This window comes from Dendropsophus ebraccatus, chromosome 6 (assembly GCF_027789765.1).
Source record: "Dendropsophus ebraccatus isolate aDenEbr1 chromosome 6, aDenEbr1.pat, whole genome shotgun sequence".
NCBI classification, from domain to species: domain Eukaryota; kingdom Metazoa; phylum Chordata; class Amphibia; order Anura; family Hylidae; genus Dendropsophus; species Dendropsophus ebraccatus.
The window spans coordinates 88,517,986-88,569,437 of NC_091459.1; the positions used below are offsets into that span (position 1 = coordinate 88,517,986).

The following is a 51,452-nucleotide window of genomic DNA, read 5'->3' on the forward strand; positions in this document are numbered from 1 at the left end:
ATGACGGGAATTGTAGTTTTGCAACACCTGGAGGGACGGAGTTTGACACCCCTGATAAGTTATAAGACCTTATAAGTTATTATAGTGCAGTTACATTCAGTGACTCACAGTAGGCGTCTTCTCTGCATGAAGATACGTCCACTTTTCTTTTTCTTCTCCTGCATCTCTTTGCATCCCCCCTTATAGAATAGCCCCCCTGTGCATCCCCCCTTATAGAATAGCCCCCTGTGTATTGTCCCTTATAGAATAGCCCCCTGTGCATCCCCCCTTATAGAATAGCCCCCCTGTGCATTCTCCCTTATAGAATAGCCCCCCTGTGCATCCCCCCTTATAGAATAGCCCCCCTGTGCATCCCCCCTTATAGAATAGCCCCTTGTGTATTCTCCCTTATAGAATAGCCCCCCTGTGCATCCCTCCCTAATAGAATAGCCCCCCTGTGCATCCCCCCTCATAGAATAGCCCCCCCGTGCATCCCCCCCAATAGAATAGCCCCCCTGTGCATCCCCCACATAGAACAGCCCCCCTAAGCATCCCCCCTCATAGACTAGCCCCCTGTGCATTCTCCTTTATAGAGTAGCCCCCCCCCCCCCCCCCCCCCGTGTGGCCACATGTGAAGGGGTTTAAAAAAAGAAAGAAAAACAACTCACCTCTCCTCAGGCCGGATCTTCAGTCTGTAGCAGCTTCTCCTTGCTGCTGCAGCGCGGTGGCTCATCTCACTTTCCTCTCAGGTCCTCAGTGGTGCGTCAGGGAAGTGACGTCACCGCTGAGGATCTGGTTTAGGTTCCTGCAGACGTGCCTGTGCGCAGCACGTCTGTGGCTCCTAGAGGGATCAGGCGGCCCGGAAGAGACTGAGGGAGCAGCGCGGCGGCCGGCTGCGCTATTCTTTCAGTCTCAATTATAGCAGAGGGTCTGCCACGGCCCACTCATTGGTGGGGAAGACCGGCCCCTTGCCCCCCGGCCCAGCCCGCCCCTGCCTAAGTTTTACATCCCCTAAGGGTATGTGCACACTAAGGAAAAGGTGAGGAATTGAAGAGGAATCTTTTCTTATTTCAGCTTGAAATTCCTCCCGTAAAATATGAACTGAGCTATGTCCCATTGTGTTCAATGGGATTTCCACTCTGTTGTTCACACTGCAGAATTTCAGAGCAGAATTTTCTGACGCAGATCTGCTTTCCGCCCTATGGCACACTGAGCAAGAATGCAGAATCCCGCCGTGCTCAGTGTCCTGCTTTGAGGGACTGCTGTGTCCACTTCCTCCCCTCTCCACTCAAAGAAATGACATGTCACTTCTTTGATCAGAGAGCGGCGGGAGGAGCGCACGCCCACTCATTCACTCACAGCAGGACACTGAGCACGGTGGGATTCCACCACATTTGCTCAGTGTGAACGGGGCCTAAGAATTGAGCGGATTCTGGTGGATGAATCCTATAGAAGTCAATGGCGGCTTAAATTCTGCTTGCATTCTGCTTGAATTCTACTTAAATTCTGCTCAAAGACTGCTCAATTTCTGCCAGCGCTGAATAGATGAGGAATTTCAAGCAGAAAACTTTCCTCTACAATTCCTCAATCTGCACATACCCTAAGGCCCCGTTCACACTGAGAAAAAACGGTGGAATTTTGCCGTGCTCAGTGTCCTGCTTGTCTGCTCCCGCCGCTCTTTGCTCAAAGGAGTGACATGTTCACTTCTTTGAGCAGAGAGGGGAAGAAGCGCACATGCACACACCCTCTCATTTACTTAAAGCAGGACACTGAGCTCCGCCGGAGGAGCTCAGTGTGATACAGGGCCATTTTTGGTGTGTGAAAGGGGCCTAACAGAGCACAGTCTGGCCCACAGGGAGTCAATTTAACACCCTGGGGACCAGACTGTCACCCCTTGTTCCCCCTTTACGGCGCACAGTCTGGCCCACAGGGGATTAACTTAACCCCCTGGGGACCAGACTGCGACTTTTTCTAGCCAAAAAAAAAGCCACTAAGAACGCCATACACATGAGCTGTGAGGTTTTTTTAGTGGAGCAGAAGACTTCCATTGAAGTCTATGGGAGAAAAACTCCAGTTTGCCCAAAAAACACCACACCCTCAGCATGCTGTGTTTTGGCAAAACTGCCACAAATCCTCAAAAACGCTAGAGAGAAGAAAAAAACGCCACACCAAAAAAAAAACAGTGTTTTTTCCATAATTTTAAGGCTGGCACATTGAGCTTTTCTTGCAGGTGATCTTCACCTTCTAATATAGTATGTCCTGGAAAGCATGTATATATTTTAAATTAAATGCGTGTCATTTTAGTAGTGTGATCGATCTCCAAATCAGTCTGCATAAATCAGGTCAAAGGTAAGTGTTACCACCAGTCATTGGATTTGCCCATTTCTTCTTTTCCATAGTGGTAAGTGCTTTCATAGTACCTTCCCTAATAAATTGGCCGAACATCTGTCTCTTTGTCCCTGCTGGGATCCTTGTTATTCCTATCAACATGAGACGTTTATATACTAACATTCCTTGTACAGAGAGTATGAATGCAGTCTACAAATGTTGGAGAAGCTGGGCTACTAAATCTGTCAAGGGAATTCAATCCATTGATGTAAACCAAACTGTTCCCATTCACTGACAGCAAATAGTGTTTGGAAGTAGTGGGTGATTGGATCACGGAGAATATTAGACATTTTTTAGGGAACGCAGAGAATATTAGACATGTTTTCAGTATTCAGTAATTAAAAGGATTCAATAAGCCCTAATAGGACATATGAACATCACAGGTTTCATCCATGCATCATATGGACAGCTCATTGATTGCAATGGCTTGTCCTTAGCTAAAGGGGCTGCTCTAGTATATTTTCCTGCTTTGTTTTAGCAGATTATGGAAATAGGCCAATAGATCACTTTTATAAAATAAACTGGACGGCAACATTAAACAATGGAATTCTTCAGGGGTGCGCACTTTTTGGATCTATGAAAGCTATGATTGAAAATACAGACCTTTTACAGACCAATGTGATGGGTCTTTTTTTTTTATCTCAAAAAGCACAAAGCACTAGATGTAGGAAGGAAACTTGTTGTCTATATGTCATATATCAGTCTATGAGATCACATCTACATCTATTACATCTACAACTGACTGCAAGGCTGAGTCAGTTATTAATCATTGATCAGTAGTAAGTAGTAGTAGTAAATATTGTATTGTATCCAATTATTTCCGCATTGTATCAATTCTTAATGCATAGCCCTGAGCAAAATGAGCAACAACGCAGTCATACTATGGCTGGGTTCACACTATGTATATTTCAGTCAGTATTGTGGTCCTCATATTGCAACCAAAACCAGGAGTGGATTAAAAACACAGAAAGGCTCTGTTCACACAATGGTGAAATTGAGTGGATGGCCGCCATATAACAGTAAATAACTGCCATTATTTCAATACAACAGCCATTGTTCTAAAATAACAGCAAATATTTGCCATTAAATGGCGGCCATCCACTCAATTTCAACATTGTAAGAACAGATCCTTTCTGTGTTTTCAATCCACTCCTGGTTTTGGTTGCAATATGAGGACCACAATACTGACTGAAATATACGTAGTGTGAACCCAGCAGTCAGTTCAGAGGGTGGTCTACGTACAGCTGCAGTGCTGTTTTCCAATACTTCCTGTGGTGTTGCTGGGGTCATTAAAATACCCTTTGCAGCGTATTTGTGTCCCCTACATGTTCAAATGCACCATTCATGCCCCTCTGAAGTGGACATTTTATTGTAGGAAGCAGAAAGGGGGTTATTACTGTTTTGGGACAAGAGTAATAGCAAAACCCTTTGTGCCTCCACACAATAAAAACCCACCTTTGTGCAACTTAATAGGTAATAGTGCTCCTTTTTCCCCCCTATAAATAGAATTAGTACTCAACTTAACTGTTCCTACAATGAGCGAAGCGGATGAGGCCTTCTTTGGCAGGTGACGTGAGCAAACCAATTTGGAAGGAATTTTTGAAATGTTATGTCACTCCTTCACATATCTTGTCACTTTGCTTATATTCAAAGATGCAAATTCTCAGCACCATAAATATATGTACACAATCTGACATGACTGTAGGGAGACTAGAGCCAGGGAAGGGGTGGTAAGAGGTAAGAGATGGTTGCCTCAACAGTCCTAGGCAACTGTCGTCAACCATGTAGACGTCTCTACTTGTAATAAGGTGGTAACACAGATCAGGGACAAGACAAACTTACATACAAGGGGTAGTCAACAGGCCGAGGTCAAACCAAATGGGCAGCAAACTACAAAAAGAGGATCCAAGAGAATAGTCAGCTAACAGTACAGGAAATAGATTTGGAGATGCATAGCATGCTTGAAAACAAGTCTAATAGCCAGCACAGAGTACAGACCTGTGAGACACTTTATAAGAGGTCATGGACCACTCAAACACACAGAAACAGATAAAGCACAGGGTGACTGGAAAGACCAGATGTTAAAAACCTAAGCAAAAGAGAGGTGAACTGTTAAGTGGACAGAGGGAACTAACAGGGAAGAGATGGGTGTGGTAAGAATTCAATCAGCAGACCAAAAGGAGTATAGCTGTGTTCAGGTAGTGTTCAGAGAAGTGCAAATAAAACATAGAATAAAAACAAAAAACCATGACTAAGAGCGCAAACTCGACTAAAAGAGTCATGCTGAGCCTAAAGACAAGAGTGATACACATTAGGGGCACATACAGACACTCCAGTCACATGCAGATTAAAACATTGTCCATACAAGAGATAATAATACAGCTGTTCTTAGTTGTGTTCTGGAGTGCTCTTTTAACCAGTAACTACCTGCAGATTAAAGCGCTAAGCTGTTACCAACTTTGCTACTTGATTAGTTTTCATTCAATCAGGAATATACTCAGACGTTCATTCAACACCTTCAATATCAATCTGACAACATGACATGTTCATCACATGGCATCAGAAGCGGTTCACCTCAGGAGTTGTTTGGATTACTACGGGATATGTGTTCACAGCTATTATTATTCATTATCATTATTAAGATATGATTAGAAGTTGATTGTTATTGTGAGTTTGGTAGCATTTGGATAGAGAGGAAGGGGTAGCATTTGGATAGAGAGGAAGGGGCAGCATTTGGATAGAGAGGAAGGGGCAGCATTTGGATAGAGAGGAAGGAGCAGCATTTGGATAGAGAGGAAGGAGCAGCATTTGGATAGAGAGGAAGGAGCAGCATTTGGATGCTATTTGCTATTACCAGCTAGAAATGATAAGAAAAGTGAGATTCCTGATTCCTATAGACCAGGGATGATGTCTCTCCTACTTGACAAAGGGGCAATTTATGCCTCGAAACGCGTTGTTTATGAGACCATTAAAATTCATCGTTTTACTTAATTAAACCTGAAGCCGTGAAGCGCCGTCATTCTGGCTCCTGTGGTCCCCGCCTACCCCGAGGATCCGACACTTCATCTACCATTCTCCATTCCCTGATCTCCTGGCTTGGGATCTCGGCATCTACCCTTGGAGCCTGGCTGCTACGGCTACTACCTCTCTCTTCACTGATAGTGCATACAGGTGTTGTGTTCTTAGCACAACACCATCAGGTGAGCAGTTTTATTATCAGCTTGTTCGACCTACAATCTGTTGTTTACGTTATCACCCTATGGTGCCCTTTCCACTTTTTTAGCCCTACTCATAGACCAGGGATGGGGAACTTTCAGGCCCTCCAGCTGTTGCAAAACTACAATTCCCAACATGCCTGGACAGCCAAAGCGAAGCTTTGGGAATGTAGTTTAAGAATTGTAGTTTTTCAAGAGCTGGAGGGCCGAAGGTTCCCCATCTCTGCTATAGACTCTAACATAGTGATTCACTGATCATATCTCTTCGCTAATGGCCTCGGCTTCCTTGTTTTTAGCCATGGGGAAATCCGAACACCTTGTAATACTGTTTTTGGCTCCATCCTATACTTGGTGAATGTTAATTCATTTTTTATGGTTATGCATTAATGCAGAATAAGCTATGTGAATGCGTATTCATTCTTTTAAGGTAGAAGTATTTACCTGCATGAGGAAGAAAGATGATAAGACAGGTAGACAATGCATTAAAACAGGGTACATTCATTCTTTATGTCAAAGTTGACTATACAGAACATTTTTTACAGACATATTACATTCTTCCTGTTACACACTGTATGTCCTCCCAACCCACGTCATTGTCCACCGATAACAGAGTTACAACACCGGTGACACCTGTTCCTGGAAGACTTGCCATGAGTCACCTAGGCAGACAATGCTTCACACTGGACATGAGAGAAGTGCAGTACGGTTCCCTAGGTGTCACCTAGCAGGTGTACAGTAGAGACCCCTAACATATTCTGATGCTGCTGGCAGTCAAATCCATAATCACTGCATTGTTGGCCTTTGGTTCAGCTATTCTTTTATATCCTCTTCTTATACCAGCACTAGAGAGTCACTTTGTTGCAGACCAAACCGTTCCTTGTGCGCGTTAAAAAGGTCCCGTAGACTTTTAATGTAGAGTGAATGATACGTGTCCACCTCCTGCTCAGAAGGGTTCTCCATTTTAGGCACAGGGATAGGTTTACCCACTAAAAGAAAAAACTGAAATTAGGTCAGGATAATCACTACAATAGTCTTTGGGGTCACCTAATAACAAGGCTTAATCCCCTGAAGAGAAGACACACCTTATAGTTCACGTATGCTGTGTTAATGATTTCCTATCCAAGCACTAGAAACTAAAGGCTGTGCACATGTGCAACTATATATATATATTTTTTTTGGTCAGACTAATCTAAAATAAGAATGAAGGTCCCTCTGTATGGCCTTGTGTGCGAGAAGAAGGAGAGGAAATGGAGAGGTAATGTTTCTGCTTGAGGAGAATGCTAAAAGGCATGGGGAGTCATAGGTTAATTATATTTACTGGGAATTTTTGGAATACGCATATGCAAACAAAAAGAAGAGAGTTTGCCCTTTTGTGTCGCTTTTTGGAGGCAGCATTACTGCAGGTCATTGCCTGACACCTTTAAAGGGGTACTCCAGCATGAGAAAATTGTATTGTTATTAAACTATCATCCCAAGATATATAATATAATGTCATTACTAATAGTCCCCACAATAAACTGCAATGTGTGAACACAGCCTAGATGCTCTGCAACAGCTTTGGGCGGGGAATGTGCAGGGTGGAGGACTGTAATGAACAGCTGAGGGAAAGCAATGCATTCTGGAACTTGTAGTACTGAGCAACTGCTCAACCAGGAAGAACAACCACAAAATACAGAACAAAGACCCCCAAACAAATGGATTTTTGGTAGTTTCAGAACTAGGTCTGACAGGTAAGCAATGCCATATGCTTCTGCAGCAGATTTATTTTTTTAACCCCTTTAAATGCTAAGCCAGAATCACCCTTAAATGGGAATGTTACACATCTGTAGACAGCTGTTTCAAGGTGATTGCCCCTTGTCAGTACAGAGCAGGGTACTGGCTAAAGAAGCAGAATACAGAAACCATCTGACTACACAGGGTGACTTCACCCTCCCTTCTTGGTTATACATACACCTATGCACCAAATTTATCAAACGTAGTGAGAACAAAGAAAGTGCATCTAAATCTGTAAAACCAATGCACTTCACAAAGCTCAGTGAGAATATGAAATACTTTAGAGGAAACTATTAGTCTTTGATCTTAACTTTGGCAATCCCACTCTTCAATTCAGACCTGGTACTTTATTAGAAGGCAGGGTGGAGAGACTTCACGGGTGTTGAAAGTCCATTAAATCCATTTACAAAACTAAAATTTGCATATCCTGCAATTTAGAGAGTCATAATAAGCAGGAAAGCACATGTCAAGGTTGTATCCACACCTTAAAAACTGTGTCATTATGATAGCGTATATTAAACAAGAACTAAATTAGAAAGTGGAGATTTGGGAATTATGGTTCTAGCTGAACATAATCGTTTATATGAAACACATTGCCATGTTAACTGGTTTAATGATATTTCTGTACATCCAGACTATCACTATGAAAAAATATCTGGTGCGGAGGTGGCCCACCTAACTAGTATCAAAATGAGAGTCCCCTGTCCTTGTGTGAGTTCACTCCACAACACCCCTCAGTTTCTTGTAAGAGATGAGTGACCCTCAGGATGGCTTCTCTGGAGGCAAATAAAAGGCTGCACAATGACTCAGTTAGAGTTACTGCCCTTCTGTGCTGGGGTCCCGGGTTCAAACACCAAAGACAGTGTTCTGTGGGGGTTTGTTCTGGGTCCTCTGCTTCCTTCTACACTCTAAAATCATACTGATAAGTTTATTTAGCATTAAAGAGGTTATCCAGTGCTATAAAAACATGGCCACGTTTGCACCACTCTTGTCCCCAGATTGGGTGGCGTTTGATACTCAGTTCCATTGAAGTAAATGGAGCTTAATTGCAAACCACACCTGAACTGGAGACAAAAGTGGGAGAAAAGTGGCCATGTTTTTGTAGCCCTGGATAACCCCTTTAAGATTGTAATCCCCAATGGGGACAGGAACCAATGTGAGAGGTGACAGTCTCTATACAGAGCTGTGTAATATGTTGGTGCTATATAATTAAAGGAATTGTTCTTATTCACTGTGAAATGGAATAGGACCAAAGCAACACGTGGCTGTTTTCTAGAAGCCCCATAACAGCTGTAGCATATGTATTGTGAGTTTTACTATGTGACACTCATGAGACTTAGTCGTGCTTTTATGTGAATTTAACACACCCTACTATAATTTTTCCTCTGAAGTCAAATTAATAAATCACAAGCAGCTATTTTTCATGGAAACAAGCATAGACACACGAGGACAACTTTCTGTAATGGAGCGGAAACAAACTGTAACTCCCAACTCCCATTGGTCTTTATTAAAGGGTTATTCCCATCTCAAGTAATGTAGGGCTTATCAATAGAGATGAGCGAACCGGGTTCGGGTTCGAGTCAATCCGAACCCAAACGTTCGGTATTTGATTAGCGGGGGCTGCTGAACTTGGATAAAGCTCTAAGGTTGTCTGGAAAACATGGATACAGCCAATGACTATATCCATGTTTTCCACATAGCCTTAGGGCTTTATCCAAGTTCAGCAGCCACCACTAATCAAATGCCGAAAGTTCGGGTTCGGATCGACTCGAGCATGCTCAAGGTTCGCTCATCTCTACTTATCAAGTAAAAGACTTTTGCAAATACATTCATTTAGAAAACTTGCCTCCTTGTCCTCATATGCTGATCTTTCACTCCCATTGTTTACAGCTTGTTGTCTAGGTTACCAACCACCTCTCTGCTCTAAATCCAGTGGTCTGTCTGGTGTGTACATAAATATGTATATATATTTTTATATTATTCAGTATACATATACATATATATAGCAGCAAATGAGGACGAGGAGGCAAGTTTGCTAAATAAATGTATTTGCAAAAGTACTTTACTTGACAAGCCCTACAAATATAACTATGTTAGTTAAGAAGGGACTATCCCTTTAAAGATGTTTTTCACTTTTTTCTGCAGCCTCCATGTATTTAGATTAGGTACAGGCTGCTTTGTCTCCTTCAGTGAATGTCAGACTATCTGCCTGCTCATTCTGTCACTCTTTCTGAGCTGGATTTCACTCTGAATGGTACAGAGCAGCCTGCACTGTAGCTGAAAATATGCAGAGTGCAGAAGAAGTTTTTAATAAAGACCTATGGCAAATGTTCTGTAAAAAGTACAATGCATCAATAAAAAAAATGCATTCAGTGTCCATAGCCTTTTAGTTCTATTCTTATTTACAGGAAATAACAATATGGTGACTTGGGAAGGAATGATGGATAAAGAAGTGCTTATCTGGTTTGGATTGTTAGTGGCATAAAAATTATTACAATGGCACATGCTAAGAGCAATATAGTGGGCACTCTGACATAAATTGGATACGGCTGAAGACGCCCCACACCAGGTCCGGGATACCGTCACTGTATCGGTGGTGCTCTACTTAGGTAGTGAAGTAAATCAGCAACAGTAGAAAGCATATAGTGCCACTCACCGAGTCCTTTAAAATGATGCTTTATTTCAGGGCAGATACAGAGCAACAAACAAGTGCATACCACAGAGGAGGAGCGACGATCGTTTCGCGCTACTGCGCTTCGACTGGCTCACAGTGATTGCGTCATCAGGCTCACTACAAGCTATGCGTCTGAGACGTCAATATTGCAATACAAGTAGTGTATACCAAAAGTGAAAAAATACACAAAATACATTAACAAAACAGTTAAAATAATATCATAGGATTCTACTACAAGAATGAGCTCATTTCCATTCTGTCATTTAGACCTGCAGGTCCCATGGCTCCCGTCCGTATAATCCAGGAGGTCTCGGTCCTGAGCAATGCTTTATGCCGATCACCTCCATTCTTATTTGGCGGTACCATTTCGAGACCTATGAATTTAAGACAAGAGATGTCACCACCATGTATCTCTCTTACGTGCGAAATAACTCTAGGGGAACTGGATCCTGATCGTATTGACTGTAAATGTTCCCTAAAACGTATGTGCACATTACGAATAGTTTTACCTATATAAAAGGTACAGCATGTACATAGTATGGCATAAACCACATATTTCGATTTACATGTCAGGAATTGTCTAATTTCCCATTCTATCCCACCAAGCCGCACAAATTTCAAACCAGCATTAAAAGAACAGTGTGAACAGTGGCCACATTTAAAATTACCACGCAGGGGATTTCTATGGAGCCAGATAGTTTCTTTTAGTTGTTGTCCACTATGTCGAAGCCTGTCACCTATCGTGTGAGTTCGTCTGTAGGAGAATAAAGGTTGTCGCTTAGCTGTCTGTCAGGTCGTGATCGTTTTCAATCAGATGCCAATGGCGTCTGATTGCTTCTTGTATGGTTTTGTCCATGGGGGTGTGTGTAAAAGTAAATACAAAACGACTGGCATCTTCTGCAATCCCCCTATCTCTAGTCTCTAAAAGATGGTGTTGTGTCTTTTCTTTTGCTCTTTCCCAACCATCCTTAACTATTGCTGGGGGGTATTTCCTGGCTAGGAAACGATTCGAAAGCTCCGCTGCTTGCTTATTAAAGCCCTCCTCATTACTGTTCAAGCGTCTCAGTCTTAGGAATTGGCTATATGGTATGGATCTCTTGATGTGAGGGGGATGGTAGCTATCAAAATGGAGGAGGGAATTGGTAGCTGTAGCCTTCATATATGTCTTGCAATATGAAGGACGAACTACAATTATTGAGCACTAAGGCATTGGAATTACGAGTTAATTCATTAGCGGATAAAGAGGTCCGCCTGTTCTGGACTATAAACTCGCTACACTCATATAATGAATGCCAAAGAGTCCCGAGGGGCCTACGTCAATTTAAAGAACCTGCTCAATATGGTGATGACACAGATTTTTTGAGATTGTGGAAAACAGCCCACATGGAACACTCTCTCAATTTAATCCGAATTGTGCTCCAACGAAGCCAAATGGACTATGAGAATACTACGGTGGAACTTTGTAGAGCCAAGAAAGAGCTTAAAAGTAGATTCTCAGACGAACAAAATAAAAACTTTTGGTCCAAACTGGACAAGAAACTCATTATCACTCAAGCGGAAATTAAAGAGAAAAAACCAGATAAATTCTTGAGAGATAAGACGGACTATGAGAATGACAAAGTGTTCAACTGGGGAAATAAATCTAACAAGAACAAGAAGCAACAATGGAATCGTAGGAAACAGAAAAAGAGGAGTCAAGATTTCTGGACAACAGATTCCGATTCGAGCCTGTCTGATGAAACTTCAAGAGGTCCACCAGGAGGTAGAACAGCTGTAACCCCAAGGTCGGATACTGCCCCTTTAGGGGGAGCACACGAAGGGGGAGAAGGAAGAAAACCCCAAAGATGGAATCAGGGCCAGAAAAGAAAACAAGTATTCTGGCACTAGAGGACGATACTGATAATTCAGGTACATCTTCTGTTATCAATTTGACTGATATGTGCCATTAACAAATGACTGTGTATCCCTACTCTCTAAAGGGCTAAATTTTTGTCTGGTTGAAAAATTTGACGTAGTTAAATTTGAAGTAGATCTATTTAAAGCTGTGCGTAAAATGAGCTTGAAAAAATTCTTTGCTAAGAAACCCCTTAATACTGTATCTAAACTACCTGGGGAGATACCAGCCCAAGTGGGACCACTGGGATTCAGTTCCCTAATGGATGTCCCTACAGACATCATAGAGGGTACACTGTTACTGTCAAGCCTAACGGAGAGTGATGTTCCAGAGCCTCCTACGGAACTTGACAGCAATTTCATAGGTGGTCGGAAATCAAACTTCTGCCCCCCGATTCAACCAGGGGGAGCACTAGATCTTTTCTCCACCATGGTGTCTAGAGATCTTTAATTTATCCCACTGATAATCCCAACCTGACAATAGGGGAATCTAAAGCGTTGTCCTGGCTACGTAGTCGCACCGATTTAATCTGCAAGAGGGCAGACAAAGGAGGTAATGTTGTTGTGATGCACATGGACTACTATCTCCATGAAGCTGACAGATTATTAAATGACTCCTCTGTCTACTTGCAGCTTAAAGAAGCCCCTACTGCTAAATTTTCGAGCCAACTTCAAACATTGTTACATACTCAAGTGGAGAAAGGAGCTATTTCAAAGCGTACTGCTGAAAAATTGCTACCTGAATTCCCCAAAGAGCCTTCCTGGTACTTCCTCCCAAAAATCCATAAATCGCTCATCCATCCCCCTGGTCGCCCTATTGTGGCGGGGATAGGATCAGTAACGGAGAGTTTGTCGAAGTACCTGGATTGGCTCTTGCGCCCTACCTTACAGAGTATTCCTACATACTTAAAAGATTCAGGTGATTTTTTGAAGGCTTTGGGTAATGTTACATGGCAAGATGGATTTGCCATGGCCTCCATTGATGTGGAGAGCCTATACACCCGCATCCCGCAGGATGCGGGTGTACAGGCGATCCAGGAGGTCCTAGCGGGATTAGGGAAACCGGAGTCCTGTATTAGCTTCATTTGTGAATCACTAGAATTTGTATTAAGTCATAATGCCTTTAAATTTAATAACAGATGGTATAAACAGATATCCGAAGTGGCAATGGGGACACCAGTGGCTTGTGCAGTAGCCAATCTATTTTTAGCAATTTTCGAAAAACGCTTCATATTTTCCATGAATAATCCTTTCATTCAATATATTGTGACATTCCTCAGGTTCATGGATGATGTCTTTATTATCTGGTTCGGTACTGAAGATCAGTTCTCCTCATTTGTTGAGTATTTGAACACAGATAATAAAATGAGCATGGCTTTCACTTCAGTATATGGAGGAAATAATTTGGATTTTCTTGATGTGAGAGTGGAGATTGTTGATGGTGCTATCACTTCATCAGGTTTTCGTAAAGCTACAGCTACCAATTCCCTCCTCCATTTTGATAGCTACCATCCCCCTCACATCAAGAGATCCATCCCATATAGCCAATTCCTAAGACTGAGACGCTTGAACAGTAATGAGGAGGGCTTTAATAAGCAAGCAGCGGAGCTTTCGAATCGTTTCCCAGCCAGGAAATACCCCCCAGCAATAGTTAAGGATGGTTGGGAAAGAGCAAAAGAAAAGACACAACACCATCTTTTAGAGACTAAAGGGGGATTGCAGAAGATGCCAGCCGTTTTGTATTTACTTTTACACACACACCCATGGACAAAACCATACAAGAAGCAATCAGACGCCATTGGCATCTGATTGAAAACGATCACGACCTGACAGAGACAGCTAAGCGACAACCTTTATTCTCCTACAGACGAACTCACACGATAGGTGACAGGCTTCGACATAGTGGACAACAACTAAAAGAAACTATCTGGCTCCATAGAAATCCCCTGCGTGGTAATTTTAAATGTGGCCACTGTTCACATTGTTCTTTTAATGCTGGTTTGAAATTTGTGCGGCTTGGTGGGATAGAATGGGAAATTAGACAATTCCTGACATGTAAATCGAAATATGTGGTTTATGCCATACTATGTACATGCGGTACCTTTTATATAGGTAAAACTATTCGTAATCTGCACATACGTTTTAGGGAACATTTACAGTCAATACGATCAGGATCCGGTTCCCCTAGAGTTATTTCGCACGTAAGAGAGATACATGGTGGTGACATCTCTTGTCTTAAATTCATAGGTCTCGAAATGGTACCGCCCAATAAGAATGGAGGTGATTGGCATAAAGCATTGCTCAGGACCGAGACCTCCTGGATTATACGGACGGGAGCCATGGGACCTGCAGGTCTAAATGACAGAATGGAAATGAGCTCATTCTTGTAGTAGAATCCTATGATATTATTTTAACTGTTTTGTTAATGTATTTTGTGTATTTTTTCACTTTTGGTATACACTACTTGTATTGCAATATTGACGTCTCAGATGCATAGCTTGTAGTGAGCTACTTAAGCTGCGCCTGATGACGCAATCACTGTGAGCCAGTCGAAGCGCAGTAGCGCGAAACGATCGTCGCTCCTCCTCTGTGTGCACTTGTTTGTTGCTCTGTATCTGCCCTGAAATAAAGCATCATTTTAAAGGACTCGGTGAGTGCCACTATATGCTTTTTACTGTTGCTGATAAAAATTATTACGATTTTGGAGAATTACAACTTGATAAACTAACACATGTAGAATGTTTGTATAGTTCATATTACTTTTGTTCTAATTTAGTTCCATGTTGTTAATAATGTTCATTCTGATATGTATGTCTCCATTTTGGAAGTAGTCATTTAGTGATTTTTTTTTACTATATCCACAGGAAATAAGTGAAAAGTATAAGTGAATTATTACATGGCTAAACGACTAGGTTCACATTATGTTTTCCTGTGTTTCACTATTTCTGTTTCAGTAGGTTTAATGCCAACGTACAGGGAAATGTGGTCAATTATATTTTTTGTATATTTAAAAAAATGGATAGGTTTTAATTAGGGATGGTCCGAACCGAGTTCGGTTCGGGTTCATACAAACCCGAACTCTCGGCAATGATTCCCGCTGTCTGCCCTCTCCGTGGAGAGGGTGGATACAGCGGGAGGACCGCCTGGAAAACTGGGATACAGTCATAGCCATAGGCTGTATCCCAGTTTTCTAGGCGGTATCCACCCACTGCATGGAGCGGGCAGACAGCGGGAATCTGATGCCGAGCGTTCGGGTTCATACGAACCCGAACCTCAGCAGTTTCGGACCATCCCTAGTTTTAATCTATTTTTTTAATCATTCTGCAGTATGGCATCTGTTTCTATTTTCTTACTTTTTTAAAGGAGAAGACCGGCGAAAATTTTTATCAAAGTATTGTATTGCCCCCCAAAATTTAAACAAATCACCAATATACACTTATTAAATGCACATAAGGTCCTTTTTCCCTGCACTTACTACTGCATTAAAGGGATTATCCAGAGCTACAATAACATGGCCACTTTCTTCCAGAGACCCACTCTTGTCTCCAGTTTGGGCGGGTTTTTGCTGCTCAGTTCCATTGAAGTGAATGGAGCTTAATTGCAAACTGCACCTGAACTGGAGACAAGAGTCGTGTTGTCTCTGAAAGAAAGTGGCCATCCTATTGTAGCACTGGATAACCCCTTTAAGGCTTCACTCCCTGGATAAATAGCTGATGTCACGACCAGACTCCCAGAACTGTGCGGGCTGTGGCTGCTGGAGAGGATGATGGCAGGGGGACACTGAGGGACACAGGGCACTGGAGGGACACTGAGCAACCCTCTGCCATCATACTCTTCAGCAGCCACAGCCGCACAGCTCTGGGAGTCAGGTCGTGACATCACCATGTTATCTCGGAAGTGAAGCCTTGATGCAGTAGTAAGTGCAGGGAAAAAACACTTTATGTGCATTTCCCTTAATAAGTGTATATTTGTATACATTTTGGGGGGCAATACAATATTTTAATAAAACATTTTGCCAGACTTTCTCCTTTAACTTACACATTAAACAAAGATAATGCAGTGTGAACCTATCCTAAGCTAAACAAAATACGAAGATAGCACTAACCCACGGTGTTGATGGCTTTACGAAGGGGCATTATTCCTTTGGAAGAGCTGGAAAGGATCCCTTGTCCAAAGAAGATACAGGGTGCAAAACCAATCCATTGCTGGAATGCTTCTTGCAGGGTCCTTTTCCAAGTGCCGGGCTCAAAATGATATTGCTCAAGTACTTCATTCTCCCCGAATGAATAGATAGGAACCAAGGATGCTCTAGAAGAAGTACATATATCACAGAATGAAGTATGCAATTCATGACAATACTAGATGTCAATTGTAGTAGTCACTACTACTGGAAAGGATTTTTAGGATTCAAGAGAAAATTTATGAATAAAAAACATCTGGAAGAATTTAACCCAATAATGGCACCAAAGCCACTTTGCACACTGCTGTCATCACTGCTATAACACCATAATACCTATATGGCTATTAAAATCCTTCTCCCTTACCCTACTTTTTTAAAGAACATTTCCATCTGAGTTAAAACAATTATCTAGAGATATACGCCCCTGATGTCTTCTTCTGAAGTCTCATATTTTTTGGTGTTTTGCCCAGTTTAACAGCTGCTGGATGACTAACAATAATGGCCACCATGGTAAGATCAAGGTTGCCAAAGGCTGCTTCCCAGAAGTAGTACCATACAACACATAGTTAACAACACTAGAGCTGTTCCTATATAATTTTAGGAGTATAGTCTCAAGTTTACATGAATAAAATGCCAGTTATACCAAATAGTCAAGTGGGTAGTCCTACTCCCTATGTGACAGCACTGCCTATACACATTAATACAGTACATAGCAAATTGTCAGTCACTGAGTAGGACTGCCCACTTGACTACTAGAATGACCAGATATTTACATCTCCCTCATGGCCCTGGGGGTGGGGGCATAGTTCTGGAATTTTAACCAGAAAACCTAGGAAACATTGCTATAGATCTTCCTTAAGGTTCTTAAAGTATAGGCATAAACCCTAGGCTTTGGACTACAGCCCGTCTCTCCTGTAACCCTCTAAGTATATAACTTTATTACTCGGTTTAGATGTATGACTTTGTAATTTATCACACTGATTTATTGCTATAATTTAAATTGCTTTTCTGGATAATATATTTATGATAATTGGCACTGTATTTGTAAAGAGGATATAAAAACCTGCTGAAACTGGTCAACTGGTATTTTCACACAAAGGAAGTGCCAATGCTTTTATGCTGTTATACTTGGGCATTATATCATGTCTGCCTCAACAATTTTAGAAAGATGAGTGTGGTCAGACACTCAGACTCTCTTTCTTGTGGTAGCTGCAGTTATAATCATGTGGTACAGACACAATTCAGCAAACCTTAAGACCTAAAACAACCATTTAAAAAAAAAGACAAATGGGCTTGACTCTTGTTCATATGCCCCTACTACCCTCTATGAGCCAGATTAGTGCATTATCTGATCCAACATGTTTTAAAGGGGTACTCTAGAGGAATACATAGTCTGTATATATGGGGCCTATTCCACGGAGCGATAATCGGCAGAATCGGCCCGATTCGTCCGATTATCACTTGGTGGAACAGAGATAACGATCAGCCGATGATCGTGTCATCGGCTGATTGTTTATTTAGGCCCAAACCTAAAATCACCCGTCACCCCCCGCACATCGCTTCATGGAACAGCGGTGCGCGGCAGGCGACCGACGATTTGAGAAGCAGCATACATCTTCTCCTCTGCTCCGTCTTCCTTCCTCCCCGGGTCCCGCGGCGCAGCATCAGCTTCGGTGCGGCCTGACTAAGCTGTCAGACCGCTCAGCCAATCACTGGCCAGAGTTGATGCTGCGCCACGGGACCCGGGGAGAAAGGAAGACGGAGCAGAGGGAAAGCCCTGCTAGGTAATGTATGATGCTGCAAGGGCTGCAAGGACAACGGTAACCATGTCCCTACAGCCCTCGCTAACGATTGTCAGGCCGTGGAATAGGCCCAGTAAACGAGCGCCGATCTAGCAGATCGGCGCTCGTTTACAGCGTTGATCGGGCCCTGCTCTGCCCGTGGAATAGGACTCTATGTTTCCCAGACTCTCTAGGGCTGCATCCAACTTCTTCAGCCACTGGTAATCAAATGCTGAATGGCAATATTTGAGCATGTTCGAGTTGCTCTCATCTCTCTATATAAAAACAAGCCTTTTGTGACTTCTGTGTGGCTCTTTCCAATCCAACACAGTGCTCCCTGCTGCCACCTTTGTCTGTGTCGGGAACTGTCCGGAGAAGAAGAAAACCTCCACCTTATTCTGCTCTGGAGAGTTCCTGGCATGGACAGAGGTAAAAGCAGGGAGCACCATGTCAGATTAGAAAGAACCACATGACTTCCGAAAGGGTACACAGCAGCTGATAAGTACTGGAAGGTTTTAATTTGATTTATTATACAAATATGTAAAACTTTTTGTACTAGTTGCTTTGAGATTTTATTTTTGTTCTCCAGAATATCCCTTTAACAGTATGACCATTCATCTGCATGTAAACTATATAGCTGTTAACTGTTATGAGGCTGTTACAGGAGCAGTTCCAATCTGAACGTCCAGTTTCTCTGCAAATTACTCTTAATCACTGATAGCTCCAGTAGGGAAAATTATTAAATGTGATAAACTTTTCTTTCTTTTTTTTTCTTTTTTTTTTTTTTGGGGGGGGGGGGGGGCTACTAAATGAAATTTTCCAAAGTGGACAACCAACGTAAAGTGTGCATATCATTTTAACGACCTTCTGACATGCCCATATGCAAAGACCTTCACTAAGACCAACGGGCAGAGGTAATCAAGCTTTTTCAGTCTTTTTTTTTACTGATGTAATTTAACTGACCTTAATATGATACAGCTGTAAGTTTATGTAGATAAAAAAGAGCTTGTGTTCACACTTAATGTTTCTTTTTCAAGGACAAGGACCTATTTCATGGCAGTGGGAGTAGCTGATGCAGCTCTGAACATTGGGTTCTTCCAACAGTCATGTTTACAATGAAATGGAAATATTACTAGATGGCATGAACAAGTAGTTGAGCTGTAGCCACTTACCCATTAGCCAGGGCCTTCCTGATAAACCCCTTTCTCTTCTTCAATGTCAGTATATGTTTATACCGGATACAGTTTAATGCCTCTGCTGCTCCGCCTATGACAATTACCACTGCATTCCCAGAAGACTGGCTGGAGAGTAGGTAGTCTATAGAGGAGTGGGCCACTGAGCACATCCCTGTCACCAAAATCAACATATCAGAAACCCAATGTTTGTTTACCATAACAATACATGACAGTGGCATTTGTTCTAACACATAATGTGAACACAAGCTCTAAATAAATATCCAAAATAAGATGGGGCGTAGCTAGGACTCATGGGGCCCCATCGCAAACGTGTATATCGGCCCCCCCTCCTACGCACAACACAAAGCACTGTATATATATATATATATATATATATATATATATATATATATTCGTGATGCCAAAAATAAAATCTCTTGGCCAGAGGCAGAATCCTGAGTACAGCTATAAAACGACTGGCAGAGCAGAGAGCCAATGGCTGCTTGCTCTGTCAGTCCACTGTATTTAACTATAAGGGTCCATTAGGAGCCCTTACGGTCAAATACATAGGTGCAGGAGCAGACTACCTTATACTTAACCCCTTATGTACTGTTGTGTGTAAGTGACCTAATGTTCTCTTATATGCTGCAACACAAAAAAAAAGAGTTAAAAAGGAAGACAAGGAGATCTCTGCTTCACTGCTCATGCACTGATAACCCCTGACCTCTGCATGGAGCTTGCACATTTTCCTACTGCTTGTGGCAGCCAGAACAGAGGTCAGGGGTTATCAGAGGAGTAAAGCAAAGATCTCCTTGTCCTCTGCTTATTAACCCTTTTTATGCTGCAGCATGTAAGTAAACAATGGGTCACTTATACACTGCAGTACATGAGGGGTTAAGCAGAAGGACACAGGAGGGCTCTTATCTTCCCTGTGCATCCACGGGCCCCCCTCAAACACGGGCCCCATAGCAGCTGCCTGCCCTGCTTGTAAAGTAGCTACTCCACTTAAAATAAGCTATGTGAAGTTGTGTGTCTAATAATATAACCTCCACCGTTAGTAGACATGCCATATCTCTGTTCCTATGAGCTTTTTTTGCACAGTAACATTCTCATTGCCTCTCTGGGAGACAATAGTGCAGTCCTGTAATTTAGTGCACATCAAGATTTTGGTGTCACTACCTGAGGAGAAAGGGGGGCTCTGCTCATTTCCCTGTAAATCACAGGTGTCAAACCTGCAGCCCTCTTGCTGATACAAGACTACTATTCTCATCAGGTCTGGACAGTCAAAGCTTTTAATGGAATTAGGTTCTAGATTGTCTGTTTTTAGCACAGCAGTAAGTCATTGTAGAAGCGCATTTACCTGCAGCCAGTAGGTAATCTCGGTATAAAGGCACCTTAAAATTTCCTGCTAATGTGGTCAGGTGTGGCTTCAAGTTGGGGAAGATGTGGGAAAATCCGGTACTATTTGTGCCAAAGTTACAGAATGCTCCAAAGCTCATGATGCCGTGAGGGTGGTAGGCAAAAATATAGTTGTGTTTTGGGTCTAGTTCTGCCGTTTTATGGAGCTGAAAGTGAAAACAGAACTTAGTTATTATATATTTCATTTGGGCTATTACCTAGAAACAACAAGAATCTATCAGCTCTAGATCATGATCAAAGGTCTGGTGTCAAAAACGGCAGTGCTGAGCTGCAACATGCATGCCTCCTTCTTCCTCACCTTGATTGATTTACTGAGCTCAGCTTCCAGCATTAAAACATATATATCACTCAAGGCCAGGAGAGGTGAGGGAGGGAGGAGGCATGCATACTGTGGCTCAGTACAGCCTCTTTGGCACCTGAACTCTGAGCATGATGTAGAACTGACAGATTCCATTTAAAGAATAAGATAAAATTAGATTACAGGGTTTGTCTAGAACTGAAAAAAAAACATACAGACTGGAATAAGGATTAAAAAAATAAATAGAACATGTGGGCCTCAGTACAAGGGTGTCGTATTTTTCATCTGGTAATCCATTATGTGCATTTATTGGGCAACTGAGGGAGAATATGACAGGGTGATTGTTTGCTCAGGCAGTAAAGATTTTGTAATGTACCTCTGTGGAGTGAAAGAAAACAGGAATATAATCTTCAAAGGGGTTGGCAGCTAAAGTGTAAAATTGTTCAGTGTACAGTATGTACTCATTGACCTTACTGACAGCAGCTCCCTGTGTACTTCATAGAGCTAATATCAGACTCCCCTCCTCCAGGCTGGGCTGTCCTGCTCTGTGGTGATTCTGTCCAAAAGATGGTTGAGCATGGAGAAACATGTGATCATACCCCTAGCTCTGTATCCTCCACTAGCCTGTATATGCCTATGAAGGATACAGAAGGAGAGGCATTGTCACATGTTCCTCCAGGTTTGGGATCTTATGGACAGAATCACCATTCAGCACATAGAGCAGGAGGACACACTGTGGAAGAGGGGTGTCTGATATTAGCTCTATGAGGTACACAGGAAGCTGCTGTCAGTGTTTACAGTGAGTACACTTGTGTATACTGTAGAATGAACAATTTTACAATAAAGTGGCCAACCTCTTTAACCCTCTTTCGGGACCCACACAATACATTGTTGGGTCCTTTAGTAGTAAGATAGAAGACGAATCGTGAAATTAATGGGTTCACTTTACTATTGTATAGCCTACTAAATGTGGCCAGTTCCATGAAGTGCCAGAGGGCTACTGACTACAATACTGCCTGGTAGGACATATTGTAAAGGCAGTACAGTATAAGGGTATGTTCACACTGAAAAAATTAGGCGGAATTCTGCGTCGGAATCCCGTCTGTCTCAGTGTGCCATAGCCTGTCTATGGTAGAGCGTGCGCTCCTCCGCTGCCGCCGCCCTCCACTCGAAGAAGTGACATGTCACTTCTTGAACAGAGAGTGGTGGCAGCGGAGGAGCGCGCGCTCTTCCATATAATACTATGGCACACTGAGGCAGTGTGAACATACCCTAACCATGAAAACCTACACATGCCCTTATCAATCTCCTTACAGATTTCCCAGGTTACTTCAGATTTTTGTTACTCATTCATGTTTTCATTGCAAAACATGTTACCCTCCATACACTAATATTTACACCCACCTTAATTGGGAAATAATCTCTAAAGTGTTTCCACATGGTCCATTTACTCATCCAAAGAGACCTCCTTCCACCTACAAAACAGACAGCATGGAAAAGAATCAAATATGATAAAATATATTAGTATGTAGTAAATGATTTACAAATCTGATGTGTCATTTTGATTTATTCATAACTGATCCCTTACACCATTCTTATGCCTGATTGTTAGCACTGTGACAAAGCAGAAAGACGGTATGTCCCTTAATGTACTGGAGATAAGGTCTACTCAGGTTGTCCTTTTTACCTCTTACCTCTTTCTGGTGTTTTCCAATCAGAGATCATCCAGATGATATAGATGGCGAACACTGGCCATAGTTTGCTGTATATAACCCAGCTGATCAGGAGAGCACACACTGGGCCTGAAGATAAAATAAATGGATTTACCAGGCACATCTGAACATGTGAAATGTTTATCGTCTGTGATAAGTTTATATATAATATCTGCACAGACAGTCAAAGTATTTTCACAGTTTCACAGATTGATGAATTCTGTGCACAAATCTGGCAGAATCAACAGGGTCGCAAGCAGTTTATCCATTCACTGCGTATTGGTGGTGTACTGTATCTGCATCTCAGCTACTGTTCGGCTGAATAGGAGCTGAGATGCAATAACTTGGTCCCACTGATAGGGTGGGTTCACACTGAGGAATCCACACGGAGAAGTTCCAGCGGATTCTGTTGCTCGCCCCTGCTCGTGGCTGCGCACATCTCCGCCTGTGCTTTGATTCCATTCTATGCATAGGAGGATTACGCTGTCTGCCAAAAGAATACGCAGAATTCACCTGACCACAGAATGAAGTCTATTGGACAGGCGGAAATACACACGGCCCTGAGCAGGGACAAGCAGCGGAATCCACGGGAACTTCTCAGTGCGGATTCCTCAACGTAAACCCACCCATACACAGTAAACAGTGACATACTGCTTCCTGCCCTGTTCACTCTGTAGTGCTCCACCAGTGACTGATGAGCTATGTACAGGATAGCCTGTGGGTAGCTCATCAGTCTATTATGGCCCAAAAATCCCTTTAAGACTGGCAATAAAAGGCCGTTCTTCAATTAATTTACCCCTATGAATCTAATGCATTTTGCTGTATTAGCCAAACAGCACAATAGTGTTAGTTTAGTAATCAACCAACAGATTAAGGGTATGTTCACACTGAGCAAAACAGGCGGAAATTCCAAGCAGAACCCACGCCGCGAACTCCACTCGGAATCCCGCACGCCTCACTGATGTCAATTCTTTAAACAGAGAGCGGAGGAATCACAGTAAGGCAGGCGGGATTCTGAGCGAAGTCCACAGCACTGGTTCTGTTCAGAATTTCCGCCTGTTTTGCTCAGTGTGAACTCTTCACCCTAATAGTTCAAAAAGAATTGGAATTAAAAAAGATGTATCACACTTACCTAGCAGCAAAAACGTCAGTATCCATTGCAACACACTAAGAGTCTGCAGAAGTTCAGTGTATGTAGAGTTGTGTTTCTGATTGTCTTCTATCTGCAAAGATGTCAATGTTTTACACTGAGGGGCATGTATGCCTTAGGCTGAAAACACACATGGCAGCATTTTGGAGTGCCGCCACTGCACTTTTTGTGCCAAAACCAGAAGTGGATCCAACAGGAAAGAGAAGTACAAGTCCTCCCTTTATATTCTCCATTTCATCTGAATCTACTTCTGGTTTTGGTACAAAAACTGCAGTGGCTGTTTAAAAAAAAAAAAACAAAAAAACAAAAAAAAAACTGCCGTGTGTCTTTCTAGCCTGATACACATTCCCTGACTGTATAATCGTGCTTACTCCCATTATTATCAGACTATTAACTGAATTGCCATACAAATAACACATCTCAAGAACCGGAGGTCATATCATGAAACTAAGGGTCCTATTCCATGGGCTGAGGAGGGCCCGATCAACGATCTAAACGAGCGGCGATCTGCTAGATCGCCGCTCGTATACTGGGCCTATTCCACGGCCCGATGATCGCTGAGTGAGGGCGTTACCGATGTCCTTGCAGCCCTTGCAGCATCATACATTACCTGCAGGGCTTCTTCTCCGCGCTGTCTTCATCCCTGTGTCCCGCGCGTTCTATCTTCAGAATGGCAGGTCAGCTGACAGGCCACACTCAGCAAGCTGAGCGCTCCGTCAGCTGACCGACCATTCGGAAGATAGAGCGCGCGGGACCCGGGGATGAAGACAGCGCGGAGAAGAGGCCTGGAAGGTAATGTATGATGCTGCGCTTCTGAAATCGTCGGTCGCCCGCCGCGCACCTCTATTCAACCGTAGCGATGCGCGGTGGGGGAACGATGATTTTAGGTCTGGCCCTAAATGAACGATCAGCCGATGACACGATCATCGGCTGATCGTTCTCTTTATTTCACCGAACGATAATCGGCCGAATCGGGCCAAATGGGGCCGATTCGGCCGATTATCGTTACTGTGGAATAGGGCCCTAAAGCTGGGTTCAAACTACATTTTTCCTATCTGTTTTTTTTTTCTTTCTTCAAAAAACGGATGAAAAAAACGGATGTATTTGTGTGCATCTGTTTTGATCTTTTTTGCCATTAACTTCCATTATTTAAAAAAACAAACAGATCAAAGAGGATCCGTTTTTTCTAACCGACACAAAAATTAGGTTGACTACGTTTTTGTGTCTGTTAAAAAAAACCCGGATCCTTATTGATCCTTTTATTAATAATAGAAGTCAATGTCAAAACGGGTCTAAACAAATGCACATATAAATGCATCTGTTTTTCATAGTTTTTTTTTTTTTGCAAAGATGAAAAAAAAAAAAAAACGATTGTAGAAACGTAGTGTGAAACCAGCCTAAGCTAACCATAGCAACATGTCATTTTTAAGGGGGTTGTATACAGATCCAGTTGAGACTATAAATGCATGAACTGGAGGTCTCTGGGGTTCACTGGAGGTCATTACATATGACTGCTGGGATTCTGGATCACATCTTTAGGCCATGTTCAGATGTGCTAAAACAGCAGCCGTTCTGCAACACGGCTGTTGTCACAGGACTGCCACTGTCTGAGATGTTCAACCCAGCCGGTACTGCATCGGTACCGATACCGTCTGGGTTAACATCACTTCTATTTAATTGGAATACAGGCACATTCGGGTGTTCCCTCACTCCAATTACCCAGTGCAGATAATGTAAAAGTATGGCCAGTGCCATACTTTACATTGGGGTTATGGATCAATTTGAGGTTATTACAGGATGGGAAATAATTTGTCACCATTTTAATGAAATAGTGGTGGTGTGTGGGTGTTTGGCAGGGTTCAGGTTAAAATATTTTTTTATTTTTTTTATAGATCTAAATCTGACCTTACAAGGTATTACAGATTAGTACCAGGCAGATCCATAATTACAGAACTATGTCAGCTGTGAGGTTTACCAGTTGAAACCCTTTTGTTACAAAGCAGAAAGCCTATGTAAGCGGTGTTAATATTCCTTGTAGGCTCACCTCCTGGTGGGAATCCATCTGATAGGCAGCTGTGGCCTTTGTCACATATCTGAACATGCAAAGATCCACGAAGGATAGCGGCAGAAAGGAACCAGTAGATTATATACCTATTGCTGGAAGTAAAGCAAACAGTATAATCACCATTCATTGTGCAAGAACTCACCAGTGATCTCTCATATACAGCAAAACCCCTTTCAGACAACTACCTAATATCAGAGTAAAAACCGGTAGTTCTCTTAGGGTACGTTCACACTGAGTAAATTAGGCAGAATTCCGCGGTGGAACTTTCCGCCATGGAATCCCATCTGTCTCAGTGTGCCAAAACATCTCTATGGGAGAGCGCATGCTCCTCCGCTGCCGCCGCTCTCTGATCAGGGGAGTGGCATGTCACTTCTTTGAGCAGAAAGCTGCGGCAACGGAGGAGTGCACGTCCATCTCTCCCATAGAGATGTTTTGGCACACTGAGACAGATGGGATTCCGCGGCAGAAAGTTCCATCGCAGAATTCCGCCTAATTTACTCAGAGGGAACATACTCTTACAGAGTAGAGCCAACATATAAAGTCTGCAAAAGAAAATCCTGCTCCAGATTAGAACAGTCTTGTGAAGAGAGTAAACTGAATTGCAAATATATCCACATGTATATATGAAATAAACAATTTATTTAAAATAAAATAGGTTGCAGCAAATTAGCTTCTTCTTATAACCCAGGATAAAGGGGTTACCCATGAAAAGAAAAACATAGTTGCCAGAAACAGCGCCACTCTTGTACCCAGTTTGGGTGTGGTATTGCAGCTCAGCTACATTCAAGTCAATGAAGCAGAGTTGTAATATCACACACAACCTGAGGACAGGGGTGGTGCTATTTTTGAAAGAAAGTAGCTATGTTTTTCTAAGCCTGAATAACCCCTTCTAGTCGTGTTATCTGTAATGATCAACCTATGTATTATACTCTATGTTGCACTGTGCTGGTCTGTTATGGACTTTTGTGGGGCCCAATGGACTAACTTATATCTGATGAGCAATAGAATTCAATGCATAGGGGTTAACCCCAAACCTGTACTAATATTCACCTATATCAGGGGTGTCAAACTCTCCGCCTTTCAGCTGTTGCAAAACTACAATTCCCATTATGCCTGGACAGCCAAAGCCGAAGGCTATAGCTGTTCAGGCATGATGGACATTGTAGTTTTGCAACAGTTTGAGGGCCACAAGTTTGACACCTGTGTATTAGATGGTAGTAAAATAGTCCATCTCATCACTGTAGCACTTCTGCACAGGCCACAGCATTTGATCAGCTTGTTCCCCTTACAGAATTCATCCATACAGACACCTACCTTCCCCCCAGTAGGGGAAGTCACTAGGCTGCAGTCCTTGGAGTGTGTCATTGGCAGGGGTCATCCACAGCTGTGCCCAGACTCAGCCGCACACATGGTCCTGGGCTTAGGATATCAGGGCAGATGGAGGGGTCTGGTACCCACGCGCACTCTCACACATACAGGATGCAAGACGGATCCTGATTCGCTGATCTCTGAGGCTTCTGATTGGGCAGTTTTTTTTCCCTTCGCCTGAAATTCATCGGATGCTGTGATGTCGCAGGATCTGGATAAGAATTAACTCCTGCCTAGCCAAAGCATTTCCTAGCAAATAAGGGCTGAACAGCTGTTCTTCTGAAGAGAGATGCTGAAATCTGATCTGCTACAGAGACAACACCAGCAGATGCCTGTGTAGACCTATTCAGTCCCCTGGCTTGTAGACTTTGTCTGTGATTTGACAAATGTATTTGAACCCTGGATTTACACACAGGACCATTTTTTTTATGCTGCACAAGTTAAATAAACCAATAAAAAAAATTATGAAAAATGTACTTAAGCTTTTCTTGACTGATCAATTGATCCAAAGGATCATGACAAAATAGATGAAGTCTGGTACAAGCTGACACATTCTAATAGAAATACAATCTATTCTACAATAAATCTACGATAGCAGACTGTAAACCTGCCTGGGATAAACATATACCTATCCTAAGATAATAAGAAGGGAAATACTAAAAGGTCAGACTAGATGGACCCAGTGGTCTTTTTCTGCCGACAATCTTCTGTGTATCTATGTCTCCCTTCTATGTGATCCTTTAGTGACTGCATCTACATAGACTCTGCTGATGATTATGATAGTAATTGTTCACGGTGAGGTGTTGCTGTCATTAAAAAAAAAAAAAAAAAAAACAACTCTGACGTCACAGACATGCCTGAGGTTTTGATCATTCAGGGTCTGAGTGCTGGGACTCCCACAAACCACCAAAAGCAGGGGCGTAGCTAAGGGCTGATGGGCCCTGGTGCAAAATTTTAGTTTGGGCCCCCCCTTATAGTCACTCTAAGGTGACGCCCCTTAATGTGGCACTGTGTCCCCTCATGTACTGTACTACTGCCCCATATTATTAATTGACTGTACTGTGTCATTCTCTAATTGTTTTCTAACCTTTGAATCAACAGCTGTATCCCTCCCTGTGCCCCCTGTATATAGCAGACCAGTATCCCTCCCTGTGTCCCCCTGTATATAGCAGACCAGTATCCCTGCCTGTGTCCCCTGTATATAGCAGACCAGTATCCCTCCCTGTGCCCCCCTGTATATAGCAGATCAGTATCCCTCCCTGTGTCCCCCTGTATATAGCAGACCAGTACTCCTCCCTGTGCCCCCTGTATATAGCAGACCAGTATCCCTCCCTGTATATAGCAGACCAGTACTCCTCCCTGTGCCCCCTGTATATTGCAGACCAGTACTCCTCCCTGTGCCCCCTGTATATAGCAGACCAGTACTCCTCCCTGTGCCCCCTGTATATAGCAGACCAGTACTCCTCCCTGTGCCCCCTGTATAAAGCAGACCAGTATTCCTCCCTGTGCCTCCTGTATATAGCAGACCAGTATCCCTCCCTGTATATAGCAGACCAGTATCCCTCCATGTCCCCCCTGTATATAGCAGACCAGTACTCCTCCCTGTGCCCCCTGTATATAACAGACCAGTACTCCTCCCTGTGCCCCCTGTATATAGCAAACCAGTACTCCTCCCTGTGCCCCCTGTATATAGCAGACCAGTATCCCTCCATGTGCCCCTGTATATAGCAGACCAGTATTTCTCCATGTGCCCCTGTATATAGCAGACCAGTATTTCTCCATGTTCCCTGTATACAGCAGACCAGTATCCCTCCATGTGCCCCCTGGATATAGCAGACCAGTACTCCTCCATGTGCCCCCTGTACATAGCAGACCAGTACTCCTCCCTGTGCCCCCTGTATATAACAGACCAGTACTCCTCCCTGTGCCCCCTGTATATAGCAGACCAGTATCCCTCCCTGTATATAGCAGACCAGTACTCCTCCCTGTGCCCCCTGTATATAGCAAACCAGTACTCCTCTCTGTGCCCCCTGTATATAGCAGACCAGTACTCCTCCCTGTGTCCCCTGTATATAGCAGACCAGTATCCTTCCATGTCCCCCTGTATATAGCAGACCAGTACTCCTCCCTGTGCCCCCTGTATATAGCAGACCAGTACTCCTCCCTGTGCCCCCTGTATATAGCAAACCAGTACTCCTCTCTGTGCCCCCTGTATATAGCAGACCAGTACTCCTCCCTGTGTCCCCTGTATATAGCAGACCAGTATCCCTCCATGTCCCCCTATATATAGCAGACCAGTATCCCTCCATGTCCCCCTGTATACAGCAAACCAGTACTCCTCCCTGTGCCCCCTGTATATAGCAGACCAGTATCCCTCCATGTCCCCCTATATATAGCAGACCAGTACTCCTCCATGTGCCCCTGTATATAGCAGACCAGTACTCCTTCATGTGCCCCTGTATATAGCAGACCAGTATCCCTCCATGTCCCCCTATATATAGCAGACCAGTACTCCTCCATGTGCCCCTGTATATAGCAGACCAGTACTCCTTCATGTGCCCCTGTATATAGCAGACCAGTACTCCTCCATGTCCCCGTATATATAGCAGACCAGTATCCCTCCATGTCCCCCTGTATATAGCAGACCAGTATCCCTCCATGTCCCCCTATATATAGCAGACCAGTACTCCTCCATGTGCCCCTGTATATAGCAGACCAGTATCCCTCCATGTCCCCCTATATATAGCAGACCAGTACTCCTCCATGTCCCCCTGTATATAGCAGACCAGTACTCCTCCCTGTGCCCCTGTATATAGCAGACCAGTACTCCTCCATGTGCCCCTGTATATAGCAGACCAGTACTCCTTCATGTGCCCCTGTATATAGCAGACCAGTATCCCTCCATGTCCCCCTATATATAGCAGACCAGTACTCCTCCATGTGCCCCTGTATATAGCAGACCAGTACTCCTTCATGTGCCCCTGTATATAGCAGACCAGTACTCCTCCATGTCCCCCTATATATAGCAGACCAGTACTCCTCCATGTGCCCCTGTATATAGCAGACCAGTACTCCTCCATGTGCCCCTGTATATAGCAGACCAGTACTCCTTCATGTGCCCCTGTATATAGCAGACCAGTACTCCTCCCTGTGCCCCCTGTATATAGCAGACCAGTATCCCTCCATGTCCCCCTATATATAGCAGACCAGTACTCCTTCATGTGCCCCTGTATATAGCAGACCAGTACTCCTTCATGTGCCCCTGTATATAGCAGACCAGTATCCCTCCCTGTATATAGCAGACCAGTACTCCTTCATGTGCCCCTGTATATAGCAGACCAGTACTCCTCCATGTGCCCCCTGCTGCACTCCTCTCCTCCATGGTATAAGCTGGATCCTGCAGTACTGAGGCTCCTCCCCCTGCTCGGATCCCCATACCCCTCAGCTCTGCAGGATCCAGCATACACCACTGAGGAGAGGAGGATCACAGCGTCCCTGCAGTCAGCACTTCACCTCTGAGGAACTTGCTGCAATCCTCCTCTCATCTCCTCATCACTGTGAGCGGCTCCTGCAGGGTGGAGGCCCCTCCCCCAGACCAGGTCACGACCCCATACTCACTGATTTCTTCCTTTCCTGCTGCACAGCATTGTGACTTGGCCCTGGGGGAGGGGCCTCCACCCTGCAGGAGCCGCTTACAGTGATGAGGAGATGAGAGGAGGATTGCAGCAGCGCGATCCTCTCAGTTTCCTCTCAGATGAAGCGCCGCCTGGGACTTGCTGTCATCTGACTAGGTAAGAGATCCAGTCAGATGACAGCAAGTGCCATCAGTAATGTCAGTGGAGCTGGGGACATAGTGCGTGGGCTGGGGGCCCACAGGAGGAAGTGGCGAGGGGGGCCGGCGGGCCCCCCTAGCGTAGGGGCCCGGTCACCATGGCGACCATTGCGACCCCTATAGCTACGCCACTGAGTCCAGAAGGAAAAAGAAGAAGTGATCAGTTAAGCTCTTCTCCCCCCATTTCACACCTCACTGAAGGACAGAATCTGTAGAAAGTCTATGGAGGCACTCTTCTGCATCTAAGCATTTCTCCTTACTTATTTTAGCGATTCGTGGGAGTTTTAACATTCACTGATCAAATATTTTGACACATCTTTATGACATATCCGTTTGTTTAAATCTTTTTTAATCTGGCCATCCACATGACATTACGTGAAGCAATTATCAGTCGTATTTGGCCAATATCAGACGTTACAGCTGATAATCGTTTATTGTAATAGAATACACAATGTCAGCTTATCGTTGTCTTTGAACTTGTTGAAATGTCAACTATCAGGATAGCAGCAGACCACCGCTATCTTCTATGGGCTGCCCGGACGATCTAGTGATCACCCAGGCAGCTCCCAGCGCCCCCCCTGCTCTTACCCGCTTGGTGTCGGCGCGTGTAATAGCACCGGAAGCAAGTGGGGAAGGAGAAGCAATCGAGCGCTGACCTGACAGGTTCTGAATTACCCTGTGTAATAGGGGCTTTAGTGATTTCACAGAGATTGGCCAACCTTCTTTTGTGTCTACGCTTCTCAGTATAAGTTTTCGTTTGCACAATGTTTAGGGCTTTAGATGGTCCCATTTGTCTCCACTATGAACAAAAGCAGGTGACAGTGTGCCCTATTTATCATCATAATGTATGAATTCTTCAGAGCATATCTACTGAAAGGTCTGCAGAGTGTGAACCTACCTCAAGAGTCTTCTTAGACCTGAGAAGAACTCTTGTATCAAGATGTTGTAGGTGAGCCTGTAGATCCAGCACACTTCCTGGGAAACCCTTGCTTTATGTGGATTGGATGAGGATTATCCTGCTGAAAAATGCCAGTGTGAAGCCATGCGAGGCAACACATGTGACTGCAGGACTTCCTGCACATATCACTGAGCTGTTAGTGTTCCTTGTATCACTACTAGGGAAGACCGACTGTCATTTGAGATGGCTCACTAGATCACCACACCAGCAGTAGCTTAGTCTACACTACCTAGGAGTAGCCTCTGAGAGGCTTTTTTTACAGGGCTGTGGGGAAGCACTTTTACGCCCTATCGTGGCAAGACCCAGTGTCTAGTCAGACCCCAACTATAATAATTTACATATCTGTCTGAATTAATCATGGCATAAAAAGTATCTACAAGTCAAAGTAAATGTGGTGCAAGGCTTGTGCATCAGTTTTTTCCTATAATAAACATAATGAACACAATGCTACATGTTAATATGAAAAACATGGTCTAGAATTGTCGAGTAAAATAATATATAGGTAAATATAAAGTATAAAAAGCACATAGAGTGGAGTGACTATATCCAAGACAAGACTGAGGTCAACAGGATGAATAAACCTGACAACTAAGGATATACAATAGGAGGTGTAGATAATGGTAGAGAAGAATAAGAATGCTGAAAAAGGGCTAGGCTATGGGCAGAGCACCTAATATAAAAAAAAGCCTATTCTTAAAGAAATAAATAGAACAGTGGCAGTTTGGGAGTGGGGCTGTATATTGACACTAGGCTGGGATTATACATGTAAATGTTTCTCCTACCTGTCTGTCAATAGAAAGGACACCTTCTTGTGTACCATGTAGGGATGGTCCGAACCTGGTTTGGACGGGGTTCGTACGAACCCGAACCCTCCGCAATGATTCCCGCTGTCTGCCCGCTCCGTGCAGCGGGCGGATCCAGCGGGAGGAACGCCTGGAAAACTGGGATACAGCCATAGCAATAGGCTGTATCCCAGTTTTCCAGGCGGTCCTCCCACTGTATCCGCCCGCTGCATGGAGCGGACAGACAGCGGGAATCCGATGCCGAGCGTTCGGGTTCGGTCCATCCCTACTACCATGTACCAAAGCAACCTTCAAAGACGTTCAAGCCTTGGCCTTTCCAGCTATCCAGTCATCTGCATGATAGCCTAAACCATTAATTTAATTAGTATAAAACAAAATGATCAGCTTTTATTTATTATGCTATATTCCTATACTATATGTAGCCTTATCAAAAGGGACATAGACAAGCCTGTATTGGACGGATAGGTAGTTTTCTGTACTGAACAGCAGCAGGACTTCCTCTCACCACAATTGCTACCCATACAGGGGCGTCTGGTGGTCTAGACTGGCTTAGCTATTAACATCCAATATAAATAAGTATTCTTATACATTGTTCCTCTGTCACTAGTTTGAACTTACTAAAAAGGCAGCCTTTTAAAGAGTCACTGTCTTTATAACTTTCAAAATCTAGTGCCCCTCTTTTGGTGGGACAGTCCCTACTTTTGCCCCACATCCCTCTGTCCCTCTTTGCCCCTTACATGTCCCTCTTTTTGACTTAGGAATTACATTTGCATTAATTAACTTTTTATGTTGATCTAGAAAGTGTCTGGTTTCTTACTGTACAATAGACCTAAACCTGCATATTCCAGTTGGATCCTAAAAATTGTTATATTCAGATGAATCATGAGACATTATGGCCCCTGTCACACATGCAGACTCATTGGGGGAGATTTATGAAAGGGTGTAAATATACACTTGGTGTAAACTGCCCACAGCAACCAATCACAGCTCAGCTTTCAGCTCTGGTAAAATATAAGAGGAGCTGTGATTGGTTGCTGTGGGCAGTTTACACCAGGTGTATATTTACACCCTTTCATAAATCTCCCCCATTGAGTTCTTTGGCCCCATACACACATCTGTAGGTGTTTTGGATCCATTTGGGGACATGATCCATGCCGCAACAAAACGATTAAGCCATTGTGCGTCTGTGTCACCTATATGACAGGGGGGCCCTGCAAATGCGGACAGGAACTGACACACATTTATAATCCTGTCCGCAGTTGTGGGTCCGTAATTACAGACAGGATTACTGATGTGTGACTGGGACCTAAGGATGCATCCACACATACAGGATATCAGTGGCGTCGCTAGGCATAATCATTCGGGGCCAAAGCCCCGAATGATTTTAGCCTAGCCCCGATTCTGCCAGCGCCGAAATAACAGCAGCCGGGGCCTCTGATAGATCATTATCAGAGGCCCCGGCTGCTGTTACTTCAGGCGCAAGAGTTGGATCAGCCGGCACGACTTGCCCGAAGTACGTCCGTACGCCGCTAGTGACGTCACCCCGCTCTTCGTTGGACCGAGGGCCGCAGTGGACGCTACCACAGCACTCTCCGGCCCCGCCTCCTCTGCTGCGCTACAGGGACGTTACCCTGCGTCCTCTAGCGCAGCGTTTCTCAACCGAGGGGGATTAAACTTTTTCCTTTGGTGCCTGGACCAGTCCCCGCAGCAGCTCTCTCCTTCCTTCTCCCAGCAGCTGCTCAAGAGCGTTCTGTGGGGGAACGGGCTGGGTGAGGCTGCTGGGGGAAGGAAGGAGTCACAGGACACAAAGCAGTAGCAACGGCCTTCCGTGCACGCTCTTCCCCCGCGTGAGCCACGCAGACAGAGGAGATGCGGCGGCCAGCTGATGTCACCTGAGGAGGCCGACAGTCAGCGTCGAGGGGTCGCCCGGGGCTCCAGAAGCAGTGGATTGTGGACCGGTAGATGGGCACCCCCCGTGTCCACCAGCTGCCGTCGCCGCTTCTCCTCTCTGCCTGCGCGGGTCATGCTGGGGAAGAGCGTGCACCGGAGGCTGCTGCTGCTGTGTGCCACGCCTCCCTGCATCCCACAGAAGAGGTGGCGATAGCTGGTGGACGTGGGGGCCCAATCTCCCGGTCCACAGTCCACTCGCTGATGTGGTTCCCTGACCGGGAGCTGGCCAGACCCCAGACACACTCCCCTCCCCGAATAGCACACTTCTCCCCCACACCAAATCCACCCCCATCGCCTGCTCTCTCCCACCTCCACTCCCTCTCTGCCCCCTCCACCTCCTCTTTCCTATCACCTCCTCTCTGCCCCCTCCACCTCCTCTCTGCCCCCTCCACCTCCTCTCTGCCCCCTCCACCTCCTCTCTGCCCCCTCCACCTCCTCTCTGCCCCCTCCACCTCCTCTCTGCCCCCTCCACCTCCTCTCTGCCCCCTCCACCTCCTCTCTGCCCCCTCCACCTCCTCTCTGCCCCCTCCACCTCCTCTCTGCCCCCTCCACCTCCTCTCTGCCCCCTCCACCTCCTCTCTGCCGCCATCCACCTCCTCTCTGCCGCCATCACCTCCTCTCTGCCGCCATCACCTCCTCTCTGCCGCCATCACCTCCTCTCTGCCGCCATCACCTCCTCTCTGCCGCCATCACCTCCTCTCTGCCGCCATCACCTCCTCTCTGCCGCCATCACCTCCTCTCTGCCGCCATCACCTCCTCTCTGCCGCCATCACCTCCTCTCTGCCGCCATCACCTCCTCTCTGCCGCCATCACCTCCTCTCTGCCGCCATCACCTCCTCTCTGCCGCCATCACCTCCTCTCTGCCGCCATCACCTCCTCTGCCGCCATCACCTCCTCTCTGCCGCCATCACCTCCTCTCTGCCGCCATCACCTCCTCTCTGCCGCCATCACCTCCTCTCTGCCGCCATCACCTCCTCTGCCGCCATCACCTCCTCTGCCGCCATCACCTCCTCTCTGCCGCCATCACCTCCTCTCTGCCGCCATCACCTCCTCTCTGCCGCCATCACCTCCTCTCTGCCGCCATCACCTCCTCTCTGCCGCCATCACCTCCTCTCTGCCGCCATCACCTCCTCTCTGCCGCCATCACCTCCTCTCTGCCGCCATCACCTCCTCTCTGCCGCCATCACCTCCTCTCTGCCGCCATCACCTCCTCTCTCCCCTAACCCCCCTTTACCACCTCTCTTCCCCCTCACCCTCTCTCTTGTCCTCTCCCCATCACTTCCTCTTTCCCTGCTCTCCCCCCTCCTCCCCTTTACCTTCTCTCTTCCTCTCCCCCTTACCCCCTCTTCCCCTTACCCCCTCTCCTCCTTACCCCCCATTACCTCCTCTTTCCTACTCCCTCTTCACCTCCTCTCTCCCCCTCTTTCCTTCTCTGCCCCCCTCTGACCTCAATCTGCAGCGCCGTGCTTGGACGTGATTTTTCCTGTGGCTCAGAGGCTAGAGAAGGGAGGAAGACCCGCTCCATGCACCGATTAGGTGAGTATGACTTTTTTTGTGTGTTTGAGTGGGGGAAGTGGAATGGTGGGCTTTGCTATGGGGCTTAGGGGGCAGTATTATGGGGGCACAGCAGGGCAGGGGGCATTTACTATGGGGACATAGCAGGTGAGGACATAGTAGGGGCCATTATTACTGTATGGAGGCAAAGTAGGGGGCATTATTACTGTATGGGGGCACAGCAGGGGACATTATTACTATATGGAGGCACAGCAGGAGACATTATTACTACATGGAGGGCACAGCAGGGGATATTACTATATGGGGCACAGCAGGAGACATTATTACTATATGGAGGGCACAGGGAGCATTATTACTATATGGGGACATTTAACAATGTGGGATAGCACAGCAGGGAGCATTATTACTATATGGGGGCATTTAACAATGTGGGGTAGCACAGCAGGGAGCATTATTACTATATGGGGGCATTTAACAATGTGGGATAGCACAGCAGGGAGCATTATTACTATATTTGCACAGCAAGGGATATTCTATAGGGAATAATGCACAGCAGAGGGTATTCTATATGGGGATGCTGCACAGCAGAGGGAAGCATATACTATGTGGAGGTTGATGCATGAGGGGGCATATACTTTATAGTGTGTGTTGCACACTACATGAGGACTGCTGCATGGGGACCTATACTATTTGGAGGCACAGTTGAGGCCTATAATGCAGATAAAGAGGGAAGGGGGAGCTACAACTATGTGGGGGTAGAGAGAAGGCCTATACTATGTGAGCACAGGGCATATAGGAAAATTTCTGTGTGTGCTGGAGCAAGGAGCCTAAAATGTTTTTCCTGGCAGATTCTGAAGAGAAGAGTTATGGCTTGGGCCGAATGGAAAAGAAAGAGAAAAGTGGGTGACTCTGATCAGAGAAGACGTCAACTGTGAGTCACAAGTCACTATATCAAATACTAGCCTATATGACCATCCGTTTAAAAAAAAAAGTGTGTGTGTGTGTGTGTAACGTCACTGCAGAAGTCAACTCAGGGGGCCCGTGCCCCGGATGTTTTGGGACCCTAGCAACGCCCCTGCAGGATATGCTGCAGATTTGCAGATATCGATGTAACTAAATGCATCAATCTGCAGTAGATCCTGGACGTGTAAATGCATCCTTGAATGAAAAAGAAATGCTTGTAAAATTTTCCTAGAATGAACAACAAGTGTCCCTCTTTGGCCGTCCAAAATGTTGGGAGGTATGGGCATGTGATATAAACCAAGTTTGCAATACATATTCTTTTTTTTCATTTTTTTAGTTATCATGGGAAATACGGCACTGTGTTCAGTGTTTTTTTTCCCAAAGAGACCAAATACAGGAAGTCCAGTATTTCCCAGGTCATCTGAGCGCTCACAGAGAAGGCAGTCATGTGATTGATGGATGCATTTAACCGTGACACTCAAGGCCAGATTTTATGTGTTTAGTCTCTTTTTTTTTTTCAACCAGCACAAGTCAGAAAATCTACCTTTAGGAGACTGGACCTGGATTTCTGGTAAGTATAGCTTTTTTTTACAGCATAGTAACAACAAAATATTTATGAATGTATATTGCAAACTTGCTTTATATCACATCTACTGTTATAACGTAATAAAACTGCTAAAATGGATAAAAAAAACCTGATGCATTTGTGTGCATCTGTTTTGATCCGTTTTTCCATTGACTTCCAAAAAAATGGATCAAAAAAGATCAGGTTTTTTTTTTAATGTACACAAAAACGTAGTCAACCTCATTTTTGTGTCTGGATACGAAAAACGTTGTGTGAACCCAGCCTAGGGAACCACATCTAGGTACACAACTTTCTAGGGACAATTACCTTAAAAAAAGACTCCCTGAAATACCCCTTTAAATCTTTTACATAGAGTGGAGTGGATGCTGAGCAAGCTGAATGTAATGTAATGAATGTTTTGTGCTGCAATGCGAAAGCTGTAAATATATGTGCAAGTCTCATTTGCACAAAAGCGTGTTTGGTTTTTTGTTGTTTTTTTTTTGGCTGGCTTAAAGTGTACCTGTTGTTTTCAGGGATAAACTGTCCCATCTGTGTATGTTAAGATTAGCCCTATATCTGGCAATCAGGGCAGTTTCTAGGTAATTTGAACTACAGGGCGAATCCTGCTGAAAGCGCCCCCCCCCCCCCCCCTCCAAAGTGATATGTGGAGGGGGGGAGGGCGGGTGTTACTAGGGGGAAGCAGTGTGTGTATCATGGCATACAGCAGTGTTATTCAACCCTTTTCTACGTGGGGCAAAAAAAAGTCATTCAGTGACTCACAGGTGACGTCTTCTTTGTTCCCTTTTCCTCCCCTTCTGGCCCGGACCACCATGATGATCTCTTGTGAACCTGCCAGACAAACATTTTTAGGCTCTGCACTTTTACAATTTCCACTTTTTTGTGTCATGTGCAGTAAAGTGAGTAGGTTTGTGGGTTGCCCCCTGTATGTAGCATCCCCTGCTGTGCCCCATATAGTAATAATGCAACCTGTGCTGTCCCCGTAGTAATAATTTGCCGTGCTGCATCCAAATTAGTAATAATCCCCCCCCCCGTGCTGTCCCCATAGTAATAATCCCCCTGTGCTGTCCTCATATTAATAATCCCCCCCCAATGCTGTCCCCATATTAATAATCCCCCCAATGCTGTCCTCATATTAATAATCCCCCCAATGCTGTCCCCATATTAATAATCCCCCCAATGCTGTCCTCATATTAATAATCCCCCCCAATGCTATCCTCATATTAATAATCCCCCCAATGCTATCCTCATATTAATAATCCCCCCAATGCTGTCCCCATATTAATAATCCCCCCAATGCTGTCCTCATATTAATAATCCCCCCCAATGCTATCCTCATATTAATAATCCCCCCCAATGCTGTCCTCATATTAATAATCCCCCCAATGCTGTCCCCATATTAATAATCCCCCCAATGTTGTCCTCATATTAATAATCCCCCAATGCTGTCCCCATATTAATAATCCCCCCAATGCTATCCTCATATTAATAATCCCCCCAATGCTGTCCTCATATTAATAATCCCCCCAATGCTGTCCTGATATTAATAATCCCCCCCAATGCTGTCCCCATATTAATAATCCCCCCAATGCTGTCCTCATATTAATAATCCCCCCCAATGCTATCCTCATATTAATAATCCCTCCAATGCTGTCCTCATATTAATAATCCCCCCCAATGCTGTCCTGATAATAATCCCCCCAATGCTATCATGATATTAATAATCCCCCTGTGCTGTCCTCATATTAATAATCCCCCTGTGCTGTCCTCATATTAATAATCCCCCCAATGCTGTCCTGATATTAATAATCCCCCAATGCTATCCTTATATTAATAATCCCCCCCAATGCTATCTTTATATTAATAATCCCCCCCAATGCTATCCTCATATTAATAATCCCCCCAATGCTGTCCTCATATTAATAATCCCCCCAATGCTGTCCCCATATTAATAATCCCCCCAATGCTGTCCTCATATTAATAATCCCCCCCAATGCTATCCTCATATTAATAATCCCCCCCCAATGCTGTCTCCATATTAATAATCCCCCTGTGCTGTCCTCATATTAATAATCCCCCTGTGCTGTCCTCATATTAATAATCCCCCCAATGCTATCCTTATATTAATAATCCCCCCCAATGCTATCCTCATATTAATAATCCCCCCCCCCGTGCTCTGCCCCCCATAGTAAAAAATCCCCCCTATGCTGTCCTCATATAAATAATCTCCCCCTGTGCTCTGCACCCCATCTCCCAAAACACACACACACCCAAAAAAAACAACATTATACTCACCTCAATAGATAGAGCGGGTCCCTGCCTGTTCTTCTCCCCCGGCCTGCGAGGAGCAAGCAGGCCGCCACCGCCGCCCCTGCACACATCTTCTCCCTCCAGCACAGTCAGATGACGTCATATGCTGGAGGGAGACGATGTGTGAGGGGGCGGCAGCAGCCAGCCGGGTAATGAGCGCGGTCAAGTGCCGTCCGGGGGCGGAGCTGCGGTCCGGCGGGCGGTCCAGTGGTCTGAGCAGGTGATGGGGAGGTCAGGCCAGGACCCAGAGGAGGGGGCGGCAGCAGCCAGCTGGGTGATGAGCGCTCGGCTCGGGGGGGGGGGGGGGGGGCGGAGCTGCAGTGCAGCGGGCGGTACAGGGGTCGGAGCAGATGATGGGGCGGGCGGGCTGACGGCCGGGAGTACGCGCCGCTAAGTGAGGTCCTTGGGGTGCCACCAGCGCCACCAACCTCTCGGCGCCCCGTGCGGTCGCCCGGCCCGCCCGCCCCTAGAAACGGCCATGCTGGCAATCATATACTGTATCTTGTAGATAGCCTATTTAGAAGGCCTTTTAGTTCTGCAAACTAAATTAGTAATTTATAATTACCAGAGCTGGTGGACAGAATCTAAAGACTACAGTGCCTGCCATACACTATACACGCATAGGAGACCATTTTTTTGTGTCTTTGTGTACAGCCTAAAAAGCAGAAGCAGCATGGAAGCCATGATAAAACTGTCTACAGTGTGTATAGAGCCCTGGGATGAGACCACTTACTACAGAATTCTGTAGGGTGTTATCGTACCAGATGTAAACTTGGTAAAGGTGGCACTTTGTGTATTTTGTATATCGATTTTGATACTTTATACTGTATTACATAGCACATAACCTTCAGTTTCATCTTCAAATAGTTATTAAACTTCCCTGATGAACCAATGGCTCCAGGAGTGAAACACGTTGGTAAGGATTTTACCTATAATTCATCTATAATACAACCGCTATTGGTGCACTGGCCATCTTGCTAATGTAGAATTTACCTTTATTTTATTACATTTGTTACAAATAGGTAACAGAGTATGATCAAACTCTGAACACTATTATAGGTGCATTGTGTAAATGTTCGTCTAATACTGTAGAACATGGCTAGCACTCATTACTTGTGGCACTCTGTTCATTTATAACTAACTTTTGTTGTGGACAAAGTGTTTCAAGTGACCCATTAACATGTGATATATACCACAGTGCATTATTGCAGGAGCCTATATTATTACTGACCTTGAATCATTTTATGATATTTGCTAAAGTAACTTTACCTGTGGAAACCAGTGTCAGGCAGCTGCTGCCAAGGCAAATAAGATCACAGGGTGCATCATAAGGGACATAGGTGCATGTGACACGAACAAAGACTGTACATGAAGTACTGTGTACGCTTCTGGGCACCTGTGCACAAGAAAGACTTAGCATAGCTTAGGCAGGTTTAATAGTGGAAACCAGAGTAATAACTGGATTGATTAACTATAGTGCCCAAAAAGATTATTAAAATTAAAATTTAGTTTAGAAAAAAAGATGGTTAAGGTGTGGTCTTGTGTGTGTAAAAATATTACAAGTTTCTTCTCTTCTCTTTCTCCTCTTTGTCTGCTGTTGGTGATCTTACCTCTCTCCTCCCTTATTTTGGGTAAGATCTGCTTCCTACTCATTGAGACTCTCTGGTTTGGTTTTCCCGTTCTGAACTGAAGTATGTAGACTGGGAGTGAGAAGGAGTTGGTGGAAGAGAAACAGATAGATGAGCCCAGAGGGTGGAGACCATAGCCCAAAAACAACTTTGTCAGGTGGGGATGGGGAGGGGGGAATGGATTGGGAAATTAAAATTGTATAAAATGTGTGTTTTTCTGTAGAAGAGTCATTGGCCATTGTTGGCCACACAGCTCCTGTTATACAGGATGATGTCAGGCCGGCCAACGGTGATCTTTAGGGTAGCACAATCCCATTGGTCAGCAGAACACTTGCACATTTATCGACTGATCGATGACTCTTTTCCACAAGGCAATAATAAAAGGTCCCTCAGTTGATGGGATTAACTAGAGATCATCACGCTTTCAGGCCTATTAGTTACATACTTATTACAGGATTGCTTGAGGAGCTAATAGGATTTAAATAAAAGTGCGTTCCCAGTATTATTATTTTTATTTTTTTTTGCAGTTTTTGAAGTCAAAGCCAGGAATGTACTTAAAAAGCTGAGAGGCTTTAGTCTTTCCTTTATACGTCCTCCTTTCATGATTACTTACCAGTTTTGGCTTCATAACTGCATAAGAAAGGCTAACCCTGGGAGCACACTCTTAGAACATGTTCACATGGCTAAAATCTATGCCGATTTCTGCATCCACATCAATGCAGCTTTGCATGAAAAACCATCTCCCATTGACTTTAATGGGAAATTATAGATAACGCTGGAAAATCTGCACTGTTTTCTAAAACATGTCTGTCTGCATGTCCCTCTGTAAATTCTATCATTGAAATCAACAGGGAGAAGGCAGATTTTGACGCATAATTTACCCCCTCTTCAGTTTGCCATGTGAACAAGCCATTAAAAGGTCTACATTAAAGGAAAATATTATAATTATTTTTAAACAAATGATCTTAGAAAGTTATACAAATTTGTAAGTTAGTTCTATTCAAAAATCTTTAAGTCTTTCACTACTTATCAGCTGCTGTATGTCCTTCAGGAAGTGGTGTCCTCTTTTCAGTCTATGTAAAAGAGGAGCCCGTGGAGCCTCATTGAAGAGTCTCAAAACACAGGACTAGCCAGATATCCCTCCGGGAAGGACCCAGCCAAGGGGCAGCTCCTGTTAGGAAACCACCAAAACCACCATATTAAGTGGCCCTATAAGTCAATGTAATGACAAGGGATAAACCAAGGCCAGGTAACCATCCACATTTCAGTCTGGCACAGTGCTCTCTGCTGTCACCTCTGTCCATGACAGGAACTGTCCAGAGCAGTAGTAAATCCCCATAGAGAACCTCTACTGCTTTAGTTTGTTCCTGTGACAGACAGAGGTGAAAGCAGAGACCACTGTGTCAGACTGGAAAGAATACACCACTTCCTGCAGCACAAACAGCAGCTGATACTATGAATACTTAACCCCTTAGGGACCAAGCCTATTTGAGCCTTAATGACCAGGCTCATTTTTCAAAATCTGACCTGTCTCACTTTATGCGCTTATAGCTCAGTGATGCTTTCATGTATGCTAGCGATTCTGAGATTGTTTTTTCGTAACATATGGCACTTTATGTTAGTGGCAAAATTTGGTCACTGTCTTGTGTGTTTTTTGTGAAAAACATCAAAATATCATGAAAAATTTGAAAATTTTGCACTTTACGAACTTTTAAATTCTTTGCTTCTAAAAAAAGAAAGTCACATGACAAAAATTAGTTAGTAAGTCACATTATCAATATGTCCTCTTTATTCTGGCTTCATTTCGTAAACATGTTTAAATTTTTTAGGGTGTTACGGGGCTTAGAAATGTATCAGCAAATTATCAAATTTTCATGAAATTTCCAAAACTGATTTTTTTAGGGACCAGTTCTTTTTTTAAGTTGATTTAGGAGGCTTGTATACTGGAAACCCCCATAAGTGACCCCATTTTGGAAACTAGACACCTTAAAGAATTAATCTAGGGGTATAATGAGCATTTTAACCCTACACGGGCTGGAGGAAAGTAATCACAATTAGGCCGGAAAAAAATGGAAAATAGAAATTTTCCAATAATATATTTGTTAAGATTAGAGTATCTCATTTTCATAATAAACATGAGAGAAAATGCACCCCAAATTTTGTAATGCAGGTTCTCCTGAGTAGAACGGTACCCCATATGGGGGCGTAAACCACTGTATAGGCACACAGCGAGGCTCAGAAGGGAAGGAGCGCCAATTAGCATTTTCAGTGCAGATTTTTCTGAAGAAGTTTCTGAGCACCAGGTGCGTTTGCAGAGCCCCTGTAGTGTCCGCAGAATAGAACTCCCCCAAAAGTCACCCCATTTTGGAAAGTGCACCCCTCAAAGAATTCATCTTGGGGTTTGGTGACCATTTTGACCCCACAGGTATTAGAGGAAAGTATTCAAAAGAAGACAGTAAAAATGAAAAAATAGAATTTTTCCAATAACATGTAGGTTTAGTTTGAAATTTCTCATTTTCACGAGGAACAGGGGAGAAAACTCACCCCAATATATGTAAAGCAGGTTCTCCTGAGTAGAACGGTACCCCAAACATGGTTATAAACCACTGTGTGGGCACACAGCGGGCCTCGGAAGGAAGGGAGTGCCAATTAGCATTTTCAGTGCATGATTTTTCTGAAGAAGTTTCTGAGGGCCAGGTGCGTTTGCAGTGCCCCTGTAGTGTCAGCAGAATAACCCCCCTCCAAAAGTCACCCCATTTTGGAAAGTACACCCCTCAAGGAATTCATCTTGGGGTGTGGTGAGCATTTTGACCCCACAGGTATTGGAGGAAAGTATTCAAAACTAGACCGTAAAAATGAAAAAAATTGAATTTTTCCAATAACATGTTTGTTTAGTTTGAAATTTCTCAATTTCACTAGGAACAGGGGAGAAAAAGCACCCCAAAATTTGTAACGGAGGTTCTCCTGAGTAAAATGGTACCCCATATGTGGGCATAAACCACTGTATGGGCACACAGCAGGGCTCAGAAGAGAAGGAGTGTCATTTTAGTTACAGGCATTATGTGGGTGTTTACTGGTTATCTGGGGTGGTAATGGACAATCTTGGGGTGTTTACTGGCTATCTGAGGTGGCAACAGGCAATCTGGTGGGGTTATCGGCAGTCTGTGCCAATCTGGGGTGGTTACGGTCAATCTGGGGTGGTCACGGGCAATCTGGGGTGGTCACGGGCAATCTGGGGGTGTTTACTGGCTGTATGGGGTGGTTATGGGCAATCTTGGGGTGTTTACTGGCTATATTGGATGGTTATGGGCAATCTAAGGGTGTTTACTGGCTATCTGGGGTGGTGATGGGCAATCTGGGGGTGTTCACTGGCTTTCTGGGGTGGTGACGGGCAATCTGGTGGTGTTCACTGACTATCTGGGGTTATGGGGGTAATCTGGGGTGGTGACGGGAAATCTGGGGTGGTGACGGGCAATCTGGTGGTTGTGAGCAATCTGGGGTGGTTGCGAGCAATCTGGGGTGGTTACAGGCAATTTGGGGTAGTTACAGGCAGTCTGTGGCAATCTGGGGTGGTTACGGGCCATCTGGGGTGGTTATGGGCCGTCTGGGGATGTATACGGGCAATCTGGGGTGTATACGGGCAATCTGGGGTGTATACGGGCAATCTGGGGTGTATACGGGCAATCTGGGGTGTATACGGGCAATCTGGGGAGATTACAGGCAATCTAGGGTGGTGACGGGCAATCTGGGGTGGTTACAGGTGATCCAGGGTGGTTACGGGCAATCTGGGCACTTGACTTTGGTGACAGGCGTAAAAAAGTGCCGGCACCATTTGGAACAAGCGATCAGTGGTATATAGTATAAACCACTGATCACTTGTACTGGGACCCCACCGGGTGGACACCGATCATTGCCCCATGCTCTCCGTCACCTCCGGTGGTGGAGAGAATGAAGCTTTGATCATTTTTAGGAATCCATCACTGTGAACAGAGTCTGTTCACAGAGATGGCGGCGGCCATCTTGGATCAGATGGCCGCCCTGGGAGGGGGGGGGGGGGGTCAGTGACCAGGTCACTAGGGTTAATTCTGGGGAAGGGGGGGACATGTTCTCATCTCCTCTCACCGTGGATGCACGGTGAGAAGAGATGAAAGCGTTCAGCTGAGCTGGCAATGCCCGTTACCGGTGGCCGCTGTTATACTGGTAATAACGGCGATCGCCTGTGAGGGGACTTGCCGGGACTGACCCCACACTCTGCCCCAACCCCTCAGCTACCTCCGGTAGCTGAGAGGAGGGGGCTGCGGGCATTACCGGCGCCGCTGCACTATTCTGCACCATCGCCATAAAGAGCTGATGGCAGTAGAATAGAGCCCATTAGTGATCGCCGTAAAAATCCGTATCGGCGGTCACTAATAACATAATACACGTATTCTCTGGGTCGCTACGGTTACGGTGATACCACATTTGTGTAGGTTTTTTTAACTATTACCGCTTTGGCGCAATAGAAACTCTCTTCCTAGCAAAAACCCACAAAACCTGTCGCCGCATTGCAAGATCCATAGCGTTCTCATCTTTTGCACCACAGAGCTGGTTTTGGGCTTATTTTTTGCGGGAAGATCTGTAGTTTCTATTGATACCAAGTTTTATATGTATATGACTTTTTGATCTCTTTTATGACGTATTTTCTAAAGTGGATTGATAAAATACAGCTATTCTGGTAGTTTTTTTAATTTTTTTTTTACAGCGTGTGTCGTGCGATATAATTATTGATATAGTTTTATAGATTGGGTCGTTATGGACGTAACGATACCAAATATGTATATGATTTGTGTTTTTGATCACTTTTATGTCATGTTTTATTGGGTATAGGGAATATAATGCATCTTTATTATTGGGGGGGCTGGGGGGGGCTGTGTTGTGTTTGGTGCACATTTTTTTTCACTTTTTTTTACTTTTACACTAGTGTACATTACTGTACACTAGTGTAAAATACTTTGATCACTGATACAATACACTGCAGTACCTAATGTACTGCAGTGTATTGTATCATGCCTCATGCTGACAGGCAATAGCCGCGGCCACCCCTGTCAGCATCAGGCATCTCCATGGTGACCCCGGGGACCTTCATTAGGACCCCGGGATCACCATGGAGACATCGGAGGACCGGACGGCGCCGCGGGACATCGCGATCATGCAGTGTCCCAGAACATACAGACTACTACTCCTATTATGGCCATTTCTATTGCTGTGTCAATGCCTGTTCTGGTAAGTGTTTGCACTGCAACTGCTGCTGGTTTTCCCCTAGTATTCTCTGGTAATGTGCATTTTCATGTGTATTGTCATGTATTCCTGTGTATTATTACAGTGTACAGTGGTATGCAAGGCTGTTGATCACGTGACCTGTAACCATGGTTCCTCCAATGGCCGACTAGCTCTGGCCAGGAGCAACCATGTGACCTCCCACTTCCTCCTAGCAAGTTAGTCTTCCCCCTGCTTCCAAGCAAGGAGGATGTGTGTCGTCCCTCTCCTGCCTCAGAGGAGTTGGGCTTCTTCTCTGCAGCCTCTTCACCATAAGAAGAGTGACTGATTCTGCTGCTGTATTCAAGTCTTCGGCTGTATCTGCCTGCTCAAGTGACCGGATTCTTCTCTCTCATCTGGGTGTCATTCCGTTATCTCTCCTCATCGCTGCAAGGATTCACAGCAAGTATTATTCTCAAGCTAATCCACCCAGCAACGCTATTTCTCTCATACTCCTACTCCCATCATCCGGCACGTATTCTCACAGCCTATGCAGCACCACTCCTGCTTTATTTGTCAAAGCCTGCTATATACCCGGTTGCATCCGGACAGAACTGTTGCTACTAGTTACCTTTTCTATAATAAAACCGCTGTTACTGAACCCTGGCATTGGTGTCCACTAACTGGTGCCCTGACTAAGTGCAGCGAAGAATCGCATGCCCATCATCACCCGCAGATTCCTCAGACCGGCCCTACAGCTGTGCTGCCCTCAGGCCTATACCGTGACGAGTATAAACCCTGCAGCTGCCCCGGTCATTGCCCGCTCATAACACCAGCACTGCGGAAGTGGCCCCCAGGGGCCAGGGCATCGCATTTTTGGCGTCACGAACAGGATATACCCGCCACGCGGTGTACCAGATCTACAGTTTACTATCGTCTCCAGAGACTGTGCTAAAATTGCCATGGGAGTTCTGATAACTGAGTCGCTGCACGGCTGGGACTGTACACAAAATGGCCGCTTCTTGCTGTTATTTCTACCTGCGCCATCCCACAGTGACGAGGGGGTTAACTGCCATGCGGCCGAGAAGCGGGAATTGTTTGGCGCCATTGATAATGACTGTGTCTCTCCTGATTGGCCGGCCGCTTCCACTGACGTCATTGTTGCTGGGCAGACTTTGGAGCCTGATCCTCCAGCCTGGCGCTCCTCCCCTTCCTGCTACAAGTTCCGGCCAGAGCGAGACAAGATGGCGACCCCTGAGGAGTGCATCTTCGCTGCTGCTGCTCCCGTTGTGCCTGAATGGCCTACAAGCCTAGCGGAGGTAGATCCTGCCTGTCTCCTAACTCCGCTACCTCCGGACAGCGACTCCAGCTGGGGCTCCGTTGCGTCGGACGACATAGGTTCCACCCGGGCTTCCACTCCACTCTGCGCTGACCCGGACGGGGGACCATCATCCGGCACCAGTCCTTCCCCGGAGACCGGCCGTTCCAGCGAGTCCGACTTGGCCTTCTCCACTGGAGGATCGACTTCACCGGAACGGGACAAAATAGTGAGTACCGGACCTCCGGCCACCCCGTTACCCGGCCCTAGTAAAGGGAAAAAGCCGAAGGCCTCCTGTTTCACCAGCCCCTGGCGGCTCCCTGAGCCCGAGACACCTTCCTTGCCGCAGTGGGTGTTTGGTGATGACCCCATCATCAGCAGAATAGCCGAGGAGATTCAGCAGGCCCTCTCTCTCTTGCCTCCGGTGACTCAGACCGCCCCTACCATGGCTAGCACCGTGACGGTTAGCCCCACTACGGCCCAGCCACCCACTGCTTCTTCCACTAAGGGGGGCCTGCCTGCCAAGTCTGGCCTAGTGCCGGAGGAGCCCCCGACTGTGCCCTATCCAGACTATGCTCCCCTGCGGGACCATCCATATACTCCATTTGCTGAATCCAACGCTGCTTCCGAGCGACTGTTCATCCGGAAGCTGGAGAGGCCTAAGCCAGGTGAGGCTCCCCTAGAGCGGAGACGGGGAACCGTTACTAAATTTGATAAACAGCGGGGGTATGGCCTCATCATGGATTCCTACACCGGCCTACTGGTACTCGCTAACAGAAGGGCCGTGATGCACGAGTACCAGCCGGGCTACCTGAATAACCTCAGTCCCGGGGAGGTGGTAGAGTATACCCTGGTGGGTTCCCCGAAAGGCCCCTGGGGAGCCGCTATCACCAGGCCAAAACATGCGGTGCAACGGCCCTTCCTGCCTTCTCCATCAGAGCAATGGGACGAGGACTGGCCTGATTTCAAGCCCCTGGGCTCACTTGTCGCCGCGCCCCCTGCTCCGGGCCCATCTACTTCGGCTGCTAGCACCGCTCCTTCCCCTGCCGTGGCTAAAGCTGCTGTCTCCTCCACTACCACCACCTACCACGTTGCCCCTACTGTCTCTCCTGTGACCACCGTGACCCCTAGCCTCGTGGTCACTACCGCAGCAGATGATGCTCCCGCTTCCTCCCGGTATTATCCCTGGGAGAAAAAGAGGGGTGCCACTTGGGGTCCTCCAGGACATTTCTGTTAAATGTCCTCCCAAGGGCTGAGTTCTATGACTGTGTTTTTTTTTTTGTATACTGTTTCACCATTCTAGTGTATGCAACGTTCAAGGTTCGTGCCTGGTCCTCCTGACCAAGTTCCCTGTACTAACCAGCCATGAGCTGATGGACACTTACAATAACAAAAGGTTCTCTAGTGCCTGTCCCAGAGCCTTTTACATGGACGATGTTCCAATTGCCTAAAAGAGACTCTACCTAACAGAGACACTTAACCCATTCCTTCCTAATGCACTTTCCTGTGATTGTGTGTTCCACACAGGGTATTATTGCACTTATTTCAATATTGCATTTTTTTTCTACTATTGCATTCTAGTGTTATCGAAGTCTTTGTATTTCCTCCTCTGAGTAAGCACAAGGTTACATAGATTGCCTCAGAGTAGAGTGCCTCTTTTGTAAAACAGTATATTTTCCAGTGTCTAAGTCAGATAGCTCCTCCTCTGAGTAAGAGAAGTCAGGTTACATATACCTCAGAGAAAGTCCAGTTTATGTAGGAGTGTATTTTCTCATCCAGTCTCATTATTGTGTATTATTATCATATCTATAGCTGGAAAGATTTAGTTGAGCCAGTTTGTATTCAGATTTTTTTCTCAGATTTTCATTCAGATTTCTCTCCGGTTTCATTCAGATTCATGTGAGCCAGTTCTCCTCAAGACCTCGCAGTATTTGTTGTCCCTTGTGTTTCCTTTCCTTTTGTTTCCAGTATTTGTTTACCTCTGTCTTGTCCCAACGCAGTAGTTATCACACATAGTCTTACCTAATATTCACACTGGTCCATACATATTGCACCTTGGATACCCTTTCGTGTGTTTGGCCTATTGAGTAATTGTGTTGTATGATTGACCGGTATGTAAGGGGCCCCCATGTATGTTTGCTTTTATTATTTTGTTCTTTTCTCTTCCAGGTATCCAAGACACTACTCAGACACGCCAAGGTAGTACACAGGTCTTCACATTCTCCTCCAGTAGGGTAACACATTTAACAGAAAACCTACTGTCTAACTGGCTGAAATATGGAGGGTCACCCGCCAGCAGTTAAGTTGTCCTGGCTTACACGTCAGATGGTTCACGCACTAGCTACCTGGTCGCCAGAGTACGTTAGGCACCCCTAGGTGAAGTCCTGCCACTAGGGTTTCTCATCCTCTCTCTCTTCTCACCTGTGCCTTGGGCGTGGGAAACACACACCTCATCACACTCACTCTCATCATTCATTCCTGTTGTTTAATTGTTCAGTCTATTCATGTTTGCTGCCTTCTAGATTCGCCGAGGTCGGCTCAAATTTGCTAGGGAGGTATGCAGTGTCCCAGAACATACAGACTACTACTCCTATTATGGCCATTTCTATTGCTGTGTCAATGCCTGTTCTGGTAAGTGTTTGCACTGCAACTGCTGCTGGTTTTCCCCTAGTATTCTCTGGTAATGTGCATTTTCATGTGTATTGTCATGTATTCCTGTGTATTATTACAGTGTACTGTGGTATGCAAGGCTGTTGATCACGTGACCTGTAACCATGGTTCCTCCAATGGCCGACTAGCTCTGGCCAGGAGCAACCATGTGACCTCCCACTTCCTCCTAACAAGTTAGTCTTCCCCCTGCTTCCAAGCAAGGAGGATGTGTGTCGTCCCTCTCCTGCCTCAGAGGAGTTGGGCTTCTTCTCTGCAGCCTCTTCACCATAAGAAGAGTGACTGATTCTGCTGCTGTATTCAAGTCTTCGGCTGTATCTGCCTGCTCAAGTGACCGGATTCTTCTCTCTCATCTAGGTGTCATTCCGTTATCTCTCCTCATCGCTGCAAGGATTCACAGCAAGTATTATTCTCAAGCTAATCCACCCAGCAACGCTATTTCTCTCATACTCCTACTCCCATCATCCGGCACGTATTCTCACAGCCTATGCAGCACCACTCCTGCTTTATTTGTCAAAGCCTGCTATATACCCGATTGCATCCGGACAGAACTGTTGCTACTAGTTACCTTTTCTATAATAAAACCGCTGTTACTGAACCCTGGCATTGGTGTCCACTAA

The 51,452-nt window shown here is 45.2% G+C and overlaps 1 protein-coding gene across 2 annotated transcripts; it reads right to left on the minus strand.

The window, feature by feature from the left end:
- Positions 1-6,064: 6,064 nt before the first annotated feature.
- On the minus strand, positions 6,065-31,880 carry LOC138794927 (diacylglycerol O-acyltransferase 2-like). Of its 2 annotated transcripts, none has more exons than XM_069973867.1 (9): positions 31,801-31,880; positions 25,682-25,794; positions 23,620-23,710; positions 22,470-22,577; positions 22,180-22,250; positions 20,419-20,623; positions 19,056-19,230; positions 16,028-16,230; positions 6,065-6,568 (listed from the first exon to the last, which is right to left on the minus strand). In XM_069973867.1, the coding sequence occupies exons 2-9, from the start codon at positions 25,736-25,738 to the stop codon at positions 6,414-6,416; spliced, it is 1,065 nt and encodes a 354-aa protein (XP_069829968.1). In that variant the 5' UTR covers positions 25,739-25,794; positions 31,801-31,880; the 3' UTR covers positions 6,065-6,413. The 2 variants fall into 2 exon arrangements, with proteins under 2 accessions (XP_069829968.1, XP_069829967.1); XM_069973866.1 differs by lacking the exon at positions 31,801-31,880 and adding an exon at positions 27,017-27,175.
- Positions 31,881-51,452: the final 19,572 nt, after the last annotated feature.

Coding starts and splice junctions, on each gene's coding strand:
- LOC138794927 (XM_069973867.1), bottom strand. CDS start 25,738: ATGTTCAGATATGTGACAAAGGCCACAGCTGCCTATCAGATGGATTCC. Junction 20,624..22,179: donor GAGATTATTTCCCAATTAAG/GTGGGTGTAAAT, acceptor TTTCACTTTCAG/CTCCATAAAACGGCAGAACT. Junction 6,569..16,027: donor TAAAGCCATCAACACCGTGG/GTTAGTGCTATC, acceptor TTTTTCTTTTAG/TGGGTAAACCTATCCCTGTG.